At 38.0% G+C, this 72,089-nt stretch overlaps 1 long non-coding RNA gene and 1 pseudogene across 4 annotated transcripts; both read left to right on the top strand.

The window, feature by feature from the left end:
• Positions 1-28,896: 28,896 nt before the first annotated feature.
• Positions 28,897-56,954, top strand: LOC143661544 (uncharacterized). 4 transcript variants are annotated; one of them, XR_013164671.1, is made up of 4 exons: positions 28,897-29,075; positions 34,480-34,696; positions 35,920-35,986; positions 56,837-56,954. It is a non-coding gene; the product is annotated as an uncharacterized LOC143661544 (long non-coding RNA). The 4 variants fall into 4 exon arrangements; XR_013164672.1 differs by having other exon boundaries at positions 34,480-34,779; XR_013164673.1 differs by lacking the exon at positions 56,837-56,954 and adding an exon at positions 47,723-47,910.
• On the top strand, positions 50,796-51,372 carry LOC143661543 (large ribosomal subunit protein uL6 pseudogene; annotated as a pseudogene).
• Positions 56,955-72,089: the final 15,135 nt, after the last annotated feature.

The following is a 72,089-nucleotide window of genomic DNA, read 5'->3' as shown; positions in this document are numbered from 1 at the left end:
GAGATCTTCAAAAAGAAAAGAAATATCTACCCTATATGAAGATACTTATCTCCTTAAAGGTAGGACTTTGTGTACTTTGCACTTTGCTGAATTTGTTTATTAACTCTAGAAACTTTGTTGTGGATTTTTTGGGATTTTCTATATATATAGGATCATGTCATCTTCAAATAACGAAAGTTGTACTTCTTCTTTTTTGAATTGGATACCTTTTATTTCTTTTTCTTGCCTAACTGTATTGGCTAGAACAATGTTGAATAACAATGGGAGACAGTGGGCATCCTTGTCTTGTTCTAGATCTTAGAAGGAAAATTGTCAGTTGTCACTGTTGAGTATAATGTTAATAGTGGGCTTTTCATATACACCCTTTATCATGTTGGAGAAATTTCCTTCTATTCCTAGTGTCGAAGTATTTTTATCAAGAAAGGATGGTGGGTTTTGTCAAATACCTTTTCTGCATCAATTGAGATGATCATGTCATTTTTCTTCCTTCATTCTGTTAATGTGGTATCTTTCATTAATTGATTTTCTTTTGTTGAACTACCCATACACACCTGGGATATAGGCTACTTGATCATGGTGTGTAATTCTTTTAGTGTGCTGTTGGATTTGGTTTGCTACTATTTTGTTGAAGATTTTCACATTGATATTCATAAGAGATATTGACCTATAATTTTCTTTTCTTAAAGTATTTTTTATCTGGCTTTGGTATGAGGGTAGGTTGGTCTAACCTAATGAGTTAGGTGGTGCTCTTTCCTCTGCAATTTTGTGGAAGAGTTTGAGCTCTTGGTGTTTGATGTTAATTCTTGTAATTTTTTTGTGGAATTTAACTGTGAAGCCATTTGGTACTGGCATTTACTTTGTTCAGACATTTTCTATTGATTCTATCTCATTATTTGTTATTGATCTGTTGAGCTCTTCCATTTCTTCTAGTCAGTGTAGGTTGTTTGTGTGTTTCTAGGAATTTGTCCATTTCATCTAGGTTGTGTAATTTGTTGGCATACAGGGGTTCATGTATCCTCTTATGGTCCTTTTTATTTCTATGGGGTCAGTAGACCCCACATTTCTGATTTTTATTTATTTGCATATTCTCTTTTTTTCTCTGTCAGTTTAGCTAAAGTTTTGTCACTTTCATACTTTTCAATGAACACTTCTTTTTATTGTTGATAATCTATTTTTTAAATTCTCTATTTCATTTATTTCTGCTTGAATCTTTGCTTTTCTTTCCCTCTCCTTACTTTGGGTTTAGTGTGCTATTCTTTTTCTAGATCCTCCTGGTGTGCAGTTAGTTCTTTGATTTTAGCACTTTCTTCTTTCTTAATGTAAGCATTAGGGCTATGTGTTTCCCTCTGAGAGCTGCCTTCACTGCATCCCATAAGTTTTAATATGTTGTGTTCTCATTTTCATCCATCTCAAGGTATTTATTGATTGCCATTGTGATTTTTTCCCTTTGATCCACTGATTGTTTAAGAGTGTGTTATTTAACGTCTGTGTATTTATGGATTTTCCAATATTTGGCCTGTTATTTATAATTAGCTTCACTCCATTGTGGCCAGAAAATATGCTTTGTATAATTTTGGTCTTCTTAAATTTAATGAAAGTTGTTTTGTGACCAAACATATAGTCTATCCTGGAGAATGATCCGTGTGAACTTGGGTAAAATGTATATCTATCTCTTTTGCTGTGCAATATGCTGTATATGTCCATTAGTTCTAGTTCATCTGTCATATTATTCAAGTTCTCTGTTTCTTTATTGATCTTCTGTCTAGAAGTTCTAATTATTGATGAGAGTAGTGTATTAAGTTTCCAACTATAATTGGTAGTGTCTATTTCTCCCTTCAGTTTTGCCAGTGTTTGCTTCATGTATCTTGGGGCACTGAGATTAAGTGTATAAATGTTTGACTGTTATTTCTTCCTGATGGATTGCCCCTTTTATTAATATATATTGTCCTTCTTTGTCCTTGTAACAAATTTTGATTTAAGGTCTATTTTGCCCAATATTAATATAGCTCCTCCAGATCTCTTTTGGTTTCTATTTGCATGGATTATCTTTTTCTATCCTTTCACTTTCAACCTATCTTCGGGTCTAGGGTATATCTCTTGTAAACAGCATATAGTTTGATTATGCTTTTAATTCCTTCTGCCAATCTGTCTTTTGCTTGGGGAGTTTAATCCATTGGCCTTTAGTGTTATTACTATAAAGGCAATAGTTCAACTATTTTGTCCTTCTTTAAAATATGTCATATCTTTTTTTTTAACACAATATGTCATATCTTTTTTTGTCTCTTTTTTTTTTTAGAAGCCTCCTTTTCTATATAGTTGATCTTTTGACTTCTGATTAATATGTTTCTCAAAATAGGTCACTGTGATTTATCCTGTTTGAAGTGCACTCACTTCTTGGACGTGTATATATGTATCTTTCATAGAGTTGGGAAATTTGGGGCTATTATTTCCTCAAATATTCTTCCTGTCCCTTTTCCCTTTTCCTTCCAGACTCCCATGATGCAAGTGTTGGCATGCTTCCTGTTGTCACCCTGTCCCTTAGAACTTTCCATTTTTTTCTGTTCTTTTCTCTCTCTCTTCTTCTGACTATGGTTTCAATCATCCCGTCTACTAGTGTGCTAATTCTTTCTTCTCCCTGTTCAAAAATGCCGTTGTATGCCTCTAGTGTATTTTTAATCTTTATTGTGCTTTTCATCCCCTGTTATGTTTCTTTTTATACTTTCAAATGCTTCTTTAGGCCCATACGTTATCCTATTAATATCCTTAGCTCTAATTGTGTAGCTCTGTCCACAATTAGTTTATTTCTATCCATATTTTCCTTCATCTCCTTTTGACTTAAGAAATTTATTTGAACTTTGATTAGTTGTTCTCCTTTGAAGTTTTAATTTATTCCCTTGACTGAGCCATCGCTTCCTGTTTCTTTAGTATGCTTATAATTTTTTGCTGATATCTAGCCATCTGATTATTTTGATGTGCTAACTCTTAAGGTCAGATTCTTCCTCTTGCCTGGGATTTTATTGTAAATTGACATCGTGTTAAGGCTCTTCTTTGATGGTTGGCCCAACTTAGACTGAAACTTTGGAGTAGCCCATGTTCAACTGTTCAGATTTTCTCAGGTCTCTGCACCTGTTTCTGGCTCTGAACGTGGACTACAGCTCTCAAGATTGCCCTTTTATGTGCAATTGTTTCCCCTCCAGGAGAATGCTACCTTTCCTCTGTTTCTTCTCTGGGAATCTTTAGCTCTTCTTTTAGTTTTTATGCAGAATTTTCTCCCCAGCTCTTATAATTTTTAAAAATTTCTCTCCCTTACTCAGTGTCCCCTTTTCATTACACTTTTCAGTCCTGGTACCCATCCTGCCTTACAGCATTTCAGCATTCCCTTCCCTTGTTTCCTGAGGCTTTTCTGCCTCTAGTTACTTCTCCATTAGGGTTTCCCATCCCAGGGAGTCAGATGAAGTCAATGTTCAAAAAGGTCTAGTTTTTCATTTAGGTAATCCAGCAATCCAGCAATCAGATTGGTTTGGGAGTGTGCACCTCTTGCCAACAGGTCGTTGACAGTCTTTTATTTCAAGAGGACCCTTTTGAATGCACACACTAGCCAGCCACTTGGGTTCTATCCTGGGTGTCTGCAGACTTGGGTCCCTGTGCCTGGATATGTGTGGGGTTCTAACTCACTGCTGTGAGTGACTCTGAGGTCTGCATCCATGTAGGAGGGACCTGGGTCATGATGCCACTCTGCCTCTTCAGCCACAAGGGACCTAGCGAGAGGGAGGGTCCAGGCTGGCAGGTCTGAGTCACACATCTACTTTTTTTTCTTCTCTTCTTTTTCTTCACTTCAGTGTGTGTAAAACCCTTTTCCACAATAAATGGAAATATAGCCCATGTTCATGGTTCCGAAGACCTAATATACTTAAGATATTGTTAGGGATTGAGTCACATCCCCCACAAAAGGCATGCTCGGGTCTCAAAGCCTCATCCCATGAGTGTGAACCCCTTTGTAAATAGGACTTTGAAAGCTGGTGTTAGTTAAGCTGTGCCCATACTGAATGAGGGTGTCCTTAATCCAATATGGCTGAAGTCCTTGAGCACAAAGGAAATTGGACATGGAAGGAGAAGTCAGGGGGAGCAGGTCAGGATGCTCCAGAGTTCCACGCAAGTGGGATTTGTCCTTTTATTAGTTGTTTCTGGGGTGAGACTTTTCAAGGGCATATTTTATGTCACCATGAAGATGACATCAGGCAAGAGTTCTGTAGTTTTAACTCTCATATTTAGGTCACTGATCCATTTTGAGTTAATTTTGTATATGGTATGAGGTATGGGTCCACCATCATTCTTTTCATGTGGGAATTGAGCTTTCCTAGCACCATTTGTTGAAGTGACTATTATTTCCCCATTGAGTGGATATGACACCCTTGTCAAAAATCAGTTAGATACAGCTTTGTGGGCTTATTTCTGAACTCTCAATTATATTCTGTTGGCCTATGTATCTGTGCGTGTGCCGGTACCACACTGCTTTTATTACTGTAGCTTTGTATTAAGTTTGAATTCAGGACGTCTGAGTCTTTAACTTTGTTCTTTTCCAAGATAATTTTGGCTATTCAGGGTCCTTGCTCTTCCATACGAATTTGATGATTGGCTTTTCCATTTCTGGCAAGAAGGCTGTGGGAATTCTAAATGGAGTCGTGTTGAATCTGTAAATCACTTTAGGTAATACTGTAATCTGACTCATTTTCTTAGCTGCTAAAACAAATTCCATACCATAGATGGCTTAACAACATGAATTTATTGGCTCATAGTTTCAGAGGATAAAAGGCATATTCCATCTGGGGTCAGTATCCTTTGACTGGCCCCAAATCTTTGAGGTTCCTTGGCTTTTCCATCACCTGGCCATACATGTGGCAGCATTTCCTACTTTCTCTTCCAGGTCTGTTGACTCCAAATTTCTGGATCTCCCCCTGGCTTTTCTTTCCATGTCCAATTTCCTTTCCTTATAAGGACTTTAACCATTTTGGATTAAGGATACCCTCTGACTGAAATATGCAAATTCATGGAGATGGAAAGTAAATTATAGGTTACTATGGTTAGAGGAGGAGAATATGGGGAGCTAATGCTTAATGGTACAGAGTTTCTGTTTGGTGATGGAAAATTTTGGTAATGAATGGTGGTTATGGTATCACAACATTGTGAATATAAATACCACTGAGTAATTTAAATGGAAAATTTTATACTGTGTTTATGTCACCACATTAAAAATATTTTAAGTCAATTAACCATAAATATATCCTCTCAATTCTATTCCATTGATCTATATGTCTATTCTATATGTTCATCTTTATGACAGTTAGGCAATGTCTTGATTACTGTAGCATCACCCAACAATATATATTTTCAATAATCACCCCTATTATTCTTGTGGCAAATGGTTTGGAGGGGGCTAAGAGTGGAAGCAATGAAATCTATTAGTAGGTAGTTTCAATAATTCTTGCAGAGAGATCATGGTCACTAGTACTGGTATGGTTGTAGGTAGTAAAACCTAGAAATGTATTTTGAATTTGGGTCTTGGTGAAGCATTGCATGTTGGAGTTGAGGGTCAGGGAGTTAGTAGAATTAACTTCTGGGTACCTTGCTTCATCAATGGGTGGATGGTAGAACTATTTATTGAAGTATAGAAAACCAGGAAAGAAGCATATTTCTGAGCGGGTTTTTCAGAATCTGGTTTTAACATAATACTTATGAGATGTCTTTAAAAGTGAGAAGATGCTAATTATATACTTCATATATAAAATTATTTGTTTCTTAAACAAGCATGATGCTATTGCAGCTTGAGAACTCTTGCCCTAGATTTTGGCTAGTCCCTTTTCATTATTTAAGTCTGGATCAAATGTTCATCTCTTTAAGATACTATCTTTACTTCTAAGTCCCTTTATACCCCTGACTCAGTCCTAGTTTTTCTTGTCACACTACCCTGCTTTTTTTTGTCATAGCATTTATTACTATCTGAAATTATCGTAGTTATTTTTGTTTACTGGTTTATGGTTTCTTTCCTCAACTAGAATGTAAGCTTCTTAAGAAAGGATGTCTTATCAATTTTGTTCACTTCTATATCCATGAAGTGGGTATTTGTGATGAAGAAGACATATAATAATTCAATTTTGTTTGTTATTAATGGGCTGAAGTCTGAAGCTTAGAAGGTTAGTCTGGGAAAGAAATGTAATTTCGGGAGGTTTTAGCATTTAGATAACATTTTAAGCTAAAGCAGTAGATCATATTAACTGATGAAATAGTGTACAAAGGGGAGAGGTCCTGGGACAAATTTCTAAAGGAGCCTGGGATGACATAGCTAGAAGGTGGAGGAAAATCAGTCAAGACTACAATTTGTTTCAAGAAGGACACAGTGTCAATAATGCCAAGTGCTATTGAGAGGGCAAGCAAACTGTCCACTGGGCTTACTAATTCATTAGATATTTGCTGAGCACTTACTAAACAGAAGCTGGATGCCTGGTGTGTGGGGAAGATGCACCCAATATAACTATGGTAGATACATTAAGTGCTAGGAGACCTCTTCTAAGGTGGACTCTATAAGAATAAATAGGACTCTTGGAGGAATACGTGGAAAGGAGAACCATATTAACAGAGAGTCAATGATGATAGAGTAGCCTAGGCTTTTTCATCAGAACCAAGCACATCATACTGCTTCCAGAGTTTTGATTTGCAAATGCTGTAATCTACTGTACCTTGATTATAGAGAAAACAATGCATGCTCCTGAAGATAAGAAAAGAAAACAATTCCTCGACATTGGAGAACCCAATAATGTAGTGCTTTTCCAGAAAACTCATAGGAGCAAATTCAATCAAGTATTTTAGGTGTACCTAATATGTTTCTGACATTAAATTTAACTGGATAGTGATACAAGAAGTCATAGAAACTATTATTACAAACTTACAATTAATTAGAGGGTAATTGAGTGCTAAATAATGGCATGTTGGATTGAAATGTTAAGAAAAAAAAAAAAGGCATGAATTAACTTAACCTCAAAAGGTAGTTACCCTAAAAACAAATCCAGATATTATCTAATATCTGTCACCTTACTTAGCCCCTGCTAAAGATGTAATAATTTATGTTCCATTAGAAGGGAGGAGAAAGATATGTAGGGATGTTCCGTACTTTAGCTGTATTTTTTCCACTGAGGTTAAAAAAATAAAAATCTTACATCTTGGACAAATATATAATAGAATTTCTGAGTATGGAAGCATTTTAGCATTTACATTGAAAATGACCCCATTTTTCCTCCAGGGACAAAATCTGGCTGTCAAAGGTCTCTTTCATAAGCTTTGCTCAGGCCACAATCATGGGAATATCAACTATAATGAGGACTGTGGGGTTTGGCCCCATGCGTTGTACTGAACACTTATCCCAAAAAATGTCTGTAGACATAATGAACATAAGAGCCATGTTAAAATTATGGGCTGTAAAAATATTGCAGTATGAATTATTTGTCAAGAAATAAAAGATGCATTGTAATTTGCCAAGAAACAACTGTCTAATGTGTTTCTTTTTTTAAAAAAAATGTGCTTGCTTGCAAAATATTTGGATAGTAAATCATCTATTACTATAGCTTGCTGGCTAATTGTCAGTAATAATCCCTTTCAATTACTATGGTGAAGTAGGTCAGCCAATTTTTAGTGCTTATGAAACTCGCAATTTAGAGCAAGGCAGCATATCAGCAAGTTAGATTTTAATATGACTGAGCAAATAGGCTTCCTTTCAGTCCTTTAACCCAGAACGTGGATACCGGCTAGCTGTAATATCTAAAAGTCATTATACTTAATTTTTAATATAATTCTTATAACTACTTGTAACAATGAACATGCGTTCTCAATCCTTTTTACTTACCATAGGTTTTCTTGGAGTATTTAATTCTTGAGCAGCCTAGAAATAGGAGACGATCTTTTTACATTTTTAATGATGTAACTACCCTCTTATGATATTTACTTCCATAATCCCCCCAATGCTTCCCGTATCTTGTCCACCAATATTCTTTATATGGTTCAGCTTGCACAGTCACTGAAGAACTTCCGGTTGGCCATTTGGATGATGGCTGTACCAGGACTGGGAAGGATGGACTGGAGCCAAGAGTTTGGGGAAGGGAAACCCACAGATGAGGACCTGAACTAGAGCAGCAGTAACTGGGATGGAAAGGAAGAGAGATCTGAGAGAGTTTGGGGCTGAAAATTGGGTAGATGTCTCTGTTGGGGGAGGAGGGCAAAAGAAGTCCTGGTGCTTTGATGTGGCCACAAACAGGGATGGGGAAATTTGAGAACAGATTTGGGGAGGTAGAAAATGGAAGTTCTGTGTAGCAAATACTGACTTACCTTACTCCAGGGACATGCTGCACATGAGGATGTCCACTTTGCAGGTGAAATAGGGGCACAGCACTGAGGAAAGCTCTTGGGACTGGCTTAAAGCCGCGTGAAACATCAGGGCATGGTGGAGAGCAGACACAGGCCAGGGAGGCCTTGGCTCTTTTTTTATTCGCATGGGCAGGCACTGGGAATCGAACCTGGGTCTCTGGCATGGCAAGCGAGAACTCTGCCTGCTGAGCCACCATGGCCCATCCAAGCCTTGGTTCTTGTAGACAGAAAAGATCAGTTCGAAAATTGCCAAGACCTAGAGTTTGCTGGTGTTGGGAGGCAGCAGATGAGTGAAAGAATCTCGAGGATTAGGATTAGGCAGCCTAGTTCTAATCCCAGTTTTGCCACTAAACCGACTGGCCTTAGGCAAGTCGTTTCCTATTTCTGTCTCTCTCTCTTATTGCTTATTGAAAAGAGAAAATAAATTTTGCCTAATTTACCTCATGGATAAGTGTAAGGAAAAAAATATATCACTAGGTATGAAAGTGCCCTGGAAAGTTAAATGTAAGACATTATCTGTCTCCTGGGTTGGAGGTTGGAAATTCTGACAGGGAAGAGGGGAAAAAGAAAGGAGAGAGAAGCAAGGGAGGAAGGAGGGAAGGCCTAGAGGATAAGTAGCCACTAACTGGAGTTATTTAGTTTTAACCTGCAGCTTTTTTAGTTTTAGCTCTTGTCAGTTTATACAAATCACTTTGTTTAGAAACATCTTTAATGGAGTCCATGATCTCCATTTCAAAGGAGATGTATAAAACAAATATAGTAGTGGGGTGAGTTACATTCAGAAAAAAATACCAATTTTTGCATTTTTCCTAATTGCATAATGGGATTGAATATGTATATTTGTACAGACACTTTCACCAGCACACGATGCTATTTGTTTTGGGCACTAAAGCAAGGCATTTGCTGGTTTAGCAGTCTGAGCAGCCTCAATCCATTGGATCATCAGAGATTAAACAAGTGGCCTAAATGTGATTCACAATCCAGGGATATTTGATGAATATGTCCTGGGCATCATTTCTACCTATGCAGAGTTTGGAATGGATATTGATGGATAATTAGGCAGTCCTGCTTTCCACCATTATTTGAATAGGATAGCTTGAACGCCACTAGTTCATACAAGTATACTGAAGCATGTTGTACTGGTCAAGTACTTAAGAAATGTATGTTTCAGTCCCACTCCTGCTCAAGACTTTAGGTGAACATTTGAATGGATATCTGTAAATTTTTGTCAAATCAACATTTTATTTTCCTTTCAAGGGTCCCATACCCCCTTTTCTCATCTATAATTCAAGAGGATTTGCTTTTGTGCCTCTGCCATCACCAAAAGAAAAACATGTCCTGGCTAAGCTGTCTGATATAAGAAAAATGAGAGACACATGAATAGTCACCCTAACTCACCCATGGATCAGTCCCCTAAGGCAGTGGTAGCAGCCAACATTGGCCAAGCCCCAGCCAACCTGCCAACACTTTGGCAATAATAAAGTTTGTGTTTTTAATGTTAATAAATCAAGGGTATTAGATTATGTTTAAGACATGGTTAACTTTATATATACTCCTGTGTCTTAGTTTCCTGGTCACTAGGACAATTAACACACAATGAACTGAAACAACGGGAGTTTATTGTCTCATGGTTTTGGAGGCTAAAAGCTTGCTTTCTCCTGGGGTTAGTAATGTTCTGGTAAACTAGCAATCCTTGGGGTTCCTTGGCTCTCCCATCACATGGCAATGTCCTTTCCTTTTTCTTCCAGGTTCCAGCTGACTCAGCTTTCATTATCTCCCTGTGGCTTCCTCTTTTATAAGGTTTCCAGTAATCGTATCAGGACCCATCCCAGTTCCGCTGGCCATACCTTAACTATAAAGAACATCGCTAAAAGGTCCTATTAAAATGGTACACACTGGCAAGAATGGGGTTAAGAATAAGAACATGTTCCCCAACCCTCACTCCCACCCCAGGGATGCACAACTAAACCTGCCACATCATGTCTAAGAACAGAATGGCAATAGATAGATGCTTTCCCAGTGTATATCCACAATCTCAAATTTCTTGCTAGAATCTCTCATCTGAACCCTAAAACTGCTACAATTTCTGAATTTCCCTCATTCTCTCTAAGAAAAACAAAAAGCTGCATTTATTATCATCAATGGAAAAGAAAAAAGCCCATATATAAGTTTGAGTCCCAGAATTTTAGAGCTGGAATGCATCTTGGAGGTTATCTAGTTCAAATTCCTCCTTTTACAGATGAGAATCCTGAGGTCCAGAAAGCTCTCATGACCTATCATGGATCTCTCCACTAGTTAATGTCAGATGGAACTAGAACCGCAAGCTTTTCAATTTCTACTTCATTGATTCTTCTACTAGGCAAATCTCTTTTGATGCTATCAAATTCGGAAGGATTCAAAAAGCTGATATTCCCTTCTGACCTCAGTGTTTCTAATTTTTCTAAGTATATTTGGTGCTTTTGAAAGCTTTAAGCTTGAATATCAAATTTTTTTTGACCAAAAATTAGAGAACAACTGGAAGCTGCCAGCAATCTGATGCTTTGTGAGTAATCTTGTTTATGTGGCATACCCATTTCCTATTCCAAAAAAGTATGAGGTTTCTGCCTTTCAAAAAAAAAAAAAATTTTTAAGTCACTACTCCATCTGGCTCTTCTATGACAGCAAGTTTTAAAAGACTGAGCCGAGTTCCCGCCACACCTGTTTCTTTTAAACTGAAAGGGACCCAGCTGCATTCTGCAGGGAAATCACAAAGACACTGGAGATCTTGTCAATTTACAGTCAAGCTTGGCTGGAGAAAAGTGGATAGCTGATTTGAGAAGATAAGGGAATAAGTGCATTTATGTGAAGATGAGCATGGCCTAGCCGAAGCGACCAGACATAATGAGGAAGTCTGCTTTTGGTTTGGTGGGGAAACCCATGATTCTGTAACATCAATCAAGACAGTTTTATCTGATTGCCAAGTTTCAAGAAAACTAGTGAACATTTAAAATAACTATACAGAGAGAGAATAAGGGAGAAAGTCAAAAATCCTTCTCTGTTAAGTAAAGTTGGAAACTAAAGCCCCAAATGGTATAGATTAATATTAAATTTCAATGCTATCACATTGACATAATGAATTGAAGTTAATTTTAATAAGGACCCAGATTCTCTTTTCCGTTTCCAAGCCTATCTACAAAGGGTTATGACCACAACTTTTCTACTCACATAAAACAGAAACAGCAGATTGGCTGGAGACGGCTGGGATACCAAAGTAATCTTCTCCCCTAAACCTGACTTTTAAAAAGTTTCATTGATATTAATCATGTCATATATTCTTCAAGGTGTTCAATAAAGGTGGATTAAAATCATTTGCATTATACTTACTAGAGTGTATCATTTTATCTCTCCTTTCCCTGTAGACTAGAGGTGTAAAGCAGCCCAGCCATGGGAAATAGGTGGTGGGCATGATTTGAGAATGTTGAAAGAAATTCACCATCCCTTTCTCATACCTGCCCACGTGTTCTCCACAAAAAGCCCTCTTAATCTGTCTTTAATATCCTGTCTTTCTTCTGGGCAGAAATTAGTCTCCCCAGTTAACTCATTATTGTTGTCTGCTAGGGAACAGTACAAGTTTAAAGGCTCTGTAAAGGAAATGTGTAGCTCCAACTTGCTGGGAATTGAGGGGGAAGCTCACAAAGGGGAGGAATAGCTGCTTGTCGGATTTTTAAAGAAGGAACGGCTTCACGATTTCATTTAAATATCTTATACTACCAATTACGTGTAAGGATATGCAGAAGTACTAATTGTCTGGCTATGTGCAATCCCTATTCTGTAGCTGAGGGTATAAAACATGCACATTTAAAATATACCAAACAGTGAATGGTATTCACAATCGACTGGCTTCAGAAATGTTTTCAGGTTCATGATGTTATTTTATGTTGTTTATGGAGTTCAGATAAGGACTCACTTAGGAGATGAGACTTGGGCCAGAGTGTCAAGGATGATAGGATGCAGATAGAAAGGAACAGGAAAAATTTCTAAGTGAGGGAAAAGATATGAGCAAAGTATGGAGATGGAGAATGGCAAAAGCCTGAGCAGAGAGCAAGGAGTAACCATCACTGATACGGGGAGGAAGATCCTGGAATGGTTAAGGATGGGGAAGAGAGTGGAATGATAGGTCTTGGCCATTTTTCCATGTAGAATAGGGAAGCCTGTCTTAAAAATAAACTGATTCATTTTAGTCATACAGACCGACTTCTAATCACCTGGGCAAGCACCCTCTACGCAGAAGGACCTTTTCTAATGGTGGGTACACTCAGAGAAGACCTCCAGTAGATTGTTGTATTTAGGAAACCACTTACTAGACATGCATTTGGACACTGAGATGAGCCAAGGGACAGGCGGAGTTTAAGGGACACGCAGACTCTGGCTACTACCACCATTTATTTAAATTCTCATCACCCGATGTCTTGTTTTAAATCTACCCAGGTAGCCACAATTCATATTTCTAAATACAAAGAAAAATTCGCCTGTGCCTCTCTCAGAGCCACCTATCACTGAATTTTTTTTTCCTTTTTGCATCAGCAGGAGAATCTTCCTGTTTTCTGTTCTTGAAAATTTTGTGAAGTTATTATAGAAGACTAATTTAAGCGCACCTCAGAAATGCCGGGGCTAGCCCTCTCTAGGGGGTCTAAATCTGTAAGCGCTTCCGATATGGGTATTACCTATTTTTTTAAATTTTCACTGTCTATTGAATCTTCCAGGGGAACAAGTCATCATCCCACAGCACTTAATTTCCAATCCCCACCTACCCTTCTTCACATTCACAAAAGGGCCAAGCAGTGTTTTTACTTCCCTTCCAGGCACGTCTTCTGGAGCTAAATTTTACAGACTGTATCTAATCTTAAGGAATATAGAGACTGTTCTAAATTCTGAAGCTTCTTTGCAATATGTTGAGCTGACCAAAAATGCTCAGAGTGAATGCCTGGTGAAGGGATAGTGGCATCTTAAGCAAATAATCTGCTAAATTAATAAACCTCATAAATTACAAAATCCCTGAATACCAACTGCTGAAATACAATCACTCTCTGACCTGAACCTATTAAGTGAAGAAGTCTGCTGTGCATAATTTACAACAGTGCTATGAATGAAAAATAGCTCCTTAAAAGGAAGATAAAATACGAAAATGGTCTTGCTGTAGAAGCAGAACTACTGGTTATTTCAGTTCTTATTTATTTTAATATTGGTTTATGGGTCATCTAATAATTTTTATCGTTATCTTTGCTTTGTTCTCAATTGCTCAATAATCCACGGTCGAGACAGTGTTGCATTTTATTGGTTGGATGCTAAGAACGATGTGAAAAAGACAATATTTATCACATTATATTGTTCAAATGTATGACATGCTTCCATAAAATTACAAATAAATCGTATATAGATACCTATGTCTTTGTAACATTGTTACCCATCAAATTAGTGATCTTTTTTAAAGAACAGCATGTTTAAAAGGTATTAAATCTGTGGTTCTCAATTGGAGGCAATTTTGGCCCCAGGGGAATTTGGCAATGTCTGCAGCCACTTCTGATTATCACAACTGTAGATGTGTGTGTGTGTGTGTGTGTGTGTGTGTGTGTGTGTGTGTGTGTGTTTGCTATTGTAATTTAAAGGGTAGAAGCCAGGGACCTGCTCAAACATCCTGTACTGCACAGCCCGGCCCCACTACTCCCAATAAAGAATTATCCAGCCCTAAATGTTAGTACTGCTACTATTAGGAAACCCTGTATTAAAGTGATAAAAATCAACCCAAATTTCTAGGTATGTGGAAGAAAAGGAATATTCCAGGAACAATCTCTTGCCAAAATCTTTTGCAGGGGCTCCCCAACAGTCTATTCCAGGTTGGCCAAAATGAACATGAAACCCACCCTTCTAAGTCCCCTCTGGGATTTAGATTAAAGCATTAACAGCAATCATTCTTGTTTGTTTAAAGATCATACATGGGACTTCAGAAGAGGTAAGGCTTGCAGAGAGGTAGGGCTGAAATCATACAAAAAAGTTGGGTAGAGCACTGATTGCAGTATATTTCACATGGAGAGCATTTTGAACCCAGGTGGGCTGGAAGAAATGCAGAGAAGGAAAATATCCAGTGCTCTACCTCTCATGCTGATTCTATTAATGAAATCATGTTTAAACCCCCCAATCTCTAATATGTCGGGACTCTGAGGGTGAACACTGGCTCAGATTGAATGATTAAAAGAAAACAAATGAAAGAGGGTGGGTAATTAGAGCACCAGTCAGGGCAATGAGGTTCTTGTGTTGCTAAATCGAATTTTATAAATTATGACTGAATTGTGCAGCAATGTCTTCACTTTATCTTTCTATATCTGAAGTCAGATTTGTTCTGGCGCATCCCTCCCCCTCCCTGCCCAACACACACACACACACACACACACACACACACACACACACACACACACACCATTTTTACTGATGTTAGAAAGCTCTTCAGGAAATCTTCCTCCTTCCTGGTCATTTTGTCTTTCCAATAAAAAAAAAATTGTTTCCCTAGTCAAATTGAAGACTCAAACTTAGTCCATTCAAGGGTTTCCCACTCTCCCTTCTCCTGTCCCTCTCCAGAGAAGAAGTAGGTTCTCTGAGATCTGATATGTTTGTAAGAGCAAAAGGTGAGAAAGACTATAAATGTCTGTCACACTTCCAAGCCAGCCTCCACCAAGCTCTGAGCAGATGAGGCCATATTTGTGAGGGTTCATATCCTGAGGCCTCTTTATTAAATCTGTCTTGTGTTTCTGCTTCTCCTGTTTTGACTTTGCTTCCCTTGAATGGTCTTGGTCCCTCTCATAACTAACTCCCAGGTTCATCACCACAATTTCCTCAGCTGAGTTTCTCTCCGGTACCCCTGTTTCTTATTCTCCATCTGGGTACCACAGACATCTGAATATGGTTTATTATCTACATTTGTTTTCCGCCAAAGGACTGGGGTCCTGCATCTGAATTCGAGTCTGTGAATGCAAGCCTGTCACCCACTGAGGCAAAGCCCCAATGTATCAGACAGTTGTTGGGGAAGGGAGGAGACTTCAATGAAGTCTGACTAATTTTAACATCTACCTTTTCCCTGGTGCTGAGATTTTCCCCTGATGAGCTTCTCAGGGCAAGCTCTCTTAGCTTTTTTTTTTTTTTTTTTTGGCTCATCACTGCTGACAGTATCTTGTTCTCACAGTGAACTTGTCCATTTCAAATTTGAAAAACTGAAGAGGAATTCATGGCAATAATCACAACCCTGATAAGTATATGGGATGATTGAGATGGAAATTCTTTAAATGGCTTTTTTATGAAATCACCAAAAGTGCTGGTCCGTGACTGTGAGATAAATGCAAGGGCCAGAAGTTGCTTTTGTCCATTCCGTACTAAATATTATATACCCTTTTATGACCTCAAAAGTCGATGTGTCAAAAAAAAATTGGAATCTTTAACAAATCAAATTGTATCAGGGACATGTTTTTATTTTGCTTTCCAGTTTACAAGATGTCTTAGTTTTCTAGGGTTGCCATAAAAATAGTACCACACACAAGGTGGCTTAAAACAATTTCTATTGCCTCACTATTCTGGAGGCTAGAAATTCAAAATCCTCTCAGGGAGAATTCTTGCTTACCTCTTCTTAGCTGCTAGTGGAGTGCCGTCATCCTTGGACTTCAGTCTTCATCTCGTCCTTCACATGGTATTTCCCTCTGTCTGTATTCAATTTCCTCTCCTTAAAAGGACACCAGTTATATGGGATTGGTGCACAGCTGATCCAGTTTGGTGTCATTTTAACTGAGACCATCTTCAAAGTTCCTGTTTCTAAATAGGATCGCATCCACAGTACTAGGGATATAACTTGAACTTGTCATTTGAGGAAACACAATTCTGCCCATAACGCAAAGATACTGGCCCAATATTGGTACAGTACCAATTTACATTTCTCTAATATAGGAATTTCTTAAAAAACCATTTCATGGCAATCGGGAGTTTAAAAAGGCTCCAAAACCATTTCTCCCATCTGGAATTGGGTGCCATCTGAACAAGGATGGCTAACCCAGACCACTGACCCTCTGGCTTAGCTAAACCCTGCAGAGCACTGCACAGCACACACTAATAAAAGACCATATGTCTAGGAGGGACATTTTTGAGAAGAGAAGTGCGTGACAACTGGGAAGGAGCCTTCTTCTGATACCAGGATTGATGTTTTCAGCTCTTTTGCCTTTATTTCCACCCACCCCCTATTGTCAGGAGCAGAGTTTAACTGCTTGACAATCTCATCTCTGACTCTTTTGACTTTTTTGCGTTCTCAGCCAGTGTCAATGAACCTTGCTGATTTCCTTTTTTTCACACAAGTGCCAGTATATTCACCTTGACTATTTTTAATCTCACTGCTCTCTTTGCCCTTGTATTAACCTCTGTAGAAATCTCCAGAGTAACTGCCATGGGCTCAAAGGGTCATGCTCTTTTCTGAGCTCAACTCTTAATTTATCAGTTTCTCTCTAATTGAAGAATAAAATTTAACCTCTGGGTAACTTTTAAAAAAGACATGTTAGCCAAGCGCCAACCTAAATTCTGAGTTCCTACCTTCTCTAACATCGATGATGATGTTTTTCCCTTGGATTTCTATTGCTTTCCTGAAGAATAACACACGAGCCCACATTCACTAAATTGGCCATATATTAACATAAAAAATTTGATTATGTCATTGAACAAGAATGACGCTTCCAACTTGTTTTCTAACCAAGAAGAATCATTTATATGTATCTACTAGTTGGGGCATTTCATTTTTTCAGATTTCCTTTTTACTTGGACAGCCCATTCTTTTTTTTTTAAATGCAATTGAGATGTATTCACATACCACATAATCATCCAAAAAGGTGCAATCAGTGGTTCACAATATCATCATATAGTTGTGCATTCATCACCACAATCAATTTTTAACAGTTTTGTTGTTCCCCAAAAAGTAAAACTTAGAATAAAAATAAAAAAGAACACCCCAAACATCCCATAACCCTTACCTCCCCCCAGTATTTATTTACTTATTGACCTTATTTTTTTCACCTGTCTGTCCATATACTAGATAAAGGGAGTATTGGCCACAAGGCTTTCATAATCACAGAGTCACACTGTAAAAGCTATGTGGTTTTTCAATTACCTTCAAGAATCAAGGCTACTGGATTACTGTTCAATGGGGTACTTCCTTCCAGCTATTCCAATACATAAAAACTGAAAAAGGATATCTTTATAATGCATAAGCATAACCTCCAGAATAACCTCTCAACTATTTGAAATATCTCAGCCACTGAAACATTATTTTGTTTCATTCTCTTCCCTCTTTTGGTGAAGAAGTCTTTTTCAATCTCATGATGTCTAGTCCAGGCTCACCCCTGGGAGTCATGTCCATGTAGTGGGGAGAGCAGTGAGTTTGCCTGCTGAGTTGGCTTAGAGAGAGAAAGGCCACATTTGAGCAACAAAACTTCGCTGGTGGTGACTTTTACGTTTAATTATAAGTAGGCTTAGCATTTTTTTTTTTAAATTCACTTTTCTTGAGGTATCTTCACATACCCTAAAGTCATCCAAAATTGGACAGTCTATGCTTTTTTTTAATTTTTAATTTTTTTAAACATAACATACAAACAAACATTCCTACCATATGATCTTTCCATTCTTGGTATATAATCAATAATTCACAATATACATTGTTGTATATTCATTACCATGATCATTTCTTAGAACATTTGCATCAATTCAGAAAAAGAGATAAAAAGAAAAAAGAAAAAAAACTCATACATACTATACCCCTTACCCCCCCCCTCATTGACTGCAAGTATTTCCGTCTACCCAAATATATTTTAGCCTTTTTTTCCCCTATTTGCAGTCCATTCTTGAGGCAAGAGGTTATATCCATGTTTCCCACAGTATTTAACAAGCGCCAACATGGATTTGTTTTAACTCCTTTTTTTCATGGCCACCATCACCAGAAGATGTAGTTTGGAGAGTGAAAGAGATGGATCACTTGAATCCAGGCTTTCATTAGGGGGGGCGTATTATTAGTTACAAGGTGTGGGAGAAGGTGTTATTTAAAATAGCGCCAGCACTGCCCAATCAGCCATCAATACTTGAAAATTTAACATGGCACATTTATTCTCCTTGGTTATTAAGGGTTCATTCCCTCTTAAAGTATCCCTAGTGGTGGATCACATTTAGCTTTGTTACCTTTCATACTTTAATGTAAGTTGTTTACCACTTGGGTATATAGTAGGTATTACTTTGGGGGTACTAAGCAGAGGATAGGACTAAAGTAATATAAAATTTTAATCTAAATAACATAGATAAGAGGAGCCTACAACATCATCTAATGCACACCCATCAAATTCTAGATGAGGAAGCCAAGACTCAGAAGGTGGATCACATGCCGAACCAGGCTAGAGACCAAGAACTGTGACTCCCAGATCAATGCTCCTGTGCTGCCTTCTGGTGACATGGAGCTGTCTCTAGAAATGGGGCAGGCATCGAATGCCTATGAACATCTTCACATTCAACTGAAAATATTTTTCTTGTGCCCACTGATAAGTAGAGTTTTATACAGGGAGAAGAGAGTCCAATAAAGAACTTAGGGTGGAAATAGTCCTAAGGGACCAACTAGTCCCATCCTCTCAATATAAACATGAAGAATCTGAGGCCCAAGCTAAATAGTGGCAGATCTAAGACTAAACCAAGTTACCCAACTCCCAAATCTAGTTCTCTTTTCACTTTGCCATGCTTCTGCAAGGACCAGCAAATAACAGTGGCCGTCTGACTTTCACAGAGAGAAAGAAGAGAATGCAAAATTGGGAGGGGGTGGGTTATATGAAGAGTGGACCCCAGACAGGATTTCTGGTCTGGAGAGTGGTGAGATAGGGAATGATATACAGGAACAGAAAATGAGAGCTGGCATTGAATGAATCTTCAGGACCTGTTAGAGTTGTAGTTCTCAAACTATCACAGGAACACCTGGGAACTTGTTATAAAATGCAGATTCTCAGACCCATTCCCAGACTACTGAAATCAGAAACTAGATGAGACCTAGCAATCTATGGTTTAACAAGTACTTCAGGTGATTCTGGCACACCCTCAAGTGGAAAACCCAATGAGGTAGAGAAGTCTTTTTGAAACGCTTCTGGATCCGATTCTCAGCACTCAAGAATGTTCAGAATAGGAATTGCTATCTTGGATGCATCTCTGCTCCATCTGATCTCTTCTAACTAGGAAGGTCTTCCTGATTACTTTCATAAATCAGTCCCAATCGCTTAACATGGATGAAAAAATTCATTTAAGTCTCTTTCATTTCTCTTCAAGCTCTACAATTTTTATTCCTTTTATAATGACTTCTCACCATGTAACTTAGTGCTATTTCTTTTTTTTTTTTTTTTTTTTTTTTTTTTTTTTTTTTTAAAGGAAAGACAGAGAGAAGGAAGGAAGGATAGAAGGAAGGAAAGAAGGAAGAAAGGGAAACATCTTTAAACATTTTCTTGTTTTATTGTATTTTGTTTTTCCGTTTTTTGTTACATGGGCTGGGGCCGGGAATCGAACCGAGGTCCTCCGGCATAGCAGGCAAGCACTTTGCCCGCTGAGCCACCGCGGCCCGCCCAGTGCTATTTCTTTACTTAAGTTTTTTTTTTTTTTTTCCTATGGCTGCCATACACTTATATAGTTCAGGATGGCAATAGATGGTACAGTATATTGGATTCGCCATATCAGGGAAAGAGCACATTAAACCTAAAAAAAAATGTTTAAAAGATAAATCAGGGCTGTCTTTTTTTTTTTTTTTTTTTTTTTAGGTCAACTCTCATTTGTAAATTTTATCTTTTTATTGAGTCTTGAAGTTGGCACAGTCAAGTTCTAGTATAGCATGTATTTAGCTCCAGTATTGTGCTAATCTACTGGTTCTCAAAGATTTTTATTTGCTAGACAAAAAGCAAATAAAGAAACCTAGTTTACAGAATAGCTAATGAGGCTGGGAAAGGGCGAGAGGCTCAGGAATAATCGATATAAGAAGCCCTGCTCTGAACAATGAGGAAACAGCATTGTACTGTGGATGAGATAGATCTGGGTTTCAGCAATGTCTTAAATATTCTCGGTGAATTGACAAACAATTCAGATAAAGCTCTCAGTTCCCCTTGACCCATCCAATCCCGATCTCTACTGTTTGACTCCAGTTTTTATGGAAATGAATTTGAATGTCTTTGGGGGAAACACTCCAGTTCCCCACCCACCGTCTTCAAGAATTGTTTCAACCGTAGCCCCACTGTAATCCTGAGAGTCATCTACTGGCCCCTCAGGTCATTTGCTTGAGAGAAAAGCCCTACATGGAGTCATAAGACCACCTTTACCTGCTCGGCCTTATGCTGATGACTAAGCACCTCAATCTTTAAGTTTCTCATCTCTAGTACCTGTATTCCCTATGTGACAGGATAGCTGTAGAAATGAAAGGAAATACCTTCAGGGAAACCACTTGCCAAGTCAGAACGTCTCTCAAACTTTCAGGGCAGGCGGCATCCCGAGCAGGTGGGCCATTCCCCATGGCATCTGGCAAAAGGGCAAAAACTCTGCCCTGCCTCAGGGTTTATCTGTGAAAATCAAAGAAAGTATGAATTCCACTGTAAATAATTAATTCCATTATAAGCGCTAATGTATGTGACGCACTTAGGACATTGCCAGCACAAAATGGTTCACAATATTAGTTATTGTTATTATCGGTGCTTTAAATAATAAAATATTATTATTATTTTCATATAAAAATGTTTAACTTACTTTCTATTAAGTAAAGCTGATACCTCAGGGACATAAGTGATGGTTGTGCTTTAGCAGCCTGCCACCCTACAAAACATTAAATAAACGTGAGACATTTTTACTACCAATCTTTCAAGACCCAGCCAGAGAACATCTTCATAGATCCTTCTCTGACCACCCAGGCTTAAACACCCACTCTGGGCTGCAGTAGTGGTTATTTCTCTCTTGTTTTCTTGGTCATTAAGTATGCTCCAGGCCTTATATGCTTCTATCATTGCCTCACTGTTATTTCAGCATCTGTGGAATTGAGATTTCAGGCTTAAGTTGTTCCTGTGTTCATCTCAGCTCTACATCAGCTTCCTCCTAGGCATTCCTACCAAGTGCCTACTATGCATGTGGCGTGTTGTCCTCCACAACACACCATTCACATAGTAGGCCCTCAGTAAGAGTCTTTGATTCCATTTGAAGAGAGTGTTAGATCCTGAACTGGCCCAAGAACATGCTTCTTCAAACTTCTCATCTCTAACCTTGTCCCTTCCGGTAGGTAACCAAAGAACAGCTTTGAAGCGAAGCTGCTGTGTGTTTCTTTCCTACTTATCCTTAGGAACTGCAGCCCTAGATTTCTACCCTGGTGATGTAAAATGCTTTGAATCTCTCGAATGCAAAATCCAGCATAGGTTGTTCTTTTTTTTGAAGGTCAACTGCTGGAATCTAAAAGTACCTGCCAGGCAATAATTATTTAAGTAGCACATATCTAATCTTCGAAGGGATAGTTCTGTGTTTAAAATTATTTTTCTCATTTGCCTGTGGTTGCAACTTAAAACACTTTTCCTTATATGCACTATAAAATGTTAATAGCTATATATAGAGTGACTTTACGACTGTCGTGTCATTTTTCTCAGCTTGATCAGCTCTTTTGAATGGCATCATTATGATCAAAGTTGTTTACAATAATAAAGTATGAATAGTTTCGATAAAAAAAGTAGGCACCATTACAATTAAACGGTATCTGGCATTTTAGAATGTAATAACTACTCATAATGCTGTGGTAGGATAAGCAAATCTGCAATGTAAACATAATCACAAGAATGACCTAAATAAGTCTGTGGAGTACAAAAAGGCATGCAGATTGAGTGGGGTGGGCAGCCCAGTCTATTCGGAACACCTGGGTTATTTCAAAGACCTTGTGAGTGGCTTCTTAACAATTGATTTATACTGATACCCTTCATCTAATTCTATTTCTGTGAGGAATTTTAAAATTAGGACAACATGCCAGCTGCCTTGATAAAATTGGGGTCTCAATACTTTGATAAGCTATGCTGCAAAGATATTAACATTCATATTCGTAGGGTATTTATTCAACTATATTACTGTGCTATTGGAAAATATAACAAGCAGGATATATAAAATAGCTCTATAAATCTTTATACCATGTACTAACACCCATCCAAATGTAATAAAGTTTTATTGATCCAGGTTTGACTTTCAGATTTCTGTTCCTTCCCTTTCTTCTGAAGATTGACTTACTTAGGACTCAGACTATCACCACTAGAGGGGTAGCAGGTAAGAACATTTCCAAAATTCTAGTCAGGCAGTGTTGCTACTGGTTTGAGCTTCTGAAATAAAGTTTGGAGGAAGTAAAAGAAGGTAGACTATTTCTCTGGGCATAAAAAGCTGAATTTCAGCAATTTTAGGAAGGTGATTATCTTTCTAATTTTGAAAGTAAGTGAAGTTGTGAGTGTTGACACAGAAACAGCCAAATACTCTGCATGTCTTAGCTCCTATTATTAAAGAAGGGAAACAAGTCATTTTGGACATGATCCACAGAATAACCAGGCACCTGTGAAATAAAAGGACTGTCAAAAAATGCATTTAAACATGTTGTGTGTATGCCAATAACACTAAAATTTAACTTAGGATATGTGGTGCTTTTATTTATTCATTACTTTTTGTGAATAATGACAGTGTTTTCTCATTCCAGATTATTTTAATTTCTTTACAGGACAGAGTTAAGACTTCCTAGCCTTTCATTTAGGGCCTTCCATAATCTGACTGTGGCACCTTTGAGCAAATTTATGGCTCCCCAGTCTTGTGCAGGAATCCTCTAGCCTATCTGTAAAATCGTCTCATATTTGCCTCTCTGTGGAATCCTAAGCACACACACGTGTATGCAGCACACATGCGCCATGAACTTACCAGACACACAACACACAATGCACAACATACATACGCACACACTTACCATCATGCAACCACAACTTGCTCTTTACTTATCTAAACTGTATCTTCCTTACGAAGCTATCTAATCCTTCCACTGTGCAGAGCCGCTCCGAGGTTACTTCTCTTTTTGAGTCTTCTTCCACTGTCTGTATTGTCTATTCAGTACTTACCCAGGGCATCTTAGATTTCTGGTTAGCTACCTTTGGTTTCCTTTCACATAATATATCTTCAAAAATATTTAGTGGGATATTTAAAAATTCATGAGATATTCTGATTATAAAATGTAGTACACAAGGGATGAAGCAATCATCTATATGCTTGATCTATAAACTTGGAAAGAATTTCCTATGAATCTGGCATTTCCACTCTCCTTTAGAGTTCAAAAAATTCTTTCTATCTTTCCTATACTCATTGCAGAGGATATGTAAGTAAAGTAAAAGATAAATAAAAAATAAAAACAGAGAAATCAGAATAGCAGGTGAAATACAACAAACAAACAAAAAAAGACAAGCGTCAACTGAGACAGGTTCTATCTGCAATAACAACAACATACCAAATGACAATCCCAGGGGCCAAATTATATATGCATATAAACCAAACAAATGATTTCTAGAGAGGGAAAATAGAATAACAACACATGTTTTTATCATCACTTTACTAGGCTCAATTAACAATGTTTTAAAGTAAAATTAGAAAACTGTTAAGTTGGCAGTTTCCGCTTTAAAAGAACAGCAAGTCCATTAACTTGAGAATAAAAACTAAGTGAGGTTTGGTCAACTTAGGGATCATCTTTGGATAGATGTAAGCCAGGTAGAGTCTGTTGGTATTTTGTTTGGTACCTTAACGTTAAGCAGTGGTGTGGGGAATGGGGAAGTTGAACCTGTTGACTACGAGAAGTCTGCTAGTTATTCAAGGAGGTGTCTGAAGCTCAGAAGAAAGAAGAGAATGGGAAAAAGAAGGAGGACACATGTCCAGGCACAAATTATGTACAGCCATGTGCTTTGTCAGTCAGCTTCTCACAGGGTGATCAGAGCAGCACATAAATCAGCCATCAAATTGAGGCAAGACCACCAATGCTACAGTTTATATGACTTGACCCAGCAACCTCACTTCTAAGAACCTATCTTGCAAAAGTATTCTCACAAATAAAGAGGTAACACAGATATTATGTCAAGTATCCCAACGTTTGGGACTTGAATCCTATTGGAAGCATGCCCAGCACTCCTCCCAAGATCTCTGGAAACTGATGGAATGATAAGAAAGTACAGATATTTCCTTGTTTTCTGATTCCAAGCTCCTGCATCCATAGAATTAGCTCAGTTGCATGTGCTGCTCCTTAGCTTATCCAAAAGGGAGTACAGTCCCCTTTTTCTGGGATTGCTAGGAAAACATCACTCACACAAAGCATCTGTGCAAGGAGCCAGCCTCACTAAAATTTGGCATATGAAAGGGATTTTACACCTCTGTGCTGCTCAACCCTCTCCTAAAGACGTTCTGTTTCTGTCCTCAGGCCTGTAACCCCAAAGAGATCATTTTTTACTTCAAATGCTGGCATGGATCTCTGTCTCTCTCTTAGAAAATCACATTCCTTTCATAAGAACAAAGCACAACCTTCTCTCCATCTTATCTGAAGAATAATGTGTTCTCCAGGAGTGCACTTGCTCTGGACTGAGCTACTCAATGTAGAAAACAAATTACGGTATGATAGCAAATTGGTGTATTACTATTTTCTGTAGCTATGTAAAGACATTGCCTAAACTTGTAAATTCCCTCTTCTAAGTGATTGTTTGAGTTTTAGCAGTCTTAAAGTCTATCAGATAGGGAACAGCTAAGTTAATTATGGTAGATTTACGCACTGGATCGTTATATTGCTGTTAAAAAGAATGAGGTAGTTCTCTATAAAGCGCAGGTAAAATGTTACGTTACTGTGTAATTTTTCATTAATTAAATAAAAAGAAAATTGCAGGGCGGTGGCTCAGTGGTGGAGTTCTCACCTGCCATGTCGGAAACCCAGGTTTGATTTCCAGTGCCTGCCCATGCCAAGAAAAAAAAAAGAAAATTGTGGAACACATGTAAGATATCGTGCCATTTTGTAAAAATGTATATATCCATGTATTTATAGAAGGGAGTCTAAAAGATGTGTTTCTCTGGAGGGAGGAAAACATTTTGTATTTAGTTGTATCATTTTAATTATTTGTATTATTTTCATTATTATTTAATTCTTAAAGCAATAAGCATTTAAAAAACTTACACAGAAATTTTCTATCAGGCATCAAGTAAGACACAAATTCTCATTATAGACTTGTTTGCAAACAGAAAAAAAAAGAGGGGATTCGTGATTTATCTATTAGAATATTGAAAATTGGTGAGACATTGGTTTAGATAACCCAACTTGAGCCAGTGATCAATGTATGGCTTTGCATGGGACCTTGGGAATTGGCTTTGGACAGCTGAACAATGTGCAGACTCTTGTGTGACAGTTGTTTGACTCTCCCACTGGACTAAGTCAAGAAATCACACAGTTTCCATTGCTGTTGGCAGCTACTCTAAACCCCTGGGGAGCTAGCCTTCAGATGAAATTGACTCTCAGGATGCACAGCAGAAAGACAGAAAGAACCTGGTGTTGGTGACAACGTTGAGTTGATGGATCAACCAACCCTGAAACCTTCTCCACTCCATACTTTCAGTTATAGGAGCCAATAAATTCCCTTTCGTTATTTAAGCCATTCGGAGTTGTTTTTTCTGTGAGTTGCAAATAATAGTATCTTGTTAACGTATTTTTCCTAAGAGTAATCAGAAATGTAGACAGAGATTTGTGAGCAGACTGTCATCACAAATGTTTTATAACAGTGACAAAATTATAAATAATCTAAATGTTGAATATTAGGTAAACAAGTATATAGATTGTGGTTCACTGATATGAAAATATATTGTGTGTCTTTTGTAATGGATGCTTTCAAAGTTTTTCATTGATAAAACCCTTCACTCCAGTTCCTGTTCTCTCCTCTGGCCTTGGATTTCTGGGCTCTCCTTGGTGAATACTTGAGGGTTCCTTGTACATTTCACACAGTCTCACCCAAACACTTTTCCTCATGTGGTTTTCTCTTATGTGGAACACCTCCTAAATTACCCCATCTCCTAGTTCCATCCTACTCACCCTTTAAAATTCAGCTCAGGTCCACCTCCTCCAGGAAAGCTTCCCATGATCCCTTCTTCCTTGCTTCCCAAGATGATAGCTAGCCTTTCTTCTATGCTCCCACAATAACGTGGTTATTGGGTGGGCCACGGTGGCTCAGCAGGTAAGAGTGCTTGCCTGCCATGCCCAAGGACCCGCGTTCGATTCCCGGTGCCTGCCCATGTGAAAAAAAATAAATAAATAACATGGTTATTGTTTCTCTAACTGACTGTGTTTTAAATATCTGCTTATTTATTTCTCTTCACTATGAGACTTTGAGCCCTGTAAAGACAGAAACCAACTGATCTTACTTGGATGTGTATCTCTAATGGCTAGCTAAAGGCTTGGCAGTGGGTAGATGCTTTGAATATTTGTAGAATGCATGGGAGGATGGTTATATGGATAAGTGAACGAAGCTTAACTGTGGCTATATCAAGAATGTAGGATGGGTAACTTCAATGACTTTATGGTTTTCTGTATTTTGCACAAAAATTGGAAAAATTTGGGTTTAAAAAGCAATTGGCCATTTATACAGAAATTAAGACTATTTTTTTTTTCTTGCACGGGCAGGCACCGGGAATCGAACCCAGGTCTCTGGCGCGGCAGGCGAGAACTCTACCATTGAGTCACCGTGGCCCACCCAAGATTAAACTTTTTTTTAAAAAATCACCCACCTTCTAAATTCCCTTTGTAAAAATTTATTAACCAAAATTCATTAATAAATATTTATAATTGAGAGAGTTGAAGACAAATCTCATATGTTATTCTCTCATGAAAAATTAAATTGGGCTATTCTTTTGATTAATTTTGAAAGCTTCGGTTTAAGGTTACAGGAGTCTGACAGAAAAATTGAAGCCATGATTGATTTACATGACACACTTTTAATGGAAGATACTGTTAAACATTGCAAACGCACTTTGACATCCTGAAAGATGAACTCAGGTGAGAAATACCAGATTTGGGCTGCAGGGCAAAGGTCTCTTTGAATAACCTTCACCTCAGACCCACCTTCCTAAAGGGCTCTAATGGGTATTGGTCGAGTATCTCCAGGAATAACAGAAAAACCAGCTGATATTGCACCTCTATTTTAAAAAAAATGTTCATACTAAGTTTTAAAGAATTTAAACAGCAAAAAGTCTATAAGATGGGGTGGGCCATGGTGGCTCAGCAGGCAAGAATGCTTGCCTGCCATGCCAGAGGACCCGGGTTCAATTCCCGGTGCCTGCCCATGTTAAAAAAAAAAAAAAAGAGTCCATAAGATGAATTTTTAATCTGCACATTGCACATTAAAGACACAAGGCTGGCAAAAAATCCCAGCCCCTCCTTGAAGTCAGTTGTGTGTTAGTTTTCTGTATCTACACTGCCAGCATAAGTAGGCTTTCCTAAGGAATTGCTGAATGAATGAAATGTTAACGGCAATTATGTGGTGGGATTATCAGCAAGGGTTATCTCCTTTGCAGTTTTAATTATTTTCCAAATCTTCTATAATAGGGATATACTTGAGTAATTTTCATAAACTCACAGGCCATGGAGAAGAAGCAGAGAGGAAAGAAGATATTCTGATATTGGAAACTCTTTGTCTTCTATAATTCAACATTCTCCTATGAATTGGTGTGTTTTTAACATGGGAATAACCAAGATAGAAACAGGTCTTTTTAAGCACTGGGTTTTGTCAGATGTGGAGTTTCCCTGTTCCTTTATTTTTTCTTTTGCTTTGATTATCAGAATTTTTTACTCTAATATCCATCTATGTAAAGTTGAAGTCACAGGAGGATTACTGTGAAGAGAATGAACATTTGTCAAGTACCTAGTGAGTTTGAAGCTTAGGTTATCCAAAAAAATCTTTCCACTTAACCCCACATCCCATGATGTTGCTTGAAAGTGGAGGTAACTTTTAACTTCCCCACAATTTTCATCACTTCAAATAAATTTAAGTAAAAGTAGTGTGCTTATTCTGCAAATGCCGATTCAAGACAAATCCTTACCAACAAGATTGCCACCTCTCTGTCCCTCCCAGAAGGACGGTTGGGAGCTGCCACAGTGGATATTATTATCTGCACTTTACAGATGAGGAAAGACTTAATAAACCACTCCAGGGCAGGTCTAGTAAGAGGTAGAGCTGAAAAGTGAGCTCTGATTTTGATCTAAAATCAAAGTCTGTCCTTTTTCTACTGTATCATGCTGCCAGACCTTATAAAACTACAACATGATGGGTTTAGAATGATAGGTTCAGAATTTATAGAATGGGGACTATGCACAGTTTATTACGTAGACAACTGAAGCAAAATGATGAGTGCATCGGGTATTAACTGCTGAATTCTCTTCACCAGGGAAGATATAAGAATCCCTCCACCTACTGCAACTAAACAAACTATTTATGTTCTTCTCTAGTTTGAGAACTTTTTCAGGTGGCTTATCTGCTTTTTGTTCATTTGTTTTTATATGAACTGATCTTCTGACTCATGCTGTCCACATCTTGATGGTCTGTATGTCATGATGGTTATTTTGTTATTTTAGGACTTAAATGTTAATTGCAGAAAAAAATTATTCACTTATTCTCCTTTAGGTAATCACTAAAGACTCTTGTTTTTTTTTTTTTAACATTTTTTATTATGAAATATAACATACATATTTTATATATGGGTTATTGTTCCACAATTTTATGTTTTATGTTCTACAATTTTTATGTTTTTCCTTCCAGTTGCTCCAAGACACTGGAGACTAAAAGAAATATCAATATAATGATACAAAAGGCTTTTGTTTTGTTTTATTTTTTTCATTTCATTGCACTTTATTTCACTTGTGTAGATACTGTGTTTTTACAAATTGAAGGTTTGTGGCAACCCTGTGTTAAGATGTCTATTGGTGCCATTTTCCCAACAGCATGGGCTCTCTGTTTTACATTTTGGTATTTGTCACAACATTTCAAACTTTTTCATTGTTATTTTATCTGCTATGGTGATCTATGATCAGTGACCTTTGCTGTTACAGTTGTAATTGTTTTGGGCGCTATTAACCAGATAAATTTGCCCTTCCAGATAAATTTGCCTACTGTTTTTTCTATTTCTGAAAAGTAAGTTGTTAGGATTTTAATTGGTATTGCATTGAATCTGTAAATCAATTTAGGTAGAATTGACATCTTAACTGGATTTAGTCTTCCAATCCATGAACACGGTATGTCCTTCTATCTATTTAGGTCTTCTGTGATTTCTTTTAACAATTTCTTGTAGTTTTCTTTGTGTCGGTCTTTTGTCTCTTTAGTTAAATTTATTCCTAAATATTTTATTCTTTTGGTTACAATTGTAAATGGAATTCTTTTCTTGATTTTCCCCTCAGATTGTTCATTACTAGTGTATAGAAACACTACAGATTTTTGAATGTTGATCTTGTACCTGTCACTTTGCTGTACTTGTTTATTAGCTCTAGTAGTTTTGCTGTGGATTTTTTGCAGTTTTCAACATATAATATCATATCATCTGTAAACAGTGAGAGTTTTACTTCTTCCTTTCCAATTTTGATGCCTTGTATTTCTTTTTCTTGTCTAATTGCTCTGGCTGGAACTTCCAACACAATGTTTAATAACAGTGGTGATAGTGGACATCCTTGTCTTCTTCCTGATCTTTGGGGGAAAGTTTTCAGATTTTCCCCATTGAGGATGATGTTAGCTGTGGGTTTTTCATATATTCCCTTTATCGTTTGGAGGAAGTTCCCTTGTATTCCTATCCTTTGAAATGTCTTCAACAGGAAAGGATGCTGAATTTTGTCAAATGCCTTTTCTGCATCAATTGAGATGATCATGCTTTGATTTGTTGATATGGTGTATTACATTAATTGATTTTCTTATGTTGAACCATCCTTGCATACCTGGGATGAATCCTACTTGGTCATGGTGTATAATTCTTTTAATGTGTTGCTGGATTTGGTTTGTTAGAATTTGTTGAGGATTTTTGCATCTATATTCATTAGAGAGATTGGTCTGTAGTTTTCTTTTTTTGTAATATCTTTGTCTGGCTTTGGTATGAGGGCGATGCTGGCTTCGTAGAATGAGTTAGGTAGCTTTCCCTCCTCTTCAAGTTTTTAGAAGAGTTTGAGCAGGATTGGTACTAATTCTTTCTGTAATATTTGATAAAATTCACGTGTGAAGCCATCTGGTCCTGGACTTTTCTTTTTGGGGAGCTTCTTAATGACTGATTTGATTTCTTTACTTGTGATTGGTTTGTTGCAGTCGTCTATTTCTTCTTGAGTCAAAGTTGGTTGTTCATGCCTTTCTAGAAAGTTGTCCATTTCATCTACATTGTTGAATTTATTAGCATAAATAAATAAGGTTGTTATAAGGTTGTTCATAGTATCCTGTCATTACTTCCTTTATTTCTGTGGGGTCAGTGGTTATGTCTCCTCTTCCATTTCTGATCTTATTTTTTTTGCATCATCTTTCTTCTTCTTTTTGTCAATCTTGCTAAGAGTTCATCAATCTTATTGATTTTCTCATAGACCCAGCTTCTGGTTTTGTTGATTTTCTCAATTGTTTTCTTGTTCTCTATTTCATTTATTTCTGCTCTAATCTTCCTCATTTCTTTCCTTTTGCTTGCTTTGGGATTAGTTTGCTGTTCTTTCTCTACTTCTTCCAAGTGGACAGTTAATTCCTTGATATTTGCCCTTTCTTGTTTTTTGATATAGACATTTAGGGCAATAAATTTCCCTCTTAGCACTGCCTTTGCTGCATCCCATGAGTTTTGATACGTTTTGTTTTCATTTTCATTTGCCTCTAGATATTTACTGATTTCTCTTGTAATTTCTTTCTTGACTTACTGGCTGTTTAAGAGTGTGTTGTTGAACCTCCACATATTTGTGAATTTTCTGGCACTCTGCCTATTATTGATTTCCAACTTCATCCCTTTATGATCTGAGAAAGTGTTTTGTATGATTTCAATCTTCTTAAATTTGTTGAGACTAGATTTGTGACTCAGCATATGGTCCATCCTTGACAATGATCCATAAGCACTTGATAAAAAGGTGTATCCTGCTGTTGTGGGTTGTAATGTTCTATAAATGTCTGTTAAGTCTAGCTCATTTATTGTATTATTCAAATTCTGTGTTTCTTTATTGATCCTCTGTCTAGATGTTCTGTCCATTAATGAGAGTGGTGAATTAAAGTCTCCAACTATTATGGTAGATGTGTCTATTTCTCTTTTCAGTGTTTGCCACATGTATTTTGGAGCATTCTGGCTTGGTGCATAAATATTTATGATTGTTATGTCTTCTTGTTGAATTGTTCCTTTTATTAATACATAGTGTCTTTCTTTGTCTCTTTTAACTGTTTTCCATGTGAAGTCTAATTTGTTGGATATTGGTATAGCTATTCCTGCTCTTTTCTGATTGTTATTTGCATGAAATATCTTTTCCAAACCTTTCACTTTCAACCTATGCTTATCCTTGGGTCTAAGATGCATTTCCTGTACCCAGCATATAGATGGTCCTGTTTTTTAATCCATTCTGCCAGTCTGTGTCTTTTGATTGGGGAATTTAATCCATTAACATTTAGTGTTATTACTGTACAGGTAGTACTTTCTTCTACCATTTTGCCTTTTGGATTTTATATGTCATATCTAATTTTTCTTCATTTTAGCTTTACTGATAGTCTTCCTTTCTACACTCTTCTCCACATCACTCCCTCCTGTCTTTTCATATCTGCCTCTAGTGCTCCCTTTAGTATTTCTTGCAGAGCTGGTCTCTTGGTCACAAATTCTCTCAGTGATTTTTTGTCTGAAAATATTTTAATTTCTCCCTCATTTTTGAAGTACCATTTTGCTGGATATAGAATTCTTGATTGGCAGTTTTTCTCTTTTAGTAATTTAAATATATCATCCCACTGTCTTTTTGCCTCCATGGTTTCTACTGAGAAATCTACACATAGTCTTATTGGTCTCCCTTGTATGTGATTATTGCTTTTCTCTTGCTGCTTTCAAGATTCTCTCTTTCTCTTTGACCTCTGACATTCTGATTATTAAATGTCTTGGAGTATGTCTATTTGGATCTATTCTCTTTGGTGTATGCTGCACTTCTTGGATCTGTAATTTTAAGTCTTTCATAAGAGTTGAGAAATTTTCAGTGATAATTTCCACCATTAGTTTTTTTCCTCCTTTTCCCTTCTCTTTTCCTTCTGGGACACCCACAACATGTATATTCGTGCTCTTCATATTGTCATTCAGTTCCCTGAGTCTGTGCTCATATTTTTCTATTTTTTTCTCTATATTTTCTTTTGCTTGTCAGATTTCAGATATTCCATCCTCCAGTTCACTAATCCTATCTTCTGCCTGTCTAAATCTAACATTGTAGGTTTTCATTTTTTTAATCTCTTCTACTGTACCTTTCATTCCCATAAATTCTTTGATTTGTTTTTTCAGACTTTTGATTTCTTCTCTTTGTTCATTCCTTTCCTTCTTTATATCCTCCCTCAATTCATTGATTTGACTTTTGATGAGGTTTTCCATGTTTGTTCATATATTCTGAATTAATTGTTTCAACTCCTGTATCTCATTTGAATTATTGGTTTGCTCCTTTGACTGGATCATATCTTCCTTTTTCCTAGTGTGATTTGTTATTTTTTGCTGGCATCTAGGCATTTAATTACCTTAATTAGTTTATTCTGGAGATTGTTTTCACTTCTTTTACCTAGGGTTTTCTTGCTGGATGTATGTGTTGTCTGTCTGTGCTTTGACATTCAGTTCAGCTTTTTCTGGACCTCTAGCATAGGTTTTGTTTAACAGAGAAGAATATTTCAGTTCTTGTTTTCTTGTTACTTGCCCTGCCTGTATGGTGCCTTTGTCCCCCCACCCTTAGGAAGGTCTACTTAGGTATTATAGACCCCAGCCCGATTTTCCCAGGCCAAACTAGCTTCCTGTCAGGAGGAAAGAGTCACCTGCATCAGTTTTCCCTGAGGGTGAGACCCAGCAGGTTGAAAGACTTTCCTGTGAAGTCTCTGGGCTCTGTTTTTCTTATCCTGCCCAGTATGTGGTGCTTGTCTGCCTTCAGTTCCCACCTGCATAAAATGGTGTGGTACCTTTAACTTTGGCAGACTCTCCCTGCTGGGGGCATGGTGGAGACAGAGGAGAGGTTGTAGGCTGGTTTTAATGGCTTCAAATTACCAAGCCCTGGTGTCTGACTTCCTTGAGAGAGGAATTCGATTTGAGTTGGGCTTCACCCCTCCCCTGGAGAAGGCACAGGCTCCAGACAAGCTCTTAGATGATCTTGTTTCTGCCTATGCCTGGGGCAGTTGCAGCCTGAAAAGTCCTGCTGCTGTATCCAAAGGCAGTCAAGCCTTTGTAGAAACTCAGTCACAAAAACTTCTGTTTCTTTTTTTTTTTCTTTTTCCGACAGCCCTGCCCCCTTGGTGCCAGGGCAAAAATCAGGGACCTCCACTTTGACCAGGTCCACCTGAGCTGGGGGCCTATTTTTAGTAGTCAGAATTTGTTAATTAATTCCACAATTGGCGTTTGGTTGGACTCAGCCCCTGCTGCTGGTAAAGTCTCTTTTCCTCTCCCCTGTGGGAAGCAGCCTGTGGGGGAGGGGCACTGGCCACTGCGGCTTGGGGAACTCATGGTTCTGATGAGGCTCGCAGCCAGTCCATCTGGTCCAGACTTGGGTACGCTGTGTGTCCGGCCACTGACATGGCCCCAGGAGCTGTTCTGTACTGTTCCTGGTTATTCAGTAGTTGTTCTGGAGGATGAGCTAAATCACACACCTTGCTAAGCCGCCATCTTGGTCTGATTCCCTATCTATGTATTTCTGACAAGTCCTTATGCATGCCCTCATTTCACTAAGGCAAACAAGGGTTTTGTACTCAGTGCATTTCTGGTACTCTGACTTTATACTTTTGACTACAACAGTTGCTGAAACTCCTTCTGAAGGAAGATATGCTCGGCAACAAGGACAGGTCCGCTTATTACTCTTCAGACTCGCAGCAATACAGGAACAGCAGAACACGTGGCTGCAGTGGGCTGGACAGGCTGGTGCAGCACCCCGAGGCATACTGAGCAGTCGAAGGACATGACGGGCAGCTCGGGGTCCCCTCTGTGCTCCAGGGCCCGCAGGTGGCCAAGGCAGGTACAGATTTGCTGCTGTCACTGCTCAGCACAGAGCCCATTACTATGCCTCTCAGCCAGATGGCTGCCAAGAGCTCAGTCAAGGTTCTCGTTTTTAATTCCATATTAATCAACTATTTCCTCTCTCTCTCTCTCTCTCTCTCTCTCTCTCTCTCTCTCTCTCATTACTAACTACTGCATAGAGCCATGCAATTGTGAAACATAGAAAGATATGTTCTATTTCAAATTGTTCACTTCAAATGGCTGGTTGTCTTATCCGAAAATCTGTAATTGAACCACTTCTGGCATCCTGTTCTCTGTGTCTGGATCACTGAGGGAAAGGAAGAACTTGTAAAATCCCTGCCTCTTTGGGTGAATGAAAATGGTTATACCTTGATGAAGGCTTTCCTCCTGGGAGGTGAATTTATTGACTGCCACGTCCAATATGGCAACCTCAACACTCCAACCCCACCCACAGCAGCTGAGTGTTGCTGTTTCAGATTCTCTGAGTAACTAGGATTCTTGAATGTAAAGTGTTCTAGTTTGCTAGCTGCTGGAATGCAATATACCAGAAATGGAACGGCTTTTAACACGGGGAATTTAATGGGTTGCTAGTTTACAGTTCTAAGGCTGAGAAAATGCCCTAATTAAAACAAGTCTATAGAAATGTCCAATCTAAGGCATCCATCCAGGGAAAGATACCTTGGTTCAAGAAGGCCGATGAAGTTCAAGGTTTCTCTCTCAAGCGAGACAGCACATGGTGAACACAGTCAGGGCTTCTCTCTCTTGGCTGGAAGGGCACATGGCGAATATGGCATCATCTGCTAGCTTTCTCTCCTGGCTTCTGGTTTCATGAAGCTCCCCAGGAGGTGTTTTCCTTCTTCATCTCCAAAGGTCACTGGTTGGTGGATTCTCTGCTTCGTGGTGCTGCAGCATTCTCTGAATCTCTCATTCTCCAAAATATTTCCTTTTATAGGGAATAAAACCAATAAACCAATCAAGATCCACCCAAATGGGTGGAGGCATGTCGTCCCTTAGTCCAATTTAACAACCACTCTTGACTAAATCACATCATCCAGGGAGATGATCTGATTACAGTTTCAAACATATAGTTTTGAATAGAGATTATTCTACCTTTATGAAATGGGGTTTATATTAAAACATGGCTTTTCTTAGGGGGCATACTTCCTTTCAAACCAACACATAAAGCTTATTTTATGCTCATGTCACTGTTTTTCTTCATAGGTCTCTTTACTACCTCAGAGCCACCTTCCTATACTCTCTTTTCCATTGGAAGCAAGTGATGAGTTGTGTAAGTCTCAATGGATTTTGGTGAGAAATTAAAAAACCCAACAATTTTATCTTAACCATTCCTACTTTGTGTCATACATAATACCTGAATGACCATAGTGTGGTGATATAAAAGTAGGCTTGAGATCCAAATCTCCTGGATTCGAATCCAATCTACTGAGTATGTTTTGAAAGTGTAACCACATGGTACTTCTGTATTTTTTCGCAACTCCAGGAATAAAAAAGAAAATAACAAATTGGCCCCTAAATTTGATTCCAACTATTAGGAAAGAAGTTTTTGTTTTTGTTTTTAATTCTGGATTATACTTTTTCCTCCAAATGATGGAAGAGGAGGTTTTTAATGTTAGAGAATTAGATACTTAAGTAAAGAAATAATAAGGCCAAATTTTATTTTAATGAAGGCTTATTTTGAAAATCAAATTTTTTACTTTTCTTTGGATTTTGCTAGAATTTTGTAAAAGAAAGACTCTACCAAGGAGAAAAAGAGAAGCCTGTCAAAGATTCTACATATTGGCACTTATCATTGAGTATTTATTAAATAGGCATTTTCCTTTTTAGTTTTAATTGTGTTTTCTACTAAAATAGGCTAATATATCTAACATGTAACAAAGTAAACTATAAAGCTAGTCTATTAACAGATGTTTAATTGACATTACCTTCGCAGAAGCAATTTTTTTTACTTTATTTGCAAATCATTTATTTTATTTGTGTATGTGTGTTTAACAGCTTTATTGGAGTATAGTTTAAATACTATAACATTTACCTATTTTAAGTGTACAATTCAATAACTGTCAGTAAATTAACAGAATTATTTAACCATCACCACTGTCCAATTTTAAAACATTTTCATTGTCCCCAAAAAGAGCCTTCGTGCCCATTTGCAGTCATGCCATTTCTAGTCCCAGAGCAGTAGCAAATTTTAAGGGAAGAGAAAATCTCTTAAAAATGATCCAACTGCCCTCCTTGATCTATTCTTTAATCTATCAAAGGTTATAGGTCAAAGGACTAACATTAACATATAAAACTCATAATTCACTTCAAACCAATTTATTTTCGAAATTCAAAGCCTCTCCAGATCTGTTTGTTTATTTGCTTGTTTACTTTGCATAAAACTGGTACTTTGTTTCCATCTAAACAGTGGCAGGAGGAAGAGCTAGGAAAAAATGGAGCCTGCAAGTCACTTAGGCTGCCACTGTTTACCCCTAATTTAAAGACAATAAAAATGTATTTAAAATATTTCTTTAAACATAAGTGAAATGTATGCTTTTTTAAGGCTATAAATTCACTTTAAAAAATTTTTCCAAGCTCATTAAATTTTTTTAACTTTTTAAATTGCATAATAAAACATAGGTACAAAGTAAAGAAATAAAAAAGCAAAAGTTTTCAAAGGACTCGTCAACAAGTAGTTATAGGACAGCTCCCAGAGTTTGTCACGGGCTACCATACTATCATCTCAGATTTTTCCTTCTAGCTGCTCCAGAATATAGGAGGCTAGAAGGAATAAATATTTTTTATTATCACAACTTTTTTTGTGTGTGTGAAAAATAACATATATACTAAAAAGCAATAAAGTTCAAAGCACAGCATTAACAATTAGTTGTAGAACAGATTTCAGAGTTTGGTATGGATTACAATTCCACAATTTTAGGTTTTTATTTCTGATTGCTCTAAGATCCTGGAGACTAAAAGAAATATGAATTTAGTGATTCAGCTATCATATTCATTTTTTAAACCCTACCTTCTCTGTATAACTCCACCATCACCTTTGATCTTTCTATCCCAGTCTTTAGGGATATTTGGGCTATGCCTATTCTAACTTTTTCATGTTGGAAAGGGCTGTCAATAATATGGGGTAGGGAGTTGGAACTAGCTGATGTTCTGTAGAGGCTGGGCCCTCTAGATTTCAGGACTTACCTGGCCAGGGACCCATTTGGAAGTTGTAGGGTTTGGGAAAGTTACCTTAGTGCATGGAACCCTTGTGGAATCTTGTATAATGCCCTGGATGTTCTTTAGGATTGGCTGGAATGATTTTGGTTGGAGTTTGGCAAGTTATGATAGATAGCAATGTCTAACTGAAGCTTTCGTAAGAGTGACCTCCAGAGTAGCCTCTCTACTCTATTTGAACTCTCTCTGCCACTGATACTTTATTAGTTACACTTCTTTTCCCTCCTTTGGTCAGGAGGGAATTATTGATCCCATGGTACCAGGGCCAGACTCATCCCTGGGAATCATCTCCCACATCGCCAGGGAGACTTTCATCCCTGGATGTCACATCCCAGGTAGGGGGGAAGACAATGATTTTACTTACAGGGTTGGCCAAACTCATTAATTTTTCTTTCAAACTTCTGTTTTTAATGACAATTTTTCCATATCGTTAATGTTCAAAAACTCTACAAATTTATTTCAGCTAGTATTTTAAATTTTGAAGCAAGGCTCTCAATATAAAGGATCATATTTAGGATAAGGGCCAATTTTCTTTCATGCATAATATAAAGATATCTGCTTCTTCTATCTCATTGGTTGTGTAAAAGGGGTTATTACTTAGTGGCTACATAGACTTCTAAGTTATTATTAAACAACTTAGAATAAAGAAATAAAACATAAGAACATGAGGAGTGGATTATAGGACTAGCATCAGGAACCTCTATATATCTCACTGAACCCAAACCATCTCATATCTCTCCCACCTACTCAGGAGTGTTCTGAATTAATAAAATCTTCCTTTCATGGAAATAGGTATTATCATATCACTACACACATATTCTTTAGCTGATACATACTGTTCTAGTTTGCTAGCTGCTGGAATGCAATATACCAGAAACGGAATGGCTTTTAACAAGGGGAATTTAATGAGTTGCTAGTTTACAGTTCTAAGGCCGAGAAAATGTCCCCATTACAACAAGTCTATAGTAATGTCCAATCAAAGGCATCCAGGGAAAGATACCTTGGTTCAAGAAGGCCGATGAAGTTCAGGGTTTCTCTCTCATCTGGAAAGGCACATGGCGAACGCAGTCAGGGCTCCTCTCTCGGCTGGACAGGCACATGGCGAATACGGTATCATCTGCTAGCTTTGTCTCCTGGCTTCCTGTTTCATGAAGCTCCCCGGGAGGTGTTTTCCTTCTTCATCTCCAAAGGTCGCTGGCTGGTGGACTCTCTGCTTCGTGGTGCTGCAGCATTCTCTGCTCTCTCTGAGTCTCTCTGAGTCTCCAAAATATTTCCTCTTTTATAGGACTCCAGTAAACCAATCAAGACCCACTCAGATGGGTGGAGACATGTCATCCCCTAATCCAGTTTAACAACCGTTCTTAACTAAATCTCATCAACCAGGGAGATGATCCCATCACAGTCCCAAATACACAGCATTGAATAGAGACTATTCTACCTTTAAGAAATGGGATCCATATTAAAACATGGCTTTTCTTAGGGGGCATACTTCCTTTCAAACCAGCACATTCCACCCTCTGGCCCCTAAAAAAGACATGTTTTTCCCATATACAAATATATTAACTTCATAATAATATCAGAAACCTTAAACCTTTCAGTAGCAATACAATGAAGTACAAAATTAGAGACAGTATAAAATCTCATCAAGTCAGTTACAGGCATGGTCTGTCCTAAGGCAAAATTCTCTCCATTTGCTCTGGACCTTTGAAAACTCATGACAAGTTATTTGCTGCCAACATACAAAGAGGGAACATTCACAGGATACATAGACACATTTCCATAGGGAGGAAGGAACACAGGGGTTACTGGACCCATACAGTTTCGAAAACCCGCAGGGCAAAGTCCATTAGATTTCAAAGTCTGAGAGTCATTTATCCTCAGGGCTTTAGAAAGTGGCAGTCCCACCCTTTCCAAATGCCTACGCCTGCCTCTCTCTGAAGGCAACCTTGGGGGACATTGGGGAGACCACCTTTCTCTCAGCTCCACCCTCTCCAAGCATTGGGGCCACACCCGGGCTCTCTGCCATCTCCGGGGCACACGCTCAACCCCTCCATGTGGTGGCAGCCAGGCTCTCCCCAAACCCCAAGGAACGTGCTTCACTCTCTCCAAGACCTGAGGCGGCATGACTCTCCCACTGCAACGAGGTGGAAGGCCCATTCTCTGCCTTTGGGGCAAACTCACCCTCTCCACGGGCTTGGGTGGGTCCACTCTCCTGGCCCGAGGCTTCTTGACTTCAGACCTCAGCCTCCACGGTTTTGCCTCTGAAGTTATTTTTCCTCCAATGTGTCCCTTCTCTGAACCCCTCAGTCCAGACTGGCAGCGGCTCTGTTTATACAGGTCCCACAGCACTCTCGTTGGCTTTCTGTGCAGTAGCCTTGGATCATGCCCATCAGACATAAGGAGTTTCCACAAATCTTTCCTGGATAACTCCATGTCCGATCCTGACTTTCTCTGAAATGGCTGGCTGGTTCCACATTTGGTTAAATCCACACTCAGGGCACTATACTCTGGAGTCTCCCTTTCTGTAGGCCCAGAATTTTCCAGGACCTCAATTTCTAGTTTCTTTTTACTCAAGAGTTCAGTTCTCAGCTTATCTCTTTCCTTTCGCATTTCACTATAAGCTGTGAGGAGAAACCAGGCTGCACTTTCAACACTTAATTTGGAGATCTCTTCTTCTAAATATACAAGTTCATGGCTTTTACAATCTGCCTTCCAGCCAAAGCCACGAGTCAATTTTGCCAGATTATCTGCCATTTTAAAACAAGGCTCACTTTCCTTCCAGTCTACAATAACATGTGCCTCATTTCTGTCTAGGGCCTCATCAGAGGTATCTTTAGAGTCCACATTTCTCCCAACAGTCTCTCCAAAGCATTCTAGGCCTTCTCTATCAAGCTTCTCACAACTCCTCCAGAATCTTCCCCTTATCCAATTAAAAAGCCGTTCCAACATGTTTGGTATTTGCAAACTGCAGCAGCAGCACCCCACTCTCCGGTACCAAAATCTGTTCTAGTTTGCTAGCTGCTGGAATGCAATATACCAGAAACGGAATGGCTTTTAACAAGGGGAATTTAATGAGTTGCTAGTTTACAGTTCTAAGGCCGAGAAAATGTCCCCATTACAACAAGTCTATAGTAATGTCCAATCAAAGGCATCCAGGGAAAGATACCTTGGTTCAAGAAGGCCGATGAAGTTCAGGGTTTCTCTCTCATCTGGAAAGGCACATGGCGAACGCAGTCAGGGCTCCTCTCTCGGCTGGACAGGCACATGGCGAATACGGTATCATCTGCTAGCTTTGTCTCCTGGCTTCCTGTTTCATGAAGCTCCCCGGGAGGCGTTTTCCTTCTTCATCTCCAAAGGTCGCTGGCTGGTGGACTCTCTGCTTCGTGGTGCTGCAGCATTCTCTGCTCTCTCTGAGTCTCTCTGAGTCTCCAAAATATTTCCTCTTTTATAGGACTCCAGTAAACCAATCAAGACCCACTCAGATGGGTGGAGACATGTCATCCCCTAATCCAGTTTAACAACCGTTCTTAACTAAATCTCATCAACCAGGGAGATGATCCCATCACAGTCCCAAATACACAGCATTGAATAGAGACTATTCTACCTTTAAGAAATGGGATCCATATTAAAACATGGCTTTTCTTAGGGGGCATACTTCCTTTCAAACCAGCACACATACGATATAAAAAAGAATCTATAACAGAGAGATACCATAGAATTATAGAATTAAAAGCATTGTATGTTTTGGAGAAAGGTATAAACTGGACTACAGATTGAGGAGTCTTTGAAGTGTGTTGTAGACAAGCTAGGATGAGCAAACTATTTCATCCGAATTTGTTTATTAGTAGGAAACTCCATTCTAGTGATGAGGGGAAAAAAAATATCCAGACATACATCATCATTACTTTGGTGGAAAGGGACAAATAAGTAACAAACACATCAGAGGTCATAATTGCCAGTGTGTCCCACCATTTTTCAAAGCGTGATTATCTGTGTAATTTGTAATTACTTTTTGTGCCTTGTGTATACATTACAAATATCAAATATTTATATATATGTATATAGACTCAGAATTCTAAAAAATAAATATATATATGGAAATGCATTAAAAATTAAATTATTGCATAGGGCGGGCCACAGTGGCTCAGTAGGCAGAGTTCTTGCCTGCCATGCTGGAGACCTGGGTTCGATTCCTGTGCCTGCCCATGTTAAAAAAAAAAAATAGGGAAAATTAAATTATTGCATAGATTATCTGATTGCATTCAAATAACCCAGCAATGTGCCTTCAGAACTATAGATGTTTTGTTAACATTTATGATAAACAAGTGATGTACAATGCTGTAATGGCATCGGAAAATATTACATGTATCTTGAAGTGTTGGAAATGAGAAGTGTGGAGGCTAGATCACAACACAAAGAACACCAAATTTGCAAAATATATAATTTAAGTCAAACTTAAAAATGCCAATTTGTGAAGTAAGTCGGAATTAAGTACTAATGAAGATTAGGGAAATATAGGATGTAAATTGCTATTTAAGAATTGTATAGGTTCTAAATTGTAAGCATTAGATTTTTACAAGCTGAGATTCATGTTCTGTCTGTGTGAATGCCAGTATAAATTTTGTTTATCAAAAATCTTTTTCAAACATCACAAATTTTAGAAGCACAATGACTCAATCATAAATTGTGACATGATATGTGAAGATCTATGAAAAAAATATATATGTAACTATATAGGTGGAAATATATTAGGAAAGTCCCAGCTCACGTGAAATTCATTTTGTAAATTGGAGTAGGCAATAATATAGCTCTTTACGAGCTTTCCAGGGAAGGTGAAAAGAAATGCTATGTTGCGAAGATCTTTTTGAAAAGTAATGACTTCAGATTTCAGAGCGAGATGAGAGGAAATGTCAAAATTAAATCATATGGATTCATGTGCAGTACACAGAGAGGTTATCTAGTTTGGGAGCTGTTTCAGCATAAAAATGAAGGAAAAAAATCATACCATCCATTTAGAATTTTCAAAACAGTACAGACATGTACCTCATATTGCAAAAACAAATCCCCCACTTTTTTCAGAAGATAGGACAATTTCAAGCCCTTGTTAGTTTCCATTTTCACTAATTTCTGAACTGCCTGGGTTGAGTGAATGTGCCAAAATACTACAGCAAAAAAAGCTGTCCTTGTTTCAGCTAATTGGTAACCAGAAATAGAGCCTATCTCAAGGAATATCCGAGTAGTGCAGGTATGAAATGTTTACACTGTTCTGTGCAGAGCTTTCTTTTCTTTCTTTGTAATGCAATTTTATTGAGATAGAGTCCCACACCATACAACCCGTTCAAAGTATACAACCAGTGGCTTACAATAGCATCGTATAGTTGCGCATTCATTACCACAATCAATTTTAGAATGTTTTCATTACTTCAAAATAAAATAAGAAAAAATACTATAAGATAAAATAAAAATAAAAAAAAGAACACTCGAAACATCCCATACTCCTTACTACCCCCCTATTATTTCCTAATTTTTTTTCTTTTATTACTCATTTACCCATACGCTGGATAAAAGGAGTGTCAGTCACAAAGTATTCACAATCACATGGTCACATGATAAAAACTATCTGGCTATACAATCTTTCCGATCAGGTTTGGATAAGAATGTGAGTCATTTACTTAAATGCCCTTAAATCTCCAACATCTTCGGGCCAAATCTGCCGTGGCCCCGACTTCAGGGCATTTTGTGGTTTCAGTGGGGCTGATTCTGCTGGGGCAGGTTGAATCTATTATGACTTCAACCAGCCACTGTCACTTTGTACACGGCCATCAGGACAGCAAAGGCAAATCTGCAGGGACCCTGCATGGATGCTCCCGGGATCCTCAGCTATTTCTCACACCCTGGAGGCCAGTTCATTCCATTAATTCTCGTGCTTGTAGTCATGAGAGAATGAACAACCTGCAAATTCTTCTGATCGCTTTACTTCGGTATTTGGTTTGTGCTTCCTTTTATTTGTCTTATTTTCCAACTCTCATTTTGCCGACTTTTTCTCTTGTCTGTCCCTTGCATTTGTTCTTGGAAATTTTGAATTCAGCTGCAAATCAACTCTTCTATGCAGTCAACTTTCTTATATTTACTCCACTTTGTGTTTGCTTGCTCGCGATACTCTTATAAGAATAAAACTTATGTTTGATAGAAGGCCCAGCTTTTAAATGTATAGTTTCATGAGTTGTAGATCCCCTTGTCCCACCCCAGTTAGGATGTAGAACATAGCCATCATTCAAGAAAGTTCCCACAAGAACCATTCCAGCCAATTACCCAGACTTTTGTCAAAGCAACCATTTAAAAAAAATTCTATCACAACAGATTAGTTTTGCCTGATGTAGCACTTCACGTGACTGCAGCCACATGGTGTGAATTCTTCTGTGTCTGACCTCTTTAACTCAGCATAAACTTATTGACATTTGTTCATGTTTTTGTTTGTATCAGTAATCCATTCTTTTATTGTTGAACAGAATCCCTTTGTATGGGCAGGGCACCTAACATTTGGGTTGCTCTGAGTTCTTTCCTTTTAGGAATTGATCTGTTGTGAACATTTGTATACAAACCTTTTCGTTTCTCTTGGGCAAATTCCTAGACTTGCAATTGCTGGTCATAGGAAACTGATACATATAATAAATGAACCATGATACTCCAGGCTAGTGAGTTAAGTTCACCTGTGAAAGCTGGATCTCTTCCAAGCATGATGACAAAGAGGGTATCCAAGACTGAGGGGCAATCCTGAATTGTGATGAAATAATCATGAAAAGCCCATCTGCAGAGCTATTTCTGGGCACCAGCAGGCCTTCACCCTGAAGATGTTTCTCTACTGCCCTGCTGTGGATTGTGTACTTTCCATTTGAAGCTCTATACCTATCTGCTCTACCACGCATCCATCTGCAGTCTGGCATTCACTCTGCCCCCAAAGTTAACTTTCAGAATGCAAAGACAATCATACTACTGCCAAATAATCACTTACACACCAAGCTTCAAATTCCTCTCCACGGAATATAAGGTCCTCTTGAATAAGATTTTGTCAAATTCTCTAGTGTCATCAGTTACCAGACCCTCCTCACACCCGCTGCTTTTCTTAGGCCACCATGTGTGACAGGCTATTTCTTGAATGTACTCACTGGTTTACACCTCCAAGTCTTGGCTAGTAATAGTTTTGTTCCCTGAAATGTCCTCCCTGCCCTGACCACAGGCAAATTCCTACTCCTTCTTTAGTCAATCCTCTTATGTGAAGGTTTTCTTAATTTCCTTATCATACTTATGGCTCCCTTATGCCTACCTTGCTTCCAGTAATTGTCACATGATATCAGTTGGTTGATTTTCATATCTCTGCCTCATTGTAATGAAAATATACTGAGGACAGGAATATTACCTTTTACTCTGTTTATCCCCAACATCCTCTACAGTACTTTGCAAAAAGTGATTGTCCACTTAAAAAATGTGTTTGCATGAGGAATGTCATTATTGCAGGGTGCTGAAAATAGATGGTCATTCATATTTTAAAACTTCTGTTTGAGACTAAAGCAAAAAATACTTATTTGGTATAAAATTTATATTTTGACTAGGGCATTTCCTAATATAACTTATATGGACAAGTTAATTGAACACCATAAGTGCATGGAACCTTGAATGGGGCATGAGATTTTGTAGGTTTGTCCAGAGTGATGCCCCGATAAATCCCAGACTGATTTGAATAGTAAATAAAGAAGTGTTTGCAAAGTCCCCTTGGAGGAATAGCGAGAAAGGGGGAATATTCAACTTCCCCATTTGAGGAATTCCTAATATTCTTGTAAGCAGTGGGACAACCAAATCAATAGGCTGAGCCCTCAATCCTGGGATTTGTTCATATGAAATTTATCCCCACAAAGAATAGGCTAAACCTACTTAAAATCAGGCCTAAAAGTCACCCCCAGAGAACCTTTTTTGTTGCTGAGATGTGGCCTATCTCTCTCTCAGCCAACATGGCAAGCAATCTCACCACCCTCTCCCTCTACATGGGACTTGACTCCCAGAGGTGTAACACCCTGCCCCCGGCAATGTGGGACAGAAATCCTAGAATGAGCTGGGACTCAGCATCAAGGGATTGGGAAAACCTTCTCAACCAAAAGGGGGAAGAGAGAACTGAGACAAAGTGTCAATGGCTGTGAGATTTCAAACAGAGTCGAGAGGTTATCCTGGAGGTTATTTTTAAGCATTATATAGATATCCTCTTTTTAGTGTAAAGTATATTAGAGAGGCTGGAGGGAAGTGCCTGAAACTGTAGAGCTGTGTTCCAGTAGCCATGTTTCTTGAAGATGATTGTATAATTGTACAGCTTTCGCAATGTGACTGTGTGATTGTGAAAACCTTGTGTCTGGCACTCCTGTTACCTACAGTATGGACAGATGAGTAAAAAATATGGATTAAAAATACATAAACAATAGGAGGAACAAATGTTAAAATAAGTTGAGTAGTTGAAATGCTAGTTATCAATGAAAGGGAGTGATAAGGGGTATAGAAAAAATAGAGGGAACAAAGGTTAAAATAAATTGGGCAGATGGAAATACTAGAGGTCAACAAGAGGGAGGGGTAAGGGGTATGGAATGTATGAGTTTTTTTTTTTCCTTTTTATTTCTTTTTCTGGAATGATGCAAATGTTCTAAGAAATGATCATGGTGATAAATACACAACTGTGTGATGATATTGTGAGCCATTAATTGTACACCATGTATGGAATGTTGTGTGTTGAGAATGTTAAAAAAAAAAGTGTCCAATTAGCAGTTGTTGAATAAATGAGTACATAAACGAATGAATGCAGTTTTTGACTACTACTTCAGCTCAAGCCTTTTGGGAATAAAATTCCAGTAACAGATGTCATGCTAAGGACAAATAACAGTAAGTGGAGGACATTTGCTTGAATGGAGACTCAGGAGACTTATATTTCTCATATTTGAGAGGTGAGAAAATAGACTCGGAGAGGTTAAGTAACTGACACAGGGTCATAGAGATGGTTAGTAACAGCGATGGAGCTTGACATATGATGCCTAGAAATAACCACACATAGTCTATATTTCCCAGATTTTCATTGCCCTTCTTATTTTAAACCTCACATACTTTCCTTACCACATACCTACACAGTCACATAATGAACTAAGATATAGTACTGTATGACATGAAGCTAGAACGACATCATGCAATCTGCCCTCTTAGAATGAGTGATTATTTTCCTATATACGAAAAACACCATCTACATCATCTCACTCAATTGTACAACTGGTCTCTTTGTCACAAGTGTTAATTCTCCACAACTGCTTCTGTCTTACAGAAGCCTTAGAGGGAAGTAAGAGACATTCCCAAGTCTATAAATTCCCCACAATATGGCGTCCTCCTCTTTTGGATTGGGATGCTAAGAGAAGTCTTCCCTCTCTCCCTCTGCTCTCTCATGGTAGCAGAGGACCCTTGCTTGACATGTCCGTGGTCTAACGCTACTACCATATTAGCCATATTAGGATGGCCCTCTGACTTGGAGAGTGCAGACTAAATGGCAGGCTAACCTGCCATGGGTCGCCTTCGGTGCCTTAAACTCACACATCAACCAGGCTCTGCTGTCCATCTCCAGGTTACCTATTTGAGAGGAGGGACAATGGAATCCTTCTTTTCACCCTTAGCTTTATCACCTCCACTCAAATGAAAGATGTTGCTAAGGTGGCTGGTTTTTATTGTCGCTCTGTTTTGTTTTAGAATTTGCTTGTTTTATGTTTCCTTACAGACTGTCACTGTGACTCCAGCCTAGTCATCCAGAGTGTGACAGAGTCAAAAGTTTCAATTCAGCGTAAATCGATGACAGTGATCATTAGTGGATATTGACAATCTCAGAAAGAAAGAAATCCCTAAAATTAAACCCCAGAAAGGTGAATGCATATTCCTGAAAAAGAACACCCAAATAAAAAGACAACAGCATGCCCAGAGCGGCAAAGTTGGTTATCACATGTTTCTGGGTTATGATGATTGTAAAGAATTGTTAATTTTCAATTGATCGGCAGAGACATGCATTTGCTTTGCGTGTTTTATTTCTGCCATTCAAATTTCTATAACTGTTTTCTGTACTTCACATACAATGTCTGTTAATATCAAAGACAGATTCGTTACAGTTTTATAACATGTGCAGATATTCCCTGATTTTTACAGGCACCTGGGTGTTCCCAATATAGTAGTAGCGGGGAGAATTTACGGCAGAATTTGAAAATGAAATAAGCATGCTGTAATATTTTCAGGAATGTAGAAGCTATGCTTGTACTTTTCTGCAGGTGGAAGGAAAGGATTAAAACATAAGTTCTTTTCAGACAAATTCTACCTTTCTATCAGGGAAATGTCAAAGAAAAATAATGAAAAATTTGTTGCATAAAGTATAAGTGCATCCTTTTTTTTTTTTTTTCAATTTGTGATTTCCATGACAGAAATAAAGAGCTTTCTATACAATCACTAGCCTAAATTCTCTAGAACAGAAGCACCTCAATCGATAGGCGTTTTGAAAGAAAGAACAGAGGTGGGAAACTGCTGTTTCTTTGGATGTAGACCTGTGCCAAAAAAATAAAGAAAGGAGCCAAATGGTAGGCAATTTTATCACCTGAATAGAGCCTAATTATTTATTGTAGAACACAGTCCCATAAAATCTTAATTCAAGTCTCTCTGTATCATTCTGTAATGTAAGTTTAATGCAAGGAGCAGCAGCCCTTGCTTTGTAACTTATCAGAGATAATAATAGCAATAGAAGCTGGGTTTGTCTTTTAGACTTAAAAGAAAAGCACCAAATTTACACGGAGAAAGTGATATACAGTGATGACATAAGCTATACTCCTGTTATCAGAAAATAACGCAATTGAATTGCACTAGGCCAGCTCAAGTTGTCATACCGTGTTGCTATTGTTTCTTATGAAATAAATAGCTTTGTTTATCATGGGCCAATGTGACATGGCAGTGCAAAAATCATATTCCATGCTGTGGCAGCTGGGAAGAGAGCAGGTGTCACTAGTCAACTAAACCTGCAAAATCCTTTGGAAATCCTATTTATTAAAGCCCACATTCTTTGCACCTAGCTCACTGGCCACTCCACATCTTCTGCAACCAAATTTACAGATATCTTCCTGATAAACGAACAGAAGTGCCCATCCAGAAAAATAGAGATCTTTCTTGAGAAACATTGGAATGCAAATTGATTTCACCACGGTCACCCAACAGTGCTACGTCATATATACTTACTTAGAACCAATTAAGCTGCACTTTCACCATAGTTAAAAACTCAGCTTTAAAAAATAGCTCTGTTCCTTTATGTATAAAAGTACAGTGCAGAAATCTTACAGTATACCATTCATAATAATAATTTCGTTTACCTGTCTTTCTACCTCCTCTCGCTTTTTCTCATTTTCTCCCCAGCATCTTGTGGCTTTTCTTTTGTAAGTAGCAATATAGAACCTTACAGTGAGGGCATGATAATGAAGAAAAACAAAACTAATGGAAAAAATTATAATTAAGCAGTCTATACACATTTCTGTATGAAGCAATGGAGGCAATTTACAAGGTTGGTTGTAACTGTAGGAAAAGCCTTTGTTGTACTAAGGCACATTTTTACGCTGATAAAGTATCTATTGAACCAAGAGTGCACTCACACTGGTTTTCCCATAAAATAGCTATATTCTATATCCTGAGATGAGAATAAAAGTAAAAATTAAAAATAAAAGGAAATGTATAATAGGTATTCTTTGTTCCCATTGAAAAGTGGAAAACTTCATTTATTCCCTTGTGGATTCTAAACAAATTGTCATTTTACTTATTTATTGTGCATAGGTACTATTTATATTTTTCATATACATTTTGTATACAGTACTTCGGGGAGACTACAAGACAAGATGCCACAAATATAGGTTCATATTCATAGAATACTTTCCCTACATGCCTCTCAAGGGACCTTTTAAAAGGCTAATTTACAAAACATGCTCACGGATCACTCTTTGCTCACCCCATTTTAGAGATTTTTGACCTATTATCAAGGAAGGAAAAGTGGTTTGCACACGTTAGCATGCTAAACAGAGGTAGGCTGCTCCAGTGCCCGTTTCCCCTTCTTGATAACAGCTTCCTCACTCTTCCCCAACACCCAGTATCCTGGGACTTGAAGACTAAAGGGTGGACCCATGGGCCACATGAGGTTAATCAAAATCACACTGTGCTTGGAGTTAGAATGTTGAGCAGAGTGTCACAAGCACAGAAAATAACTGGAACTAACTCCTTTCTGTCACAGAGCACTGAAAACATTGTTCACGAGTTCCCATAAACAAGATCCCCAGTTTTGTCCTGGAATCTGACTTTCCTAGGATTGATGTCTTGCTTTTCTTGTAGTTTCAGGAGTTGTCCCTGTATACTTCAAATAAATTCTTTTTTTTCCCTCTATTTGCTTAAATTAGCTAGAATAACATTGTTTCATGCATCCAAAGAACTGTGGAATAGCCCACAATATTTTCTATCCTCTACACAAGTCACAGGGTTGCTCTGGAAAATTGACCATTTCCAATACATAGAAAAAGCTTTCAAAAGTGTAGCTGTGGGGGCGGGCCACAGTGGCTCAGCAGGCAAGAATGCTTACCTGCCGTGCCAGAGGACCCAGGTTCAATTCCCAGTGCCTGCCCACGTTTAAAAAAAAAAGTGTAGCTGTGGGGCGGTGCGGTGGTGGCTCAGTGGCAGAATTCTCGCCTGCTGTGCTAGAAATCCGGGTTGAATGATTCCCGGTGCCTGCCTATACAGACAAAAACAAAGCCATAGCTGTGCTCTCTGCCATGTCTACTGCAAGAATGAAGACCATTCTCAGCCACCAGACTGTCCAAGTTCCAGAAAATGTCAACATCACACCAAAGGGAGGCACAATGATTGTGAAGGGCCCCCGAGGAACCCTGAAAAGGGACTTCAATCGTATCGATGTAGAACTCAGTCTACTTGGGAAGAAAAAGAAGAGGCTTAGGGTTGACACATGGTGGGGAAGTGCAAAGGAGCTGGCTGCACTTCCCACTATCTGTAGCCATGCACAGAACTTGAGCAAGTGCGTTCCGTGGGCTTCCATTACAGGATGAAACCTGTGTGCTCACTTCCCCATCAGCGTTGCTATTCAGGACAGTGGTTCTCTGGTTGAAATCCAAAATTTCCTGGGTGAAAGATACATCTACAGGGTTCAGATGAGGCCAGGTGTGGCCTGCTCAATATCTCAGGTCCCAGCGAGATGAGTTAATTCTCGAAGGAAATGACGTTGAATTTGTATCAAATTCAGCTGCTCTGATTCAGCAAGCCACAACAAGTAAAAACAAGAATTTAAGAAAATTTGGGGATGCTATCTATGTCTCTGAAAGAGGAACAGTTCAGCAGGCGAATGAATGAGATCTAAGGAGTGGGCGGTGCGATGCTGGCTCAGTGACAGAATTCTCACCTGCCATGTAAGAGACCTGGATTCGATTCCTGGTGCCTGCACATGCAAAAATAAAACAAAATAAAATAAAACAAAATAAAATAGTCTAAGGGGCTGTGAAGCAATGGGAACAACAAGATACCGGACCTATTTGATTTTAAAGATGCAATTAAGTTATTCTGTTAAAAAAAAAATTGTAGCTGTGATGTAATAAATAGAGCCTGCAATCACAGGCTATGAACTCCAATTTTGCTTTTTCTTCATTAATTCTGGACTTTTGGCAACTCATTTAATATCTCTGAGCATCAGTTCTGTCATTTATAAAATGGGGACATGCTACCTTCTTAGTTAAATCATTTTGAGGATTAATTGAAATATGAAGTATTTGAAAAGCCTTTGCAAGTTAAAAGGTATTATCCCATGGTTGGTGATTATTAACTCCTTCATTCCAGTTCTGCCAGTATGGACTATAGGACCATCTACTCTTCTGAGCCTCAGCACACTTCTCTGCAAAATGTAAAATGAAAAGTCACAACCCCAGGGGGCAGTTGTGATGATTAAATAAGTTAATAAGTGTTAAACGCTGGTACAAAGTCAATGTTATAGAACTGTTGCCTATTAGCTGGACAATTATTCTTCCAATATGAGTTCATGTAAATATGCATGTTTCTGCAATGTGCATGCCTTTTTCCTCCCTCTCCTTTTTTCCTGTTATAGATTTTTAAAATAAGCTACTGCAGAAGCATTTAGATTGGAAAGGAAAAAGTAAAACTATGTTTATTCACAGATGACATGAACTTGTATATAGAAAATCCTAAGGAACCCACTAAAAACCTTTAGAACTAATAAATGAGTTCAGCAGAGTTGCAGGATACAAGATCAATATAAAAAAATCAATTATGTTTCTTCACACTTTCAACAAACAATCTGAAAATGAAGTTAAGAAAACAATTTCATTTGAAATAGTATCAAAAATAAATACTCAGGAATAAATGTAACAAAAGAAGTGCAAAGTGTATACTGTGAAAGCTACGTTGTTGAAAGAAATTAAAGAAAAGCTAAATGAAAGAAAAAAAATCCCATATTTATGGATCAAGGGATTTAATATTGTTAAGATGGCAATACTTCCCGATTTGATCACAGATTCAAAGTAATCCCTATCAGAATCCCAGCAGGCTTACTTGGAAAATTGACAAGCTAATTCTAAAATTCATGTGGAATTGCAAGGGGCATAGAATAGCCAGAACAATTTTTAAAAAGAAGAACAAAGTTGGAGGACTCACACTTCCTGATTTCAAATCAAGACAGTGTGGTACTGCCATAAGGATGGATATGCAGAATTGTGAGTCCAGAAATAATACCTTGTGTCAGTAGTCAGTAGATTAGTAACAAAGGTGCCAAGACCACCCAAAGGGACAAGAAACTTTTTTTAAAGAAGTCTTCTAAGAGATGGTGCCAGGACTACAGGATATCCACATGCAAAACAATAAAGTTGTACCCTTACCTCACACCATATAAAACATTAACTCAAAATGTATCAAAGACCTTAATGTAAAACTAAAACTACAAAACTCTTCAGACAAAACAAGGTGGTAAATCTTTACAACTTTCGTTTGGCAGTGGATTCTTAGATATGATCTGAAAAGCACAAGCAACAAAAGAAAAACAGGGGCGGGCCGCGGTGGCTCAGCGGGCAAAAGTGCTTGCCTGCTATGCCAGAGGACCTCGGTTCGATTCCCGGCCCCAGCCCATGTAACAAAAAACGGAGAAACAGAATACAATAAAACAAGAAAATGTTTAAAAATGTTTCCCTTTCTTCCTTCCTTCCTTCCTTCTATCCTTCCTTCCTTCTCTCTGTCTTTCCTTTAAAAAAAAAAAAAAAGAAAAACAGGATAAACTGGGCTTCATCAAAATGAAAAACTTTTGTCCATCAAAGGACACTATCAATAAAGTGAAAAGACAACCTGCAAATGGGAGAAAATATTTTCAAATCATATGCCTGAAAAGGGACTTGAACCTAGAATTTATAAAAAAACTCTATCAACTGATATACAGGCAAATCATCCAATTAAAAATGGGCAAAGGATCTGAATAGACATTTCTCCAAAGAAGGTATACAAATGGACAATAAATGCGTGAAAAGATGCTCAACATCAATAGTCATCAGGGAAGTGCAAATCAAAACTGCAATGATATACCACTTCATATACAATAGGATGGCCTGAATCAAAAAATCTGATAGTACCAAGCATTGACAAGGATGTGGAGAAATTGAATCCCTCAGACACTGTTGGTAGTGTAAAACAGTGTAGTTACTGAGGAAACAGTTTGGTAATTCCTCAGTTACACATAGAATTACCATATGATTCAGCTGTCCTATTTCTAGGTATATACCAGGAACTCTAAGACACATTTATATACCAATATTCACAGCAGCATTATTCACAATAGTTAAAAGCTGGAAGCAATCCACATGTCTGTTAACAGATGTTAAACAAATGTGGTATATCTATAGAATAGAATATTATTTGATCATAAAAAGGAATGAAATACTGATAGACAATGCAACATGGATGAAGCTTGAAAGTACTGGGCTAAATTAAAGAAGCCAATCACGAAAGACCACATACTATATGATTCCATTTATATGAAATACAGAGACAAAGCAAATTAGTGGTTTCTTAGAGCTAGGGGGGAGGAGAGTGGGAAGATAGGGGAGCTGTAGATAAAGGGTCCAATGTTTCTTTTTGAGGTGATGAAAATGTTCTAAAATAAACCGTGTTGATGGTTGGACAAATATGTGACTATACTAGAAATATTGAATTATATATTTTAAATGGGTGAATTGTGTGTTATGTGACCTCACAGCTATTATTTTGAAAAGCTACAAAGAGAAAGGAATTGCACATCTTTTGTTAGAGATGTTTTTAACAAAGCAAAGTACTTTGGTGGAAAAGTTATATAATATTAAGCATTAGAATATAGCCAATTTTGTTTATATATTTATAAAGCATATTATGCCCAGCATGGATCTATGAACCAGTAGTTTATACATGGATTCTATGACAGAGCCTGTGCCTCTCACCTGTATCCTCTGCATTAAGTGTAGGACTCAATGTAGAACAGATGCAGGACCATACTTTATTAATCTCAAATGAGTATTTCTCAGGGTAAACTGAAGTATCTTGGGGGAAGGTGATATAATGTGCTCTTTGCTTTGGGTTATTAATGCTTTTACATTTCTTCGATACTCTTTTAGAAACAAGAACTAACTCCCTGTTTCTCTGTTAAGCTTTCCCACTCCGTCCTCTCACCACCAAGATAGAATGCTATAATTTTTCTCATAGAACTTTGCCCATAACTACATCCTAGCATTTATTTCATCCTGGGTCAATTCTTTATTTTTGAATGCTTATTATCTCCACTAGATTCTAAGTATCTTGAAATCAGGGTCTACGTATTACTTGTCCTTATTTTCCCATAGTGATAGACCTTCACTAAATTGTTACGGAAAGGATGAACTGTTAAATTTGGACATTCTAGAAGATAGGCTTTTTTTGGCAACTACAACATGAAATCATAGAAATTCAGAGTTGAGAGAGACCTTAGAAAATATTTGGTCTGTTGTTTCAGTAAATGCAAGAAACTTTCCGCAGCATTCCCGAAAGATGGTCCATTCAAATCACTACTTGAACATTTCTAATGCCAGAGAATCCTCTACCTCACAAGCGAGCTCGTTACATTTTCAACTAGGTTTTCTTGTTAGAAGGTTCATCATTACTGTCAAACCTAAACTCGTAACTTCCACCCTTTGGTTGGTCTGAGATCTGTCACGTATGGCTATACAACATTCCCTAATTCATCTTCTGTGACAGCAGATTAATTATTTAAAGACACCATCATAATTTCCCTTCTCTTCCCCGTGCCAAGAATCCCACTTTATTCAACTCCTAGGCGTGGTTTTTATACGTTTTACCGGGTGGTTTCAGTTCCTCCGGACCCCACCAGATTTCCAACATTTCCTCTTAACTTGTTCTTCTCAGAAATGGGGCCCAATGAATGCAGCCCGTGTCAAACATATGGCTGTCTTTTCCTTCCTTAATCCAAACCTTAGCCCTCTGTTTATGGTTCTGAACCTGCTTGAGCTATTTTGAATTTCACATTGTCTCGCAGTCCCCTATCACGCTTGCCATAAACTTAATTCTTTTTTCCACATGAAGACTGGCAAGTCAGATCTCCTTAGTTCCTAGGCTTGCAGTTAATTTTTTTCAACCTCTAGACAAGATTCTATATTGATTCATAAAATAAACAAAAGGCCCTATGCAAATTAAGTCTGTATCTTATACCTCTCACAGAAGTAGTTACATTATTATTTCATTATTTGAGACCAGGACCCATATATTTTTAGTCATCACTGTATTCCCATCAATTAGCAGAGTAGCCAATATACAGTAGCTGCTCAAGAACACCATTTCTTTCCATCATTCTTTGCGTGTATTGCCATGAAGCTCAAAACAACAGTCAATTAAGAGAAAGTTTGATTGCATGACCAGCCATTTAGTAAAAACAGTTAACTCAGTGACCTCAAGGTAATAATGTTTGAAACCATCTTCCTCAGAAAGGGTTGGTGCTACAAACATCCAAAGTCAATGCCAGAGTTCCAAAATATATCCTCTCTTTCCTAAGAACCAACTTTTGTGTCAAACAACTAATAAACCCATGGCCTAAAAAGCATTATTTTTACGGTGTGAAGTGACTGCTCACTTGCCCCGTTTCTATAACCTTATCTTGTAATTAATTAGTAGGTTCACAAAACCGATGGCCACTGGTCCCATATATAGGATTCAGAGGAGAAAGAGGGATGTTTCATTTTCCTAGTTTTTCTCCCTCGTGAAAATTTTGACTTGAGCATATATACTTTGTAAGACACATAATCAGTTCTTGCTTCCTAAAGGTAAATTCAAAGAGAACGTAATAAACATCTATGTTTAAAAAGAACAGTGGTGACATAAATAAATCATAGGTTCTATTGGAAGAGACAAGCTTCTCTTCAACCTAAAACACCTAATTAAATCTGGGCTATCACCATTCTAAGTATATGGATTCTAAAGATTATTTTTATAGCATATGCCACCTTGAACACATTATTTCATAAAATAAGCTTGAAAATCCAAATGATTTTAGAATTAGGCAAGCTTTCTCTCTCTTTTTTTGATATTCCAACATTTATGGAAGAATAGGCAGCAAACCTCTTGTTCTTTAATAACATAACATCAGGTACTTCCTGGAAACAGGACACAATAGAGAGAGGAACTGTTTATGAGTCAGAGCAACGTGTGCTACTGTCAACCTGAATAAGAGGCATCAGATATTTCTGGTGATGAAAACCTTTCACTGGGGTGAAACAGGCCACATTCCATTCCTTTTTATTTTCAGAGATGAGATGGATCTGAAAACCATAACCTGGCTTCTTGATGCAAGGACTCGCCACATGAGATCATCTCCGGCACATTACGATTGGCAAGCAGATCTTTCACCCTTTTGTCTCCATGCATTACAGAAAATGTTAAATCAGTTTGGTGTCCATATAAACTTTTGATCCTAGGAATAGCCTAGGGTACCATCATTATCTTCCCGAGGGCCATGGGTAGGCCTTCAGTAGGTAGTACTAATTTAATTTCTTTGCTAGAGGAAAAAGTAGCTGATTTTCTAGATCAATATTTGATTGAATATGTTTGAAATGTTGGCAGATAAAGGGCCCTTTTCTGGTCTAAAGACTTTTTGAACCACAGAGGTATAGCGTTCTAGCTCCCCTGGGATTTGAGTGGAAGGAGGTCTCAAAGATCTGTAAGAAGCCTTCCTGCTTTTCCTTGTGTTCTTCCAGCAAGACTCTCTAAAGGTTGAGATGAGAAAAAGATAAGATCAAGAACTGGAATGTCTTTATATCCATTTTTTTTTTAATCTTTCCCGGGGTTTCTCTTAACTAAAAATAATCGTTTATAACACTAGTTTACAAAAACCTCCTGTAATAGGATGGTGGAAAGAGAGCCCATCAGATCAGCTTTAAGGAGAAAACCCAGTAACTTTGGAAAATAATTTGAGACTTCGGATTCTACCACTCAGACCACTAATTAAGGAAGAATGTCAATGTGTTATCAAAAAGGAGATGAATATAAATGAAAATCCTAAGGTGTTAGACGGAGTTTATAACTTTAGTTGTCTCGTTAGATTGATAAATAGAAGAGTTTTTCACAAATTGTACTGGTTTTGTGGAGACATTTACAAAGAAAAAAATGAAGAGTGGGGAAAAATCCCATTCGTATTATATTTGACCATAAGAAAAAATCTAGTTCAGAAATGTATGTGCCACTGTAATTATTTTTTCTTTTGTAAAGTTTTGCTTAAATTAGCACTCCTTCCCCAAACCAAAACTTAAAAATGGTTTACACTTAACTGAAAAGTGTTATTTAAAAACTTAGGCTTTCTAAGTCTACATGCAAAATTCAAAGAAAGATTCTTGAGGAGAGTGTTTTCCTTTAATTTTCTCCTTTGCTGTAGATATGCACACGCATTCCCTAAGCACAAAGAGGAAAGAATACTCACAAATCCCTTCTACTTTTTTTCTATCATTGAACTTTTGTTTGGCTGAAGGAGAAGTTTGTTTTTGCCTAGCTACTGACTTTAAACATAGAAGCACATTTTAGAAAGCAGAATAGCTACTAATGCCAGGCCAACTCCAACGCCTCAGCTATGCACACCCAAAGGGTTTATTTCCCACAGTTTAAGCCAAATCAAATCTCTTATTTTGAGATGGGAGGGTTATAGTTATTTCATTTTTCTTAATGATAATTCCTCACAGCTTCAATCTGTTTTGGTAAAACCACCCAGGGAAAGTAATGATCTTTTCAATATCAGTTGAATAACTATTTAGGGCCTCATGGTATATTTCTTACTTGCAATGGGACGTATTAGACTATGAAAAGAGACTTAGTTTTCTGTGTTTTTTTTTTGTTTGTTTTTTTTTACTTTATAACCCATTACTCACTGCTAGGTATTGAATAGGTACCCAGTAAATACTTAAACCAATTATGTAGGTACATTTAATTCTGAAGTTGTGCTTTTAAAGAAGGGTCACAATTTGAATCAAATAGAATAAATTTCTATGTATAAGTACATTAAGAAGTACACAATGCTAATGTCATCAGAGGTTGTAATAAAACATTTCTTTGCAGCTCTTGTGTATCAATTGAACACAGCTTTAGGCAAAATAATCTTACATGCAAACTCAAATTGCCCCAAAATCTTTGATTTAGTATCCTTGCTTCAGGGTCTTCTTACAACCAAAACCTCCCTTGCCAACCAGGCAGCTCTGATTGTTAGCTCTTGAGAGAGTTTCCTTTTTTTTTTTTCACGGCCTAAAGAGAGGAAAAGGAAAAAAAGCAGTGAGAAAGGGTATTGCATTTGAAAATTTAAAGTAATGATGGCAAGAAATATAAAGTATCTCTTGTGCCTTTCCTTAACATTATTGTCAATAAAACTAGGAATCTACCTTTCCCTAAAACTTCACGTTTTGTAAGTTTCAATGTATTTATCTCTTATTATTACTACTGTACTAGAAAACCTTTGAAATATTAAGATCTAAGGTTTTTGAATTTCCTGATAATTTCTCCACATAAAATGATGGTCAGTGGGTTAAATATTTCATTGGTACCTGGAAATTCTGTCTAATTCTATAATGCATATATGTTGATTACCTACCCAGATTCCCCATCCTGTCAGATAACAGAATTGCATGGGAGTTATCTATCCCATCTGTTTTTAGGGAAAGCTGATCCAAGTCCCAGCTCCAGGGCAGGGCCATTAAATTGCTTGAAAATGTCTGCTTCCAGGAACAGAAGAGGAAGTGTGGAAGTCATCTTATCACACAGGGGGAGTCAGCCTTGGGGTGGGGCGCTTTGCTGTTTCACCCACTAGAAAGAGGGTAGAAAGGCACTGGGTTCTTGATGGCAAGTTTGAGTTTGTGGATCAAGGAGCCCTGAAGTTTACCCTACTTCTGGCCTTTCCTTGCTCGAGCAATAAATCTCCTTTACCATTTAGGCCATCTTGATTTGTGTTTTCTGTTACTTGCATCATGATGGATGCTAAATGATACGTTAACGTCCCATTTTCCAAAACATTTCTTTTCTCCTTTTGTCAATGCCACAAGGGACATGGATCTTTTGTGGTAAACCATATGGCTTCCTCTTGACAATACAGCCATGCCCCAAAGTCCATTATTTGGATATTTAAGTTCCAAAACCATTACTAAATGGAATATTCATTATTTCTAAAATCATCAAAATTGAAGTTTTTAAATGCCTGTTTTAGGCTTAACTCCCCAGTGACTCTGCGCATAGGGATGTAAAGGTTTCATAAAAAATACCACCCTGATAGAAAGCCCACTGTGAAAGCAGAGGATTTCATCCACACTATGCATGCTCTGCTTCAGCCAACACATCCTTTCACTCCAGTGAAGGCCATGAACAAAGTAACATTATTTGAACATTATGCTGAAATAGTTAATAAATATTGTTATTAATAGTTAATAAATTTAATAGTTAATAAAATTGCCTTAAGGTGAATTAAAATATTTACATATATGATATTACGCAAAGTGGCATAATGCAAGTATCCATGAATAAAGAATTCCATTAATCATATCATAAGAATAATATTTCTATTTCTATCTGTAGCATATCTTGATATGAATCAAGGATTTCCAAAGAACATCAGTGGCTACGGCATATATTTTTAAATGTCTCAGCTTACAAATCATTTATTTTTAAGTTTATAAATTTACAAGAGACTTTAAGAAGACAACTGAATTTCACAAAGGAACTTAACTTATGTCTGGAGGTACTGTATGTACATAGTATGCTTGCCATTTATTTTTGATTATTTGATTAGCATGTTCTTCTTACTTACCCATATTATAGGAAATAGGATCTGGTAATTCTATTAAGTCGACACAACCAAATCCACCACCTATTTTTTTATTACCAGTTGCTTCTATCTATTTAATGCTCTTCTTGGTGATGAGGATGGGAAGTTTTTAAAATAGAATGAAGATGAACCATAATAAGTAGTATGAATTCACCCCTAACATTCCTGGTAAAGAACTGAATACAATACTCACTGTAAACTTTGGGCAAACTCTATGATGTAGTTAGCTAGATAGCTATAAATATATAGATACATATACAAATACATAGATATATAAAGTATTCTGTGTTTCTGCATATAAAGTATTCAGAAGAATTTTAAATAGTTTGACATCAATCATCCTTTTACTTGAGATTTATATTCTGGAATGATTACATTAAACTTTGAACAATCTAGACAAATAACCCTGAACAACAACAACAACAAATGCCATGATAAAAAATTCCGGATGGATGTCAAAACATAACTAAGGTATGGTGAGTATCAACTTACCAAAGCAAGAACTTCCCAGGAGCACAGGAAAAAGGATATGGTTCAAAGAGAGGGGAAGAGAAAAACATGAAACCAATGCAGCGAGTTGGCTCTGAGATTGCACCAGGTGGGTTGAGCTGGGTCTCCCTCACTACTACAGAGAGCACTGCAGCTAGAGTCCAATCAGGTAGGCACAACACAGTTGCCAGGAATGCAGGAGACAGCTAATTCTTTGCAGTCAGCCAAAAGGGATTGGTTATGTGAGAGCTGTCTGTCTTTATCTTGGGGATGAGGCTGCTGGAGACAATCAAGGAAGATGGCTCCATCTCCACAATGGGATGGGGATCCAGGACTGGATTTCGGGCCAACAGAGGGACTGGGATTTCCTTTAGGGGTGAGTGGAGCAAAGAAATAGTTTGTTCCTACAAAATGAGCCAACAGAGAAGGGCCAGGGTAGAGTGAGAAGAAGAAGAGATAAGGGGAGAGCTGCTACTTCAGTGAAACACCAGCAACTGAAGTTTATTCTTGAGCGCTCCAGACTTACATCTAAAAAGCTACAAAGGAGAGTCTGGGGTCAGTGTTGTAGGATACATTTGCCTGTGGTTCATTTATACCTATCGTCTGCTGGATACTTCCCACGGGACTAGCACTTTACCATTGTGAATGTACAGAGCTTCAACCTCACAACTACACACCATAAGGCCATGTGATTCCTAGGGCAGCATTCTTGACCATTACTGGTCATTGAATCATGAGTCATTTAATATTGAACCCAATCAAGTAGTGGGGCTGGGATTATTAATAGACTCCATGCTTCAGTCATGGTTCATTAAAAAATAGAGCACAACTGAGCTTACGGGTTGGCAGTCACAAATTCAGAGAGACCAAGAGGGAGCCAATGTGGGCCACATTGGACTCTTGAACCACTTCTGCTTCAACAGCAGATGAATTAGCAAGATGAAATCAGTCCTCATCAGTGTCAACCATTGTTCGAAGATTTAAATTTCATAAATGACATTAGCACTGCCACTCATAGCATAATGCAAAATGATTTCTCCGAAAGCTGCAAATTGGGGAATATCTGAGATGATATCATGATACGACTTTATAATATAAAAGCCACGATAGAAGCTTCAGGATACAGGGATGTGACTTATGTAGTTCTTAATAGTTACAGCACCCACATGTATAGCCCGAGGAGGGTATAATGAATAGGGCATGAATCAGAGACCCTGCCTTCCAGTCTCAGCCGCTGGCCATTACCTTGGGAAAGCCAGAACCAAAACGGGCTCCATTTCCTCATTTATGAAATGAAAATGTAGGCTTCAGTCAGGATGATCTCTAAGATCTTTCAAAATTCCATGGTTTTACGCATTTCTGGTCGATTTCCTGAGACACTAGGCTCATGACTATTTTTACTTGTTCCACCTAACTTCCGTAGCCATGTTAGTACATCATTATACATAAGCTGATTTTCCTAAAATCACTGTCTTTTAAAGATTAGCAGCTTTCCCACTATTCCCCCCAACATTCGTAAGAAAGTTGATCATATCAAACAGTGACAAGTCACACAGTGACTCTAAATGAGTAGAAACGAAGCACCCAGCAGTGATGTTGGATACTCAGTAGTCTCCAAAAGGATAAAAGTAAGCCAGGCAAAATCTTTGTTTTGTACCTGCCTCCAATACATTTGTGAAGGAGTGCTAATGAAAAATGAGAGTGATGTGCCCAGCACACATTTTTGGATTACTGTGCAGCCACATCAATCGGAAACCTAATGAAACAGAGACCACCTGCAGAGAAGGGATATTGTGTTCCTCTGGCTGCCTGCATCCAATTTACCAACTGACGGTATGGCACAAGCCACCTGTTTGTTTGAATCCCTAGTACTGATTGACCATACGTTTAACATTGATAATTGGCAGTGCTGATTTCCACTATCTTTCACGGGTAGAAGTATTTTGTAGCCCTTTACATCTGTGTGTAATGGTTGCAGGTATCAGGCTCATTGCCACCCAGAGAGATCTCCAAGTTCCAAGAATTGCATCCTCTCCCTATGGTGGACATTGGAATAAGCCTGTGTCCCAGATAAATGAACTGGTCCTTGCTCTAGTTAAGTCCTTCCATTGACAAAGGGAACATGGTATGCGTTCATCAAATAGAACTTCTCCTGCTAAGCAGGGAAATAATAATAGCAGACCTAATAGGGAAGTTCCCACAAAACCTATCGGGGACTACACAGAGGAAAGCTGACATTCCAAATGGGAGTATTCTGTTCTTTGTTTTGCACCTGTTCAAACTGGCACCTGGTATTAGGCTTGTGACTCGTCAGACATTACTACTTTCTGTCAAGCTGGCTGGGAGAAACAAAAGAAAGAGTAAAATGGTATAAAATATTAGTTCATCCTTGAGTTATTTTGAAACATAGTAATTGCATTTTCCTCCTCAGGTTCCCTACCTGTGCTTATCATCACCTGAAGTTTATTCTCTTTTTATTTTATTTTATTTTTTTAATTTGACTTCTAGAAGCCATCTGGCATTCAGTCTAATTCCCGTGTCACGGCAGTCCATGAGCCAGCCTGCTGACTACCTGTCAGGCTATAGGATTAACTTTGTTTTCTTAATTCATTGTGAGAGTCTTCATGGATTCGATCTATTATATCTTTCTGAGCTTGTCCAGTTGCAGATTTCTGCATGTGACTTATGTTCAGCAGGTGTTAGTTTGCTAGAGTTTCCTAAATATCAGCTTCTTAATGCAAGGGAAGCTTGGGAAGACATTAGGACTTAAAACTGTATTGCTCCAGAACTGGAGAATGGCCTCCCTGCTGAAATTCAATGTTGTAGAGCTATTTATTAAACAAAAAAGATGGATATTTCACTATGTGGAAAAGCAGAGAGCCGCAAATTCCATCATCACCTCACCAGTTGCACCTATATATTCTGTGGCTCTCAGGATAGAGTATATCATTTAACATGTAGAAACAACTAGGTTAGTTTTAAAATACAGATTTACCCTTTACGGTGCATTACTGTGAATTTGAGTGCCCTACTTCTAAGCTGAATTCTTTTGTATGATTTTTGTTTTCCTGGCATAAAGCATAAGTGCCTAATGGAAACCTATGCATTGTTAGGGAGAGAATAAAAGGTTTCCTTTAAAGAGTCATACCTAGTAAAGTATTTAAAAATGCATTATTGTACATTGAAAGATCTGTATGCCATTGAAAAAAAGCACCAAATAGGAAATAAAGCTAATTTAATAATGAATGTCCATGTAAGTGTCTGACAGCTGTTAGAAAATTTTCATTTCTGATATTATATGCACTTTAGTATAATTTCTAGATACCTCACCTTTTAAGGCAATGTGGTGATTTCCATAGTTCTCACAACAGTGGGCCATTTGTCAGTCTTTGTGTGAATGACATAACATAATGTTTATCAAGGCCATAAAAATCTTTAGCTTCATATTGGTCTTTTATGTGGGGTGTGTGTGTGTGTGTGTGTGTGTGTACTGCTTCCTAGTTTTAAGCCACTATTTCTTCCTGTTTGATAGTTACTGCTCAACTACAGGAAGGAAATTGTTGCACACATATTATAGACGAACAATCCAAGACCCAGGGAGATTGAGGTACTGTGCCTGTGGTCACACTGAGAGTTAATCAAAATTAAAATGCATGGCTCTGAGTTCCCTGGCCACTGCTCAGCCCCTGGAGCAATGCTACCTTGCACTATAAATTGTCCCTATAATTTTAAAAATTTATAAGGTGCTCTCTAATTTGCATATCTGAGTATTAATTACAAACATTAAAATTGGCTACAACTCCTCATTACCCAATTACTAACAAGAAGCATCTAAAAGGTCAAAATCATGAAAGACCAAAGTAAACAGATATGTGTGCACCTTTTGCTAAACACCAGGCAAACAATCCAACATGTGTTCGTTATTTTTTCAACACTAGGAGATAGTTCAAACCTCAGCTTATTCATTGTGGTTGACTTTGAATGAGGAGGAGAAATGAAGAATAATGTTTTTAAAATGATCTTAATATGGCTCAGACTTGATGATATCATCTTTGGATACCCAATATTCGGGAGAAGTACTCGTGTACATAAAAGTTGGTAATAAGATACGATGTAATTTGTCAATTAGAAATTGGTACACTAAAAATAATAAAGTCAGTAACTATAAAAAGTTTCATGCATCGTTATAAAATGTATGAGGCACTATCTACCAACATCCTGTGCTGGGGAGTCTCAATTCTGAAGGGCAGTTCTTATAAAATAACTTGGCCACAATTGTCTACCTTCAGCTGTTGTTTCATTCTTTGCCCTATTGTGGTTCTATTGTTGGATTTCTCACAGTCAGCCCGGATGGAGCAATTAGCCATGTAACATCGATAAGAACACGAACTCAAGGAAATTGCCCAAAGAACATGGAAAATTCAGGATTTTTTTTTTTTCCAAAGCTGGCCATCAGACTGAAATCTGTAATTAAAGTATGTGTAATTCTGCTTGTGTGTTTCTTATACAATTCTACTGGTGTGGAGTTAAAGAAAATGCGGGCCCCCACATGCATTGCAATGGGGGAAGTGCTTTTATTCTCTACTCGGTGATAATAAAGCATAACTCCTTAGGGGAGGAGTTTTCCCCTATGGTATTTGTACCACCTTCTTTTTAAATGCTGCTAAGTGTGAAATTAGTGTTGTCCCTCAAAGTGCATAAGATTAATTGTCAGTAATTGAACACAGTTTGGGGGCTAATTATATAAAAATTGATATTAAAAGAATACTACCAGATTGATGGAGTTTTACAGTTCGCATTTAGTTTTCAAATTACATGAGTTGAAAGGCAGTGGTAAGGAACAATAAAAATCCATTCAAAGCTGCTAAAGCAAATTAAGGTTTACTAGTCCTTTGAAAGACAAATGAGTCAAATGCAGTAAAGTGGGGAAAGCAGTAAAAATGATTCTGACATTAACCGTAGAATTAAAATATCAGATATTCCAAGATTGTACAGATTGACTACAGTTTGTGGAGGTGACCTGGCTTTCTCTGTGCATCTAACTACTCAAGGTAGTGCAAACCAGTAAACTAGGGTCACTGTACCAAAATGTAATTTATGATGAGTTAACTGGAGAATTGGAGGGGGGAGGTAAATAACAGTGCATATACTTCATTGCTTACCATTATTCCCAATTCCTCTAAATTTTCAACAAAATCATGGGCTTCCACTTCCTGAAAAAATAGAGTAGACCCTTCCAATATGAAAAATTTAGAATTGCCAGGGCCCAAATACCCCTAAGGAGAGGGATGGAAAGATCAAAGGTGGTGGTGGAGTTATGCAGAGAAGATAGGATTTAACAAATGAATACAAATGCTGAATCATTAAACTGATATCTGTTAGTCTCCTGTATTTTACAGCAGCTAGAAGTAAAAACCTAAAATTGTGAAATTGTAACAGTTTGAAATATGTTCTACAACTAATTGTGGTGCTGTGCTTTGAAATTTATAGCTTTTTTATATATATGTCATTTTATTTTATTTTATTAATTAAAAAAAATTAACTAACACAACATTTAGAAATCATTCCATTCTACATATGCAATCAGTAATTCTTAATATCATCACATAGATGTGTGATCATCATTTCTTAGTACATTTGCATCGATTTAGGAAAAGAACTAGCAAAACAACAGAAAAAGATATAGAATGATAATATAGAGAAAAAAATAAAAATAATAATAAAAATAAAAAATAAAAAAATATAAAAAAAGGAAAAAAACAAAAAACACAAGCAAACAAAAAAACTATAGCTCAGATGCAGCTTCATTCAGTGTTTTAACATAATTACATTTCAATTAGATAGTATTGTGCTGTCCATTTTTGAGTTTTTTTTTGTCAGATATGGGCTTTTATTGTTTTTTTATTAATTAAAAAAAATTAACTAACACAACATTTAGAAATCATTCCATTCTACATATGCAATCAGTAATTCTTAATATCATCACATAGATGTATGATCATCATTTCTTAGTACATTTGCATCGATTTAGGAAAAGAACTAGCAAAACAACAGAAAAAGATATAGAATAATATAGAGAAAAAAATAAAAATAATAATAAAAATAAAAAATAAAAAAATATAAAAAAAGGAAAAAACAAACAAACAAACAAACAAAAAACTATAGCTCAGATGCAGCTTCATTCAGTGTTTTAACATAATTACATTAAAATTAGGTGGTATTGTGCTGTCCATTTTTGAGTTTTTGTATCTAGTTCTGTTGCACAGTCTGTAACCCTTCAGCTCCAATTACCCATTGTTTTACCCTGTTTCTAACTCCTGATGGTCTCTGTTACCAATGACATATTCCAAGTTTATTCTCTAATGTCGGTTCACATCAGTGGGACCATACAGTATTTGTCCTTTAGTTTTTGGCTAGTCTCACTCAGCATAATGTTCTCTAGGTCCATCCATGTTATTACATGCTTCATAAGTTTATTCTGTCTTAAAGCTGCATAATATTCCATCGTATGTATATACCACAGTTTGTTTAGCCACTCGTCTGTTCATGGACATTTTTGCAGTTTCCATCTCTTTGCAATTGTAAATAATGCTGCTATAAACATTGGTGTGCAAATGTCTGTTTGTGTCTTTGCCCTTAAGTCCTTTGAGTAGATACCCAGCAATGGTATTGCTGGGTCTTATGGCAATTCTATATTCAGTTTTTTGAGGAACTGCCAAACTGCCTTCCACAGTGGTTGCACCATTTGACATTCCCACCAACAGTGCATAAGTGTGCCTCTTTCTCCACATCCTCTCCAGCACTTGTCATTTTCTGTTTTGTTGATAATGGCCATCCTGGTGGGTGTGAGATGATATCTCATTGTGGTTTTGATTTGCATTTCTCTAATGGTCAGGGACATTGAGCATCTCTTCATGTGCCTTTTGGCCATTTGTATTTCCTCTTCTGAGAGGTGTCTGTTCAAGTCTTTTTCCCATTTTGTAATTGGGTTGGCTGTCTTTTTGTTGTTGAGTTGGACAATCTCTTTATAAATTCTGGATACTAGACCTTTATCTGATATGTCGTTTCCAAATATTGTCTCCCATTGTGTAGGCTGTCTTTCTACTTTCTTGATGAAGTTCTTTGATATATGTTATTTTTCACACAAAAGAAGAAGGAAAAAAGTCAATTGAGATGATAAAAAAAGTATTTAAGCTCTCTAGCCTCCTATGTTCTGGAGCAGCTAGAAGTAAGAATATGAGAGGATTATATGGTAGCCCATGACAAACTCTGGGATCTGTTCTGTAACTACTTGTTGAAAAGGGCTTTGAAACTATTGATTTTTTATATCTTTGCTTTGTATATATGCTATACTATACAATTAAAAAAGTTAAAAAAAATTAAAATAAAAAATGTAGTAGAGGCAACTTTTTTTTGTATTTCTCCTGTTAAGTACAGCTAAAAACCAAGGACATTATCCATGAAATAAACTTGGAAAGACTGGAAGGTGGGGACAAGAGGGCAGACCTGCTAGAGGCACTGGACTTGAGGAACAACTTGATGGTGAGTTCTCTGGGTTTTCTTTTTGTCACCTCTATTCTTGACTGGGTGCTGGAGAAACCAGCCACTTGGAAACACCAATGGGCACAGACCAAAAAAGTCCAACAAAGGAACAGGAAAGGAGTAGCCTAACCAGACAGAGATTTTTAGGCAATAACTGCTCTACTCTAGAAAAACTGCAGCTCCACCCTCTACGTTCCTCACAACGAAGGCTAAATGAGGATCCTAAACATCCACACTTACTAGGCTACAATGAGGCACCACGTGAGATGGGGAGAACAAGATGAGAAGAAAGTAGAATGAAATGAAAAATACATTAAACAAAATTAAATTAAATCTTTGCTGGAAATAGAAAAAAAAAATAAGGCTTATGACTACAAAGACTCAAATCCACAATACATAGGCTGAATTTGAGAAATGTTTACAGACATCCAAATGACTACATAAAGAACAAAAAAATATGTATGAATCTAATTAGTTATATAGAACAGAACAAATGGACCAGAAACAACAAAAATCATAAGAGGAAAAAAGTTAAGATCTAAAAATAGAGTCAAGCCTTGAGATCGACGAGGGCTAACCATGTGGCAGGCAAAAACCAGGAGCAGAGATGAAGACCATTGCCAGAGCCTGGTGAAACATTTAAATTTCTTGATTGATGAAGGGAGTTTGTAAGCAACCAATAGAAACACACACAGCCTGGGCAGAGCATGGGAGAAGAGTGAAGGTGAAGAAGACACACCCAGTTCATTCACTTCTGCTCACTCTTAGGTATGTGGGGACATTGCCCCAAGCTGGGCACCCTGTTCTCCAGAAACTTCTCTACATCATGGAAGAGGAGTATGCATCTATATCACAGCCATACATGTAAATGGTTTAATTTCAATCAAAAATAAAGATCCCCAAATGGAATTTTCTTGAATATCCAACAATTTGCTGAATATAATCTGTTCTAGTTTGCTAGCTGCTGGAATGCAACACACCAGAGATGGATTGGCTTTTAAGAAAGACAGCTAACTTTCAACTGAGGTTCTTTCTTACGTGGGAAGGTACAGGGTTCCTTCTGGGTTCCACTAACTTCCCCCAGGGTGATTCCTTTCTGCATCTCCAAAGGCCTGGGCTGAGCTGTGAGTGCTGAGATTAGGTATGCTGAGCTGCTTGAAGGCTGGGCTATGTTGAGCTCTGTCATTTAAGCACCAGCCAATTAAATCAAACATCATTCATTACAGCAGGCACGCCTCTTAGCCAACTGCAGATGTAATGAGCAACAGATGAGGTTCACGTACCATTGGCTCAAGTCCACAGCAACAGAACTAGGTGCCTTCACCTGGCCAAGTTGACAACTGAATCTACCACATAAACAAAATTTCCTTTGGGCAAAATAATGTAGCCAGACCAAACATAAAGCAGAAGAGACGTTGATAAAAGAAATTTCCAAACTCCATCAAACAGAAATGAAGGTGACAATGTTAATGTCAAACCAAGTAGGAATTATGACAAGGTTTTCTTTAAAGTGAAGTCACTATAGTACTAAGCACCCTCGTGTCCCATTTCTCACTATAAAAGAGAAATAACATGACCCAGATACAGATGAGAGTTGTATCTCTCTGTCTTTTCAGACAGTAAATACAGCATTCCTCCTCCCTGGTATCCTGCTGGTACCTCCTTGGTACCACCCCACACTTGCAGAACTACTCAAACTCCCTATCGTCACACTTACACTTGCTGAGCACATACCCAGCTCCCTTCCTGGTTTACTCAGTTTACTCAGTGACTATGAGATGCTGAGCTCTTTTGTGTTCCCACACGCCTGGCATCCACTTGGGGCTATGGAAATATCATTCTCTCCTTCTCACAGGATCTTTCTCCTGGTCTTCAGCTACTTGATTGCAAAAATACATTCTTCCTCTGCATCCAATGGACCAGCCTCTCAGATGGACTTCAGCCTAGCCTAGTTTCATCCTCAGGTGGGAGCTGATATGCAGTGCCAAAGAACAGAGCCAGAGTAGCAAAATACCTAAGAAAAAAATCTGTTATAATACCAAGATATTTTGATAAAATGTTATTAATATAGGACAGGGCAACTTGGCAAAAATACACATCACAGAGCATCAAAACAAGCATTAATAGCACAGAATGCAATATATAGAAAATAGTACTACCAAAGGGTTATGTAATATTTCTCAGGATTCTTTGGAATAATAAATAGGCAACAGTAATAAGAAAAGATATTTAAAAAGTATAATGAAAGGCTATAAACCTTACTACATATGAAAACATACAACTGTATGCTAACTAAAAGAGTGGCACTCCAGTATAAAAACAGACAGATATCAAGGTCAATGGGATAGAAATATAGCCACAAAATAGAGTATGGTTAGTAATAAATTAATATATGGTAAAGGTTACATAATTGAATGGGGAAGAAAAGGCTTGCCAATGACTAGTTTGTCTTTTTAAATTAGTTTTTGAATACTCAGTTGACAATTTAGGAATAAAATCAACTTTGACTTTTACTTTATACCACATACCAGTGCTTTTTAACTTACTCCTCAAAAACAGAAAAGACTCTCAAATATAGGGCCAGGGATGAAAGAAAAAGGGAGTGGGAAATAGGGTTGAGTGAATTGCCGCTCACACCTATTCACCCAGGCCATTCCACCTTCTCATATTTATAAATTAAGCTTTCACATAAGAGTCCGGAGAAGATGGCGGCTTAGTAAGACGCGCGGCTCTTAGTTCCTCCTCCAGAACAGCTACTAGAGAAGTAGAAATGATACAGAACAGCTCCCGGAGCCACGACAGAGACCAAGAAGACAGCGTACCCCATTCTGGAATGGCTGACTGGCTGGGAGAACCCGCTCCGGTGAGATTGCCGAGGGGCGCGGGCTTCCCCAGGCCGGGGCGGCAGGTGGCCGGAGTCCCTCCCTCCCTCCTTCCCGGGCCGGTTGGGAGAATTGGACAGGCGGTACCCTCAAGCCGTGGCAGCTGGCGCCCCCCCCCCCCGCGGCCCCCTGGACCAGCTGGGAGAATTAGATCGGAGATCCACAAGCCGTGGAGAATGGCGACCGGAGTCCCTTCCAAACACATGGCTTTCTGGTCCAGCTGGGAATGGTGGATAGGCACTCCCCCAAGCCGCTTCGGCTGGCGACCCCCCCTACAGCGAGAGTTTTCCAAATTTAAAGGAGCCACAGCATCTTTTACTGGTGGGACCCGCAGACAGATGATCGCCACGAGCGCCACCTACTGGGTAGGATAAGAAAAACAGAGCCCAGAGATTTCACAGAAAAATCTTTCAACCTGCGGGGTCTTACACCCAGGGAAATCTGATTAAATGCCCAGACGCCAGCAGAAGATAACGGATCATGCTCAGAAAATTGAAAATATGGCCCAGTCAAAGGAACAAACCAATAGTTCAAATGAGATACAGGAGCTGAGACAACTAATGCTGAATATACGAACAGAAATGGAAAATCTCTTCAAAAACGAAATTGATAAATTGAGGGAGGACATGAAGAAGACATGGGCTGAACAAAAAGAAGAAATAGAAAAACTTAAAAAACAAATCACAGAACTTATGGGAGTGAAGGACAAAGTAGAAAAGTTGGAAAAAACAATGGATACCTACAATGGTAGATTTAAAGAGACAGAAGCTACAATTAGTGAACTGGAGGATGGA

Source organism: Tamandua tetradactyla, chromosome 17 (genome assembly GCF_023851605.1).
Source record: "Tamandua tetradactyla isolate mTamTet1 chromosome 17, mTamTet1.pri, whole genome shotgun sequence".
Taxonomy (NCBI): domain Eukaryota; kingdom Metazoa; phylum Chordata; class Mammalia; order Pilosa; family Myrmecophagidae; genus Tamandua; species Tamandua tetradactyla.
This window is presented reverse-complemented; position numbering and strand designations above follow the sequence as displayed.